Here is a 72,089-nt window from a genome sequence, read left to right on the forward strand (position 1 = left end):
CTATCCTCTAGTCTTCTGGTACAGAGGCTGATTTGAGCAATAGGTTACATACCACAGTTCTGTAATTTTATATTTGAGCTCCTTCAGAACTCTTGGGTAAACACTGTCTGGTCTTGGTAATGTATTACTGTTTAAATTATCAGTTTGTTCCAAAGCCTCTTTGGCACTTCAATCTGGAGAGTTCCTCAGATGTCAGCTAAAAAGAATAGCTCATGTGTGGGGAGCTCCCCCACATCCTCTGCAATGAAGACAGATGCAAAGAATTAATTTGACTTTTCCATGATGGCCTTGCAGGGTTCTGCCCCATGCTCTGCAACTGGAATGGTGTCTAGTGTGTTATAGCAGGGAGGCTGGGAGTCCAGAATCCTGGGTTCTATCTCCTACTTTTTGAAGGGAGTGGAGTATAGTGGGTTAAAGCAGTCAGAATTGCCAGTGCAAAGTGGTTGGTTTAGGGGGAATCTGACAGAGCGAGCAAGTGGCAGGCTGAGCCAGAGACTGAATGAGAACCAGGTCTGCTGGAAGCAGGCTACAACTTGGTTCCCCAGAGATGGGGGACATCAAGGCGAAGTCACATCTACCTAGAGGTTTAAGGGGAATACCACGTGAGAATATACTTTATTGTTTCAAGCCACTTCTATGAATGGTTTGTACCTCTGTGGCAAAATGTATCATACTTTGTCTTGGAAAAGCTGTTTCTAACATACGATCATTGTCCACCGGCTCCTGAAAGGAAAACTCTTATAGGTACCAAGTCCATTGGTACCATTAACAGCTGATCCAAAGCATACTGAAGTCAATAGAAAGACTGCCATTGACATCAGTGGGGTATGAAAGAGGCCCGTAGAGAATTGAGGGCCAGTTTCAAAAGTGGTTTTCTAAACACAAGTCTAAGAGTTATTTTCACTAGGTTTTAGACTCAATTTATTTTTATTCTTTTCCAGAGTAATTACCACACATGAAAATATTCAGATCCTGATTTTACATGCACATTAGTTAGTACTAGTCAATGCTTGTCAACTCCATTCTCTTTAAATTGGAAGTGTATGCAGAGTATTTCTCAGAGAGAGAGATTAAGGGATTTGTCACTTGTTTCTGTGTTTAAAAGTTGTAGGACATATGGAATAAATACTGCCGTGAGCACTTCACAGTGATTGATTGGTAATACAGTGGCTGTTTTAATATGTTCTCCTTTTAAACACAGTGCACATTTACTTCAAACATTTTGCTGTCAGTTTCTGATTTGTGTTCTGTTTGTTATGGCTAGGAGCAGAACTGTATGGCCATTAGCAAAACCAGAATGAGTGCAGCCTGTTATCACACTCAGACAGTGGGTATGACATAAGTAAAGCAAGTATTAGAAGTATGGACTGCCAAGAGAGGACAAGGTTGATATTCCTTTTTGCAGTCAAGGAATATTAACAGCTGGGTAAGCAGGAATTGAATCCAGAATTGAAAACATAAATTTGGCAGTGACGTTTTCAAATCTTTGACAGAAGGGAATTTGTTTCTTTGAATGTTTTCCGTGTATAAGAGAGCAAACAACTTTGCACTACTGAGCCAGTGAGAGGATGAAAATTGAAAGGGTAGAAGCTCTGAGCTGTAAGTTGTGTCAGAGCCCAAAATGAACGAGAACGGAAAGGATTTGCCTTCAAGGTACCATTTTAACTACCTTAAAAATGCAGTGTTGTCCAGACTTCAATAGATTCACAAAAAATACCTCAAGTACCTGTAAGAGGTTGATTTAACTCTTGAACTCTCCCACACCACGTTTAGTAGGCCTGTGTGTATGTTACAATAGTGTGCATCTGGTGTCCACTGATTCAAGCCTACCCAGGATTAAAGGTTAAAACTATGAGTTATGGAAAGTTGTAGGCAACACACTATGTGGTATGAGAAGACTTAAAATTTTAGCAGCTACTGAATGCTCTTCCAATTTAATTTTCTATATTGCAGACATTGTATATGGTTAAATATTATGAATGATACTTTAATGTTCAGCTGAGACCAGTAAGGTGGTGTCTCGCCTCCTGCCCTGCAATTCTGGGGGCCTTCAATGCTGTTGTGCCTCACAGACCCTGACACCAACAGCCAGCATGCAAGCACTCAGGTCACATCTTAGCTTCCGCTGCCCATTATATATAATTTTTGCAGAGTGATCCTAACATCCTCCAAGTCCTGAGTTTCCCCAGACTGAACACTCACAGAAGCTGTTAAGTTCATGGCTCTTTTAAAGAGTCCATACACTACAGCTTATTAACTTAACGGAGGTGTAAACACCCTTCCCTTCAAACACAACACTGAATTGGTTTAAAGTAAAAGTAAAACAAGTTTACTAAAGGAAAAAGTCATGGGTTTAAGTGATACCAAATATAAGGAGTAAAGATAGATAGTTATAGCAAACAAAAGTAAATATATGCTTCTAAGACTAAAACCTCCATTGATAAATTAGTCTCTTGTTCAAAAATATTAGTTTTCACCAACTCTCTTTTCCAGCATAGCTGACCAGATCCTCTGGCCAGGACCCAGCACATGGGCCTCTTTGACTACTCAAGTGAAGGATAACTTTGGGGGTTTTTCCTACATTCTTTGTAGTCCAGTAAGCCTTTGAAATGTATTCTTCTGAAATGTATCCCCAGATAAAGTTCCTTTCCCCTCCTGGGTGTGAATGCTGTGCAGTCTCTCCCCCAACCGCAGGTGATTTCTGAAATGCAAGTAATCTCTTCCTGCAACCTCCTATACAAATACCTGGTTTGAAGTGTTGGTCTCTTTCTTTTGTCTGGAAAAACCTGTTTATCAACTCTCCCAGCATGCCTGGTTTAAACAAACGTTGTTCACATTTCCAGCATATATCTATAAAATCCTTTGTAGGTTTACTGTACATGTATCACACAAAAATATTAATGATCAATGAGTTAGTTTCCCAATGTTGTATGCCACCTTTTGGGTAAATATCAGGACAACAGTGTGCCAATTGGTACTGGAGAACTCTTAGGATCAGAGGTCCCAGCCAAATTTGGAGCTCCATTGTGCTAGGTGCTATGCAACCATATAGCAAGAGACGGCCACTGCTCCATAGTCTACAATACAATATATCACTTAAATAAACTTATCTTTAAATTGTTTTATTTGAGCTATATTTCTTTTGGAGGGAAGAAAGATATCTCTAAGTGGCATGGTAAGAGGAAGAAGAAAATACCAGCAGCTACAGTAAGTTTAAAAAAAATGCCATTGGAACATGGGGAATAGGCTCTTCAGACAACTGTGGTGACCCCTCTCCCATTTCTGTAGAGATAAATTTTGGGAAAGCTGAATTAAATAAGCTATCTGTGGGTAAAGGAGAATGATTGTACATAATATATTTTCTCATCACCTGAAACATTAAGTGATTTTAAAGGTAGGAAAAAATAAAAGATTTGTTAAACTATTAATGTAGATTTGTCAGTTGTTGTTTAGAGGACATTGAGAATGTGATATGAAGCTTCTGATGTTGAAAAGGGAGTGAACAACATTTTTAATACAACTTAAACAGTGAAGATTGAACATGTATGATACATATAATAAATCCATAAGTAAAAAAAGGAAAACCGTTTATCTTACAAGTTGAAGTGCGAGACCAAGGAATTCATAGAAAGCTTTTAAAGAAATATTTACAAAAAATATATTATGGGTTTTTGTTATAGGGATTGTAGGTCTGTCTGACACTTAATACCTGGGAGATTTCCTATAGTAATTAGAAAATCATTTGAATGGTGAGACATAATAGATACATTGTTAAATCTGGCTAAGCAAAATGAAAGGATGAATGGTAATTTAGTCAAACTATTGCTACTTCTGGAAATTTCTAGCTTTTCATGGTTTAAGTTACTGTAAACAATGAAGTGCCTGTCTTCTCATTGTTAGCTCAGATTAACAAGAATGGAACTGATTGTATACATCTTCAATGCATTTGTATCAATTGGCCCCTTGAATTACAGGAGAAGTGGTATTTCTTGATTCTTAGCTTGTTTCTCTTCCTTCTTCTCCCTGCTCCTCCCCGTCTTCTTCCCCACCATAAACTGGGGCCATGGAGTAAACAGAGGGATGGCCCAGGATCCCATTCTTTCTCTTAAAAAGATCATGAACTAATGTATCTTTCAGCATGATGAGTCTCTCCTTCTCCCACCCTGACCATTAGTAAAAAAAAACAAAACAAAAACTAATGTGATGAGGAGGTCCTGCCGCTGACAGGTGGCATCCCCTTGTTCCTCTTGCACTGCAGTGTTCAAGGAGTTGACTGTTCATCTCTACCCCAACATTTGTGAGGTTGGAGGAAACATCCGACTGGATGACCCAAGCTGATGGCTACCGTATGAACTCATGGACTATTAGGGCGATGCATAGCTCCATGATGAATCCACCCAGTTTTCACAATTATTCTAGTTATGGACTTTTTCTTGCTGGGGGATGTGCTGAGCATTCAACAGCATTCTCCAAGAGCCCATTTATCATATGTGGTAGCGGGGCAGGGCAGAGTCAGATTCCTCCCTAGTCAAAGGGCAGAGTAGGGTGACTTAATCTTTCTGTATATGCTTCTGAAAGAATAAACGTTTATGTTTGAGGCATCCTGTACCCCATGTGACACCCTATACCCCACATTCACCACTTTTATATGTTTATATTTTGTAGAAAGGATCATTTGAAAAATTATCTGCTGAATATTATTATCCTGTTGAAATGTGTGTGATACTGCATGTGAAATTGTGAGAAATTCTGTGATTTTACTCTGTTACCCAGAATTACTACATATTTCATAAAGCAATTTGTCAAAGATGAAGACCCACTGCAACACCAGCAAAGTGCTATATAACCATTACCTGCTTAGTCAGAGACTCACCAGCAGGGGTATTGTAAACAGGATGTTTTATAATTTATCTGAAAGATCATTTGGAACTCGTGTGCAATGGAACTGCCTATTCACAGGACCCAGGAAGGATTTTTCCAGAGCACAAAGGTTGGGGTATAAGAAGGGGGGGGGGGGAAATGCATCCAGCCACCCCTCTCTCCTCCTTCCATCTCTCTGCTCATGACAATCACTCTCAAACTGAACAATTAGGGGGGAGTGGTTGCCATCTGGAAAGGGAGTCAGACTATGAAATGAATTGCATTTCATGGTGAGACAACCCTTTTGCTTTTAAGCCTAATAGCCTGATAAAGTTTAGAAATTAGCTTGCATGTTATCCTTTTATTTCTTTTGTAACCAATTCTGCCTTTTATGCCTTGCCACTTAGATTTTAAGTGATTATATCTTTCTTTAGTTAATAAACTTGTTTTGTTGTTTTATCTAAACCAGTGTGTTAGAAGTATTTGGGAAACCTCCACTTGAGACAAGGCTGGTGCATACAATCACTTCCTTTATTGAAATGGTGGAATGGACTATCTATGAGCTTTCATTGTTCAGTAGTGCCCTGGACAATACAAGATGCACATTTATGGGGGTGCAAAGCTGGGACTAAGAATATGTGGCGTTTGCCCTGTATGTAGTTCATGGATGGCTGGGAAAGCATTCATGCATTCAGCTGGGAGCGGCTGTGAATGGGCAGACCCTGGAGGGGTTGCTATTCACTAGCAAAGCAGCCTGTCTGGAGAGCTAAGGGGAGACAGCAGTTCAAGTTGCACCCTTGGGAATGTCATAATGGTATGGTGCCTGAGCATGTTCTCAGATCACATTTTCATTGGGCCTTTGCAGCTATCGAGCCCATTGCCTGGAGAGGTCTCTGGAAAGGAAATTAAGAAGCTTAATTTTTTTTTAATTAAACACTCTAATGCAGTGGTCCCCAAACTGGGGTGTGCTCCCAAGGGGAGTGCAGAAGAACATTCAGGGGGGTGCAGTGAGACCCAGGCCAGCACCTCCAGGGGGAAAGGAGGGAGTGCCACCCAGTCCCACTCTGTCCCCAGCTCTCCTTCAGCCTTGGGCCCCGACTGTGGCCTGGCCATGGCTCCACTCTTGGCCACAGCCTTGGGCCCTAGCCCCAGACCCGGCCCCTGCCACAGTTCAGCGCCTGGCCTGGCCATGGCTCCAGCCCCAACTTTGGCCCCCAGCTCTGAGCGCAGCCTAGCTCCAATTGTGGCCCTACTCCAGCCCCTGGCTCCTGACCATGGTTCCTGGGGTATGGCAACATAAGTTAGGGACCACTATAATGGAAGAGGTTGGGATGACATAAATGTTTCATTCTGTTAGCCATGTGTTAAACTCTCTTCGCTGTTGGACTACTGCCATTAGTTTCAAAGTCTTATATTGGCAGAAGTGGCCAGTGTTGTGTACCAGTTGGGGCTCTGCATGTTTGCACACAGGGAGACTTTCAGACCAGCTTGTTAGTCATGCCCAAGTCCATCAGTGCTCTTGATGGGAGATCAGTTAATGCTTTAATAGGGCAGGTCTAGGCCATAGTTAAGGACCTGATCATCTACCCAGTGAAATTAGTGTACAGCGGTGATATTGCAATACATATAAGCAAATCATGGATGGATATTTAATAGTGTCAGTGGCTGTCAATGATCACTGATCAGAGAGGCTGCTAGCAATGGCTGATTCCTAATGAGTTCTTGGATTTAGTTATCTTTATTTTTAAAAGGAAATGCATCATTTTTGGGACAATGTATTCTGAGAAGTCTTTACATGACATAGCTTCCTTTCCTTCAACATTTCTCCTGAGCCTAGACAATGCATATGAATGTGAAGGATTTCCCTTGTCCAGATGGGCATTACAGGCATTTCTTAAATCTTGCATGTTTCCTAAATCTATGTGGGTTCTTACTGTTACCCAGCGGGTCACCACATAGGCCTCCACTCTGAAACCATGCTGAGTTTACTGCAGTAAAGGAACACTTTTTTGAATTAAGCAACAGGTAGTCATGGCAACTGCTGTGTACCATAAACTACTATGACAGCTGCTCAGCCTGGAAACTCAAAAAGCTTGGTTGCCCAAAATCAGAAGCTAGATTATCAGAACTCCTGCTCTACACATCTGAGATCTGACATTTTTCCCAAATCCCAGAGCATTCAAAACAAAATACGTACATTCTCTGCAGCATATCCAACTACCCCCTTTTCAAAATCCCCTGGTACATAATTTAGACAGTGGCACAAAACTCATATGCGATTGTGGCAGTATACAGTGAAGTTTTCTCGTTTATAGTGCCAGACTTTGGTAAATTTAAATTACAAATTATTCCAGTTACTAATAACAGAGACTTTTACTCAGAAGACTATGTCAGAAATGTTGTTGTGTTTGAGATTGGTGAAGCACACACAGTTTGTAAGCTGTACTTAGCACAGCCACATATAATTGAAATCCTATGGAAATAAGAGTGAGAAGTATAGGAAAATGCCCCCTGGATCATGCACACTTTTCGCTTTAGGCTGGTACAAGATAAAGCAATCCCACAATGTAGACATACTTAACTGTGGTCATACTTACAACCTTGTGGAGGCTATTAGAAACAAAGATTGAAGAAACAGTCAGTGGAGCACACCGAGAGAAGAAATGAAGTTTCGGGTTGCTGCCGCCTCAATCACTGCCAGCATCCCACTTGTGAACATTCAAGCATCAGGTTTTATATCCCCTTTTTCATACCTTTTCATATCCCTGACCATATTTATGTGGGGCTCGGGTCTATTCCGTATGTGGCTTTCCGGGTACCCACAGTTGGGGTTCAGATTGCTGACAAGCTATTTGCATCAATATGGTGTTAAAATTTTTTAATTCCTGATGTTTCCAATATGTTGATGGATTAACCTCATACTTACACATACTAAAAATTCCCCCCAAACACATTATTTAATGCTTCTGTAGCATACTTGTTTGCCACAAGCTAAATATTGCTAAATCTTATAACATTAGGACTTAGTCATGCTAACTGTTTTGCGACTTAGGCCAGCTGTCAAAACCAACAGGCCAACTAGGGTTCAGCTTCTTGGCAAGCCTACTGTTGTTGTATGCCCCAGATTCTTAAGTTTCCCTACTTTCATGTCTTGCATCACAGCTCTAATAGCTTTTATTTTCTCTTAAAGCATTTTAATATGCATTAGCACATGATATATAACTTTGTACCCTAAGACCAAGTCTGTGTCTTTCAAATTAGCCACATTAAAAAAAAATGGAAAATTAAATAAAGGTGAAAAAATATAAGGAAGAGGGAAATTAGATTTCTCTTGTCAAGGAGTGAAGAGAGATACCGTGGAGCCGATTCCTAAATCATTGTCAAATTATGTCAAGGGACTTAGGAGTTTAGTACTAGAAGAGGGAAAAAGAAAAAGAGGGAAACAAAGGACTAAATTTTGCTTTGTTACGTTATCTGGAATAACCTCACTGATGTCAATGTAGCTGTTCCATCAATGTACTTAGGAGCAGAATTTGGCTCATTGTGTATTTTGGACTTATCCTGATCATAGCTTACAAATGAAGTTACTACATATTTAAACCTAACAAAAAAAAAATGTTGCTGTGGATCAAATTCATTAATTTGTATTTAGTTTCTAAAAAGAGTGCATATGAAAAATTAAACCACTAATTTCTGGGGAGATAGTTATTCGGGTAATTTATAAAGACAGATTGCTTTATAATCTGTAGAACAAAATAAATTACTCCAGGAGGAATAGCTTTCAAAAACCTTGCATGTCAGATTTTTTTTTTTTTAAAATCTCTCCCTCTAAACTCTAATATATACTGGAAAAGTTCCTTGACCAGATCAGGGAAAAATGGTCAAATAGGCATTTGTTCCATTAAAAATCCAAGGCCTTTTCTAGAGATAAGTATAATGCTCACAAACATCACCCTGGCTCACATAACAATAAATTGTTTCCTTCATAATTAAAGTATCCTAGCCATGCATTTTGTTCTATTTTGGGGAGAATGTATTAGCCAATGGGGAACTAAGTACTTTGCAATTAAATCTCCCTTTATAAAGGCATTTGGTGTAATTAGAACACTTCATTGATTGGGAATTGCTTTACAGATCATAGGGTAGCTATGTTTAAAATTTTAATTAGGTAAATCTGCCCACAGCATGGCTCTTCCAGTTTAAATTTAGATTAGATTCTAGTGTTTGTTTATATGGGGTACGGGGGGAGGGAAAGGGGAGGAGGAGGGAACAGTACAATGCTTTGAAGAGGGGTGGTGAGGAAAGACACACACACACACGCATACACACTACTTGAACGAAGTAAATAGTGTTAAATTACTACTTTACTTGATGCTGATTTTTTCCCATTTCTTAATATTCCAAACATTTATTTTGCCAGAATTGACATCTTGTTTGCGCTTCACTGAAACATTAAATTTTCCCAGTGAGTGACAGGTGTTTTAAATTTAAACCACATGCTAATCAATTATACATTAAAGACCAAATAATTCTTAATGTTAGAAGCAGGTATTTTCCCCATGCAGATTATCCTCAAAACAAGACTCACCTACAGGGAAACAGCAGATTTGCAAAGGAGAGAATAATGGATGTGAATGCAAAAGTGTGCGGATCAGTAAATGTTAGACACAAAGCTCATGTTTAGGCTTTTGCTGGCGTAAGGGTGAGTGACATCTCTACTGGTATATACATACACTGCTATGGAAATACAGATCATATGCTTAGACTTAATGGGCCAATATCTGCCCTCCAATGTGCATTTACAACTTCCATTGCTTTCATAGGAGATGGAGCAGAAGATTCACAAGTATAAACAGCAGGATTTGGTCCAATACAGAGATATAGTCCACCAAAAATAAAGACAGATGTCTAAATGCCTTTGAAAGCAAATGCTTTGGGAAAACAGCAGTTATTAAATTGAATGAATTTATAACCAATACCAGGATTCATCAGACTCCTCTCCAGAAAAGAAAATTAAATATCTGGTCCACATGTTAAGAATGAAGCTAGAGTGACTCCCCTGGCAGGAGAGCGATTGGCTAACTGAAGCAACATGCAAAGGGGACTGGCCGAAGGAACCCCTCAATCAGACAGCACTTAAAAAGGGAAAACTTATGGGTTTCAATAACACAGAGGACATGCAAAGGGCAGCCCAGAATAGACAGGAATGGCAGAGCTTTGTTCATCCCTTAAGTGACACCTGATGGCACAGGAAGACATCAAATTTAGATAAAGACATATCTCTATAGTAAGTAATATGGCTGATTGGTTTGTGAGCTCTCTTATAAAGTATGAGCAGTACTGATGAGCTAAATGATCCCTGAGGACAACAGAAACAATTTACAAAGTTATGCACTGGAGGCATGAGCACTAATTATATTTTGTGAATAGGGCTTTGAAAAATGTTGTGTGTAATGACTGTCATAAGAACAATGTCATAGCAAACAGTCATAGCAAACATTAGGAAGACTGGAAAATGTAAAGGCTGAGAGAGCCTCATATGGTCCATGAAGATCTGTCCTTTGTAAGTCAACGATATACCAATTTATATATACATATTGAAAATCTAGCTGCTTTCTCACGCTTTGTTCACACTCTTCAAAAATATTGCCATAAATAATCCTGTAGAGATCTTCAGCTAAGACCTGGCATTCCAGTTGACCATGTTGAAATACCATGTTTACTTTGCAATACATTTCAACACAAATCTATGCAGCTGTGATTATAGGCAGCAGTCTGTTAGAGGTTGGTTTTATGTCCTTTCAGACATGTCTAGACAGTTTTACATTCATATAAAGCCTCTCAAACTCAACTGAAAAATTAGGTCTTTAACATTCTTAAGATTCTTAACTATATTGATATTATCATGGCTGTAAGCCATTGAATGGGTATCATATTTAGCAACAGGACTGAAAGGACCATTAGTTTTCTGCTATGTATATTGTGTGTATACTATGGCTATTTACCCAACGCTGTAGCAATGTGTCATTGGAAAATTAAATGACAAATTCCTCTGTTTAGTACAAAAGAATATTAATAATTTAAAGAGTTGCCATCTTTTTTTTCCTGAAACTGTCTGGCACTTGTAGGCTTTAGATTTCTTGGGCTAGATTAATAAAGAAATTAGGTGTGTAACACTGAGCATTGCCATGCCTAATTTTTAGGTGCCTAGAAAATTACGAAGATTCACAAAGCCAGAGTTCTGCGCCTAGGCTCCCTGTACAATGTATGGGCAGAGAGAGGTGCTTTAGAATGAGAGAACAAAAATAGCATACTAGTTGGCTCCTTGCCTAAAACAGACAATCGAGGAAAGAGGAGGGGGTGCTAATCCCTGGTCCTATCTTTTACATAGGCACCTAAATCTGGGCTGCAGTGAGGATAAATAATTTTAAAAAGTCATTAGCACAGTGGGTCTGAATCTATCACTTCCCAGATGCATGTGCTAATCACCAAACTATAGATTCATTCCCACACTTGAGCTTCTTCTCTCTCTGGCCCAGTGGGCCTTTAATTAATCAATCCACATTGGAACAGCTTCAAGAGGCAAGACTGAGGTTGCCCTATGTCAGAATATCCCATAGCTTCATTATTAGGGCACTCCTTTCAAAGGGGGCAGAGCCCTATTCAAATCCCTTCTCCCCTGCAGGTGTAGGGGGGACTTGAATTGAGAAACTCCAACTTCTTAGGTGACTACCCTTAAAAATTATGAGGGAGGTTCACCACCTTCTCTTCTTCCCCAACCCCATCTGTTTTGTGTAAGCTTGGCGAGAGGGGCCCAATCTGGTAGGCAAGTTCTGGACATGCTTACCAGATTTGGTCCCACAAGTAATTTAGGCAAAGGTCAACTATCTTCCCTCAGTTCATATATCACTTTAGGTATGGGGCTGCAGTGTGCAGGGACAGAGGCAGAAACATTGATGACTAGGGGACTTTTACCCCCCTCCCCCCCCCCAAAAAAAACAAAACAAAACAAAAAAAAAGGGTGCCAAGTGAGTTTAGGTGCCTAGAGGGTTCGGCATAAGTTGAGCAGGGTGGCTTTGTGGATCTCATTGGGGCCTGAATCTGGGATTTTGGTGCCTAAAGAGGCAGGCCCCAAGTCCTTTTGTGAATTTAGCCCATCCTGTTCTCAGAGGAACCCAGTCACAGAAATAACCACATCAATGGGACATGAGTCCTTGTTTTTGTCAGTCTTTGACTGAGAACCCACTTCTTGTTTACCATCTGTCAGAGTGAGCTGGCCTTTTAGCAGGACCCGAGGTTCGGCTGCACCTGTGCCACACTTACCTTGCCTCCCCAGGTGAAGGGAATAAGTGAAGTCATGTAAATAAACTGGCCTGATAGAGGGAAGGGTGGATAGGAGGAGCCTGTAGAGAGTCAGAGCTAACTCCAGGGAGTAGGAGGTCTATGAGAGCAGAGGAAGACTTCAGGAAAGGGCAGTGACACATGGGAGCAGAGTGTTTTTATAAAAGCTAGTGCAATGCTGGTAGGTCTGGGAGTATAGGAAGAGGTGTTGGGTAACAGCAGGCAGATTGAGGCCATAGAGGTAAATGGCCTGGTTGTTTAGGGTTCCCAGGGCTGGAAACCCATATATGAATTGGATGGGGGTTCTTCCTATACTGCTATGCTGTGTGAAGGTGTACAGCTATACCTGTGACCAAGGGAATAGGACAAAGAAATTGATTAGGACCCAGGAGGGTTAGAGCTGAGCCCAGAAGTGGATTGAGTGGAAGAAAATGGACCCTTGGAGAAAAAGGATTGTGTCTGGCATGAGGCAGTTATTGCTTGTTTTGACTTCTTGTGACTTGACTGGAAGGGTCAGTCATCTTGGATGCTTCTGGTAAATTGGAAGGGGGGGAAATTCAGATGTGACAGAGGGAAACTAAGGCAGTGGATGGGTCTTAAATTTAACCATGTAGGTCCCTGCTACATCATCCATTGAGGGTCAAAAACTCACTGATGTATACCGATGGCAGTGTTTAATGAACTCTCCCAGAAACATGAAGATCCAAAAAGTCTTAATAGTCTAGTAATCTTTTTTACTTTATTTGTTTTGCAGTATCTCATAAATGCCCCTCCACACACACACACACCAAGATCACAGCCTCCTAGTTCTCAACGCTGTACATGAATATAATAGTTCCTGACCCAAAGTACTTACTATCAAAATGGCCAAAGGGTGGTAGGAAAGTATTATCTGTATTTTAAATATGGACTTAAGTGGCCTGCCCAAAGTCACAAAAGAAGTCTATGGCAACACTGGAAATTGAACCCAGAACTCCTAAATCCCAGTGCATATTGAGGCAATGTCCAAAAGCTGCAGTCAGGGTCCCAGTATGCTAAGCTTTATGTGAGTATGTAATCCCTGCCTCAAGTTTATACCTTAAGTCAAACTAATTGAAAGAGGGGAAAATACACAAAAATTACAAGTCTAATATTTCCACTGAACCCTAGGAATTACTGAAGAGATCAGAAAACATGGAGTTCATATTTTTAGGATTCTGCATCTTTCAATTTCTCCAGGCCTCTCCCTTTGACATATTGCATCCCAGGTTAACTCCTAGTGTCATACTTCTCTTACTCTGGCAGTTGTTCATACCCTCAGCTATTCCATGTTCAGATGTCAAGATGCTTATTGCCAGATATGAAAGCATTTCTTACGGTGCTTATTGTACAGTCTCCCTTCCCTGTCCCTAAACCTATTGAATCTTCCAACTTTATTCAGCATTGCATGGACCTGTTTGAACTTAGGTGAGTGAAAACCTCAAAAAGTGCACATAAAATTGTGCCATCCCCACACCAGGCTCTCTTCTCTGAACTGTGTTAATGTGTAAATCTTCATTATCCCTATGATGGGACTTTTCCAAACCATGTTCATATTCCCTTTTCTCCTCCACAGGATGACTCTGGCTTTTCTTGCTGAAGAACGATTCACTGCTAGTTAGGGTTTCACTGTCATGGCTTAATGTTTTGACACAATTATCTGTACTGATCCGAGAAGTACTTAAATTTGAATGATCAAGAAAGTAATCTGAATCAAATATGATTTCTCAGCAGACACTATCCATCCTTCTCAACATCACTGTACATAAGAAGGATCTCTGAGATTTGGAAGGAGTGTATATTGAAGAGGCATAAATGCCATCTTCTGAAATCTCTGTGCTATATCCTTGAGTTGCAATCAATGGGAACTTAGTCAAGTCCTTTAACCTTTCTGTGTCACAGGTTGCACATTTGTAAAAAGAGAATAATTCCTCCTCAAAGTTTAATTTGGTAGGCACTTTGAAAGTGAATGAAAAACACTATATTTATCAAAAATAGTATTTTCAGGTGCACCTTATGTGCTAATAGTGTCATTCAGATTCTTACAATCCAGAATGGGGTGTGTGTGGGTAGGTGGATGTGATGCTGAAACTTTTGTTCTTTATTTACATGAATAATGTATCTACCAACACTTGGATATGTGCACAATTAACTCATTAAAATACAGACAAACCATCTAGGACCTACAATGTTCATGTAATAGACCATCCTAATACACCAAATCTAAACATTTTATCCCCCTCCGACTACATGCCCACACACACATACTCCAACATGCCCCCAAGAGAGATCCTGTGGAAACAGGTAAGCTTTGAAAAATCCTCTGAAGGCCAAAAGATTCAGCTGTCACACTGAGACAGGAATTGGTTCCAAAGCCAATGATCCTGTTGTTGGCTTGCCCATATTTGGATCTGGGAACAATTGGCTGACCTTACCAAAGCAGTATTCCACAAGTAGAGAGGAGCTCTTGTAGGCTTAGCTAAGACCCTAACCAATTAGAGCTTAAATTAACTCATACCTGGAATTGCATCCAGAAACTAATGAACTGCAGTCTGCACCAGCTTCCAATTAAAGTTCTCCCTGCAGAAAAATGCCACTAAAGCCTTTCCTACATGGGCAAGTTTATTGGCTATACTCACAGTTACACCAGTACAACTCCCCATGTAGACACGCTTATTCTGGTATAAGAGTGATTATTAGTTAGTGATATAAGGTAAATAACAGCAACAAAGCACTCATATACAAGATTACATTTCTATGTGGGAAGTTATATTGGTAGAGCTATAATGTTTTTAACTTTCATCTTAAGTGTTTTTTTTTTTTAAGAAAGAACAAGAGATTGGAAAAAAAGTCTTGTGTAGGAAAAGGGCACAATTTTTAAAAGTCCCATTTTCAAAACTTACTGGGGCACTTAGGAGTTTAATGTTTGGAAATGGGACAAAGCCTACTCAATCACTTCATTGCTCTTGAAAATTGTACTCCTGGCCTAAGTGGGGTGCCACATTCTCTGCTAGCTAGTTTCAAAGTATCTTTTTTGTATAGTCCTAAACAAAGACCACTGCAATAATTCAACCTGAATGTGACAAATGCATAGATAGAAATGGCAACAGTTGTCTAGCCACATGTAGATAGAATTGGCAGTGTGTTTTATTCTATCAGGGTATGCAGAAGTAGTTGAATAAAGATCCAATAAGACCTCCAAATGAATACCCTGAATAACAAAAGACAGGTACAAGCATTCAGGTGAAGAGGTTGATATATTACCTGTTTCCTAAGTTCCATCTCCCCCACCCCCCACCCCCAACCCACCAACAGGTACACATGATGTCTGAGTTCAGCCTTCAGGAGCTCTCTCATCCAAAAACCACTCCTGGTCAATTACTGGGTAAATTGTGCAGTTGATCGATCAATATATGGTGAAGCAGAGAAATATCACTGGGTGTCATTCACGTACCCATACAGTCTCTTAATAGTCCCCTATGCGTTTTCAAAGATGGAATTCATTGATAATCTCACCTTGGCACCCCACCTGAGACTTCTTGGGATGGAGGAGCACTATCCCAATAACACCGTTTGAGTCTTATCCAAAACAAAATAATGCAGTCACTTAAGACCTTCCCCTACCACAATACACTGACAAATCCTCAAGGTTGGTTGTTCCTGGAAAGATTTTCATCTAGTACCTGGAAGGATATTGCCAGCTAACAAGCACTCCTCTTTCAAAACAGGAGCTGAGTGACTTTTCTGAAATGGTGCAATAATATAGGGGAGGAGGGTTAGAGCAAGGAGGGTAGTGAGTGGGCTTGGTGATGGTGGCAGCAGCCGCTGGTGAAGGCTGGCATCATTACTAGGGTATACTTATGGTTGTAGTTCGGTGTTTGTAGTGGATGAGGGTGGTTCTAGTGTAATGTGTGTCTGGATGAGTATGTACGATCAGATACCTTCGTTTTTAATATCACTGTTTTTATGGTTTTGTATTGGATATTCTTTGTGTGTATAGATCAGTCTTAAATGACTCGCAGCATAGGGTGAGTGTATTAATATTGATGAAAATGGGATTTATTATCCCATGAATGCTTCTGTTACTAGTAATGGAGTTAATCATGTGCTTCAGATGCCTCAAAGGAACCCCTGACTTCAGTAGCTATAAACAATGGGGTGGGTTAAAGAGAAATTCTAAATATATCATTCATCATAACTTCATCTGGGACAGAAGTTGTTTTTCTGAAAAATGTCATTTTATAGTTTAGTATGTCATCCTTGCTGATTTTTATTTTCATACACAATCTGTTCCTGTAATAAGGAGTGTGCCTGATTGTTTGTCAGCTATTTTTCTATGTGATTTATTTTTGAATTAGTTCTACTTCAAAACCCCCATGTTTACATCAATCACTTTATTCCTGACTACTCTCAAGAACCTTCTAATCATGTGGAGGTGCTTTTTCACAAGTAATGGACCGAGCTTGACTGAACTGTATGAGAAACTATAGTCATACGCCCTAAATATGAATTGCTATAGTCTGAGCAACCCGTTATCCCCATCTGCCCTGAACTATTTAATGGCAACCTCAGTTTCTCATTCTCACTTTAACACGCTGCATATTCTAAGTAACTTAGGACTCCAGTTCCATGGACAGTACTATAACTTTTTTCCTCAGATTCAGTGTTTTTGTGCACTGACAACATTTTCATGCATATTTCATGGTTCTTCAAAATATGAAACTCTTATGAGTAACTGCTAATAGCATTTCCTTTATTTCCCCAGTGAAGTCAGCTTTAAAAATCTGTAATAACACCTCTCTTCTTGATCCTTCCTTCAATAGGCTTACCTGTTGAAGTTCTCTCCACTCTTCTGATACATCTCATATCATTACTGGACCAGCAAAATCTCTTCCAAGAGCTTTTTCTTCTCCCTTTACTATTTTCTTTAGAATTTGCTGTAAATTAACTGGTCCTTTTCCTCATCAGCTTCTATGATTACTAACTGACTGTTTACATTAGAATATCCAACAAGACTTTTCTGTTAAACCTCTCTCTCCTCCTGGATGTGAAACCAGACTTCATTTGATAATAAAGTATAGAATTTCTTTAGATCTCCGTGTTACAGTTAGTTGTCTTCCCATGCTCCCATTTGTTTTCCTCATTAGTAACCATTGACTCTTAGCTAGCTATTGGATTGTAACATACATAGACAGTGGCAGGTATTTAAATTTAGAAAACACACTAATATGAACTCTGTACATGAAGGTAATTATTTGGATGGGGAAAATTTCATAGGCTGAAGCAGTGTTAATAAAGAACTCAAAACACCTCCTCCCTTCTTAATAATTCTCAATTCCTTCCTGAATCCCCCCTGAGACAATCAATATGAAGAGATGAGCCTTGCAACATGTCTTGAGGGTCAACAAACTAGGGGTCTTTGGGATCAGTGTAGTGGAGCCAGAACTCAACCATAGTCTGATAGACTACTGAATAGATTTTTAAAACTCCAGTTGTTTATATTGAATAGGAAGCTTTCTCACATGAACAGCAGTATCTTATGCAGACTCTAAGCTTTCACTTGTGAATGTTTCTAGCTCTCATGGTGGCAAAGTTAATCTTGGAAACTTGAGCTGATAGGAACTGAAGAAAAGCTGTCTTCCAATGTTTGCAACCCATTCCGGTATCTCTCTGCTGCTCAGAATATTGACAATATATAGCACCATGAAAACTGATCTGATATTTCTAATTTTGCACTGCTGCTATTCAGAATGTTGTGGCCACTGTTAAACTGACTATTAGGTCAGTTTCTCTCCTACATTTTGTGGACGAATTTTTATATTTTTATATATAATATATTATACACCCCCCTCCCACACACACAAATAGGATTCCAGGATTGTCATTCTGTATATCACTCTGAAGCCTAGAATGTCTGTAGAGTCAGCGTGAAGCTAGGGAAATACCTGTAAGTGTGATTGAGACTCTGAACAGAAAAAGCTATCACCAGATTCAATCATCACAGGGGTCTATGGTCTGTTACTGTCCAATTTCCAAGTCTTCAACCATTTTGACCTTACAGATTACACCCAGGTGAAAGCAAGGCAGGTATCCATGCCATGCCAAAAGTTCTAGACTATTGTGACATCAGAGATAACTCAACTAATCCCTACCCTTACTCTATAGATAATTTAAATACAACAATTTCATTAGTTGTATGAGAGACACTGCACAGATGGAGGCTTACTTAGCTCAGCTGCCATATTTCTTCAAAACGACACACGCAACCTAACCAGCATACATAAATGCAAACACATCCAGCCTCTCACTACATCACACATCTCATTTGCCACCTGCACAAATGAACACAAATCTCCCAGCACAGCACAAACGGCACACACAATAACCTAAAATATCACTTTGAAGTCTAGAATGTGTGTTGACTCAATGTGAAGCAATAGAAACAGCTGCAAGCATGGTTGAGAACTTTGTGTTGAGAGCTATTTGTAGCTTCCTTTATACACACATGAAAGCCTGTGCAGTTGCTTATACTGAGCAACAAGCAACCATTAGGGATGAAATGGATCCAACACTGGACATCTCAGAAATAAGAATAGCAGACATGCCAAGTGATTTTGAAGAGGGAACAAAACAATATTTTATTCACCACATCTAAAAGTGGAAAGCAAACTGAGCACAAGGGGATGAAGGCCCTGCTTCACAAAGGGACATAGGCATTGTGACATTGAGCATTTCAATGCCTAACCTTTTTTGGCAAATCACAGGAGCAAAACTAAGATCCACAAAGCGTGGTTTAGGTGTGTAGGCTCCCCATACAATGCAATGGGAGAGAGAGGCATTTAAGAATGGGATCCACAAAAGCTGGCATGCTGTGCGAGGAATTTCCTAAACTAGCCAATGGAAAATATTGATGAGAAGAGTGTCCTAAGCCCTGCCCCTATCATGGAGTTCAGTGCCTAAGCCTGGTCTGCAAGGAAGTGTCTATCGCTCTGCTAAGTGATCTACAAGTGGGAAACCCTCCCTTGAAATCAGGTAGCTTAGGCACTTAAGTTTCTTAAGAACAAGTTAGGTGCCTGCCTATCTCCACATAAAATGACCAGAGGTGGTCAAATACTTAGTCACTGACTCCGTAGCCTGGTGGTCAGGGCACCCATGTGGAAGGTGGGAGATCCAGGGGCCAGTCCCCTTGCTCCAATGACTCTTTCAGTATTTATTCACATACACAGAGGCAGAAACTTGGGCACCTAGGGAACTTTTACTGCAAAAACTTGGACACTAAGTGAGTTTAGGCCCCAACTGGTTAAGCAATATCTGTACAAAGGTTTTGTGGATTGTAATAGAGCCTAAACCTTAGGATTTAGGCACCTGTACCATTGTGGGTCTCAGGCAAAAGACCTTTGAACGGGCTAGTAACAGAAATAATGTTCCATTGAATAGCTGACATTAAAAATTTGCTGAACCATGGAATATCATTTTGTGATGAAGTGATTCAGGTCTGTAGGTAGTTGAGGCCAAGTATGAAGGCTAGAATAAACAGCTTTGCCTGTGGGAAGGGGCAACCAAAACCAAGGGACTGTTTTTTTTTCTTTGTATGTGTTTACATAGAGGTGCAATTTCCTGTATCGTAAAAAGTATAAGGACCATCTGAACACAAACCTAATGCACATAAGTGGTTAGGGCACTCACCTGGAATATGATACTGAGGTTCAAGTCCTGGACGTGAATATGGGTTTCCCACAATGGAGGTGAGCACACTAACTATTGGACTTCTGTCTATTCTGGGTGGGTCTTTCTCTTACCAGAATTTCCATCCTGGACCTGACAAACCTTCCTTACTTTATTTTATTTTATTTTATTTTATTTTGGAGTTTATTTTGGATGAATCAGCATTTTTTTAAAAAAGAAAATCAGACAGCCAGCTCTAATAAATAGTGTCGTTGCACTGAGTTTAGTGCTGTAGTCAGTCTGAATTTGCTTGCTCTACACTCATTTGGGGAAAGCATGACTTTTGCTTACCCCTTGAAATGCTTACATTTAGTAGCTGAGCTGTGGCTCATCCTTCACCTGTAAGTGCCCCAGAACTTATCTTCAGCCACAATACTTTGATGACTAGGTTGAGCTCCTCCCAAAACCTGCTATTCCTGAAACCAAGATCATTCTCTTCCCTGCTACTATGGCTCTGCTGGCTCTCTAAACACAGATCTGGCCCTGGGGACAGGGTGTTAGAATTCAACACTTTCCAGTGTAAGCAGCACACTACACTGATATCAGAGTATACAAACACACACCAGAAGTACAGACACCCAATACTCGTATATCCTTCTCTTCTGAAGCAGAATAAAACTAGGCAAAAAGCCAATGTCAAGATGATTTTAAAAGAAACACTGTAACAGATTAAAGAAAAGGAGTATTTGTGGCACCTTAGAGACTAACCAATTTATTTGAGCATAAGCTTTCGTGAACTACAGCTCACTTCAGCTGTAGCTCATGAAAGCTTATGCTCAAATAAATTGGTTAGTCTCTAAGGTGCCACAAGTCCTCCTTTTATTTTTGCGAATACAGACTAACACAGCTGTTACTCTGAAACCTGTAACAGATTACTTCATCACCGTATGTACAGAACACCACATCCTGTTGACAAGAACTCCTGACAAATTACATACTCATGTCCCTATCCTTAGGTCTCCCATTATGCACTGTTCTTTTTTAATCACATTTTTCCCATGAAGCTTTGGATTAAACAATTCTAAAGGAATAACTCACTGTCTTTTTTTTCTTTCTGGTCTGGTCTTTCTTTCCTTCTCTCTCTGCCTGCCTTATTTTCCCTCACATTCATCTGTGGTGTATTCTCACTTCCTCCTATCTAAATAGATCCCTCTATTCTTTCTCTTCCCCTTTTTTCTTCCTCTCTGGCTTCCACTTTCACATCATCCTTTCCCTCCTTTATCTATTGAGCTGTTTAACCCCCATCACTTCTCTTTTCTCCTTCCTCTAGGGGTTTTTGGTCCCTTGTATTTACCTCTCTCCTGCTCCCCCAGGATTTCTCCACTGCGGTATCTTCCTGTCCCTTTCAACCCCCTCCTTGCAGACATGAGGATCTCCTGTGTCCCCTTAACTTCACATCACGAGATGTTCCCTCCTCACTATTGGTGGAGGCATGGTGGGAGGAAAGGTCTGTCTTTTACCTGCTACAGCATACTACCTCCTATTGCCCATGGGAATTCCTTCTGCTTCACTGCAGTCTCACCTAGTAGTAGAAGAAAGGAATCTATCTGCTCCCATTCCTGGAAAATCCCCCCCTCCACCACCTTGCTTCACACACAGTAGAAAATTTCCCTTGGTATCCTCTCCAGACTTGGGCCACTAATGTACTAGATAGACAGCAATAAGCTCCCCTAACCTGTGTGTGAGGGCAGGATAGAACCTCCTCTGTTTGCCCTGCTCCACACTTTCAGTAGAGATTAGGAAGCAGCTAGCAGAGGTAGCAGCAGCTGCTCCCTTCTTTGTCCCCGGTAACAGGAGACATCAAGAATAGGAGCACTTGTTCTGAGCAGGTCAAAATTAATGGGAAGCGATGCTCTCCAATACACCCTCCCCGCCCCTAGGTGATTGATCTGAAGAGACTCTGAAAGCCATAAAGAACAACTTCTGTCAGAAACGGATTCCTGGGATGTCTAAAGTTTACGCAAAATTATTGCAAGTATTTTCTACAAAGTCCTTAAGTGCAATTTGTATCTGACACTTTCTCAGGGTGCCCAGGACTGAGAGTCCCTGTGTAAACCCCCTGCCTCAGCGAGAAAGAGACTTGCTAGTTCTAAACTGGGTGTCAGCTCCATGACATTCCCAGCCTGTTTAGTGACCCAAGCAATCTCCTTAGGGCTCTGCCAGCCTTTACTTTACCTTGCAGGTTAACACTTGCTGTACCCCAGTCCCCAAGCTCTGAAGTATCTCTCTGTAGTGCCCAGCCTCTGTCATTGGATGTTCACAGAAATTACCATGAAACCTGTCCCCGAAGAGACTGTATACAGCTCAGAATCAGGTCATCTATAACATTACAGCACTGAAATGTATTCATAGTGAAACAATCATAAGTTTACTATCAATGATTAAGATTTAAAGAGATATTGAGTAAGGATAATGGAAACAAATGATTACATACAGACAAAAGCTATAAAACACTTTAACGAGCTAAAATCCTAAAGTAGTTTCTCACCTATAGCCATCTTCCAGCACAAGCAACCTGTTTGGCTGGAATCCACTATTCAAGGATTCCACTATTCACTTTATCCACTATTCAAGGATAAAAAAGCACTATTTGTTTTTCTCCCTCAGTGATGAACTACAATTTGTCACTAGTCCCCCAGTGTTTTCACTAGTGTGCTGTCCCTATGTTTAACTCAGGTCCTCACGTTGATTTGCAATGCAAATATAGCTTTCATTGTGTTTGACTTATGAATACTTAATTTACATCAGATGGGTAGGTGAATAGACCTGCTTCATCTGGGAGAAAACCTGTTTGTCAGCTCTACTATATTACATACCAGTAGTTTAAAACATATATTTTAGTAGGTACACACAACTCTTTAAATATCATCATTACATACATTTCACAATGATACTAATCAGCACAACACTAGTTTTCATTTGCTCTCTTACTAGATGCTATTGATGGATAAATATTAGCAAGTGGTGTGTTAAATGTTATGAGTTTTTCAGGCCTGTTAGGAGTTGCTGACACAAAGCAGTGAACTCTTCTTGCTAACTGACGCCAGTGGGACTTTGTCACAATAGCTCAGTAAGGATGAAGGAAGCTCAAAAAAAATTCTTCTATTCTTCTCCCCCCCACCAAAAAAAAACCCACAATTTTTCAAACTATGAAATTTCACACACACAAAAAATACCTTTGAACAAATTTCATTTCAAACTCTTTGGTCAAAAAATTGTTTCAAATTAATTGAAATTAAATCTTTCTTCCTTCATTTTGATTTCAATGAAACTAAAACTTTGTTTTCCTCCATGTCTGCTTTCCTCCCTTCCCTTCTTATTCCCCCTTCCAACCCCATCCTTCCGGAAACAGGAAAAAAAATCCTTTCAATTTGAAGTGGTTTTTGGGGTTTGAATCATTTTGTTGAAAAATCACAGAAAAGTTGAATTAACTAAAAATAATTCATTTAGCTCCTAGTCTGTTTGCAGAAATGAGTTTCCATTTTTTGACCTGCTATGTCTTTATCTGTCTCCATTTTACCATTTACTGGAACCCAGGATTTAGGGCCTGGCAATAGATTAGAAAAATTGCCAATATATCCAAAAAAAGAAACATAATTAATATTCCCTTGTTTTTTAGTAGGATACCGCTAATTTGAAGACCATCCTGTACAAAGGAGACTTCCCCTGGCTTTGAGTCTTCTTTCATCTACTGCCTCTAGCGTAGATTTCCCTCTGTAACAGTCCAGCAATCATACAGAAGACACTTGACAGGTTAATCCAAGAGCTTCTTTCTACTTGTCGGGAGGAGGGGAAAATCATTCAATAACAGCAAAGGTTGAGAAACACTATGCAAGAGAATAAGTCAAAAGGTTAAGATGAACATCTTCAAGTTGACTTTCCATTGATTACGCTCATGTTTCAGATCAAAGTGACTACATCTGAATCCAGAGATGGTACCTCTTTTTGAACTTTTAAATACCAAGCTATCTGAATGCTTTCAAAAATTGTGACAAAAGTTCTGCGGGGCTTGGAGGGGTCAAAGAAAAGGAGATTACATGAACGATTTGATCACTGGATATCCTGTCAGAAAGCTGTCAGATTTTGAGGTGGGCATGCTGCAGGCAACATGTTGTATTTGACTCCATCTTCTTCAGAGTTGTGGGGAAGTTGGTGGGTATGTGCCTCTGAGGGAAACATGAATGGATGTCTTCACTTTCCCCTTCCACAAGTTTTAGACCTCTTTGCTTATTTTTCCAATTCCTTTTATTCCATTTCTCAGAGCAGGGGAAAATAAGACCAATGACTTCTTTTTTTGGGTGGGGGGAGGAGGAGTAGGTATTCAAGATACTTGTACAAAATGAAATAAACAGAGGATTTCAGTTTCCTCCTGAACTGTATCTCAAACATCATTCATCATCACTAAATTCACATATGGGGGTCTATTTAGAAACAAACCTCTGAGAAAAGAAAGATTTGCTGGGACTATACTAATAAAACAATTTAAAAAACCCACTCTCTTACTCATTTGGAGGACAAGAGGGTTCCAAAGCATTTTAGAAACCATATAAAGGTTCACTTAATCTATCACTGAAACATAGCTGCCTTTGGGTGATGTGTGGCAGCTGTTCAAGATTCTCACACACACTACACTGCAATGGAAGTTGACACAATTTATGATCAAATCATGGAATGCTGAGAGTTTTTTTTGTTTTTTTTTTCCTGAAGTTCCAACTTCTCGGATCATGTAATTACATGAGAATCTCAATTTTCATTTTAAAAAAAGTAAATTTCTAGCCCTCATGAGTTTCAGGGGAAAGCTTGCAAATGTGACTTGAGGGCATTTGGGGATGGCAATACTGAGTCAGTGGACAAAACCAGTGTATCCAGCTGAAGCTACAGGGGGAATTTTGTACTGGCAGAACATATGTATTTGACTTTGGGATTTGGCTGGGAAACTGATATTTACATCTCTACTCCTGTGAAAAGTGCCAAGTGACATTTAATGAGAATAAGTGTCCAGGCTCTCGATTTTACAACTCATCCATAAGATAGAAGCCCTGGCAGCAGTGCTCTTTTTAATACCATGCTGGGACAAGTTTAGGCCTGAGTCATAGGGAGTAGTACTACTAAAATTACTAACACCATTTCCGGCAATACACTGCATTTTACCTGTAGACCTCCCTTTTAAGTACTGACTGGGTCCAATCGTGCTTAGCTTGTGAGAGCTGACAAGATTACGTTTTGGGATCAGAGGGAAGCAAGACAGAGCTCTGTGTGGCTTGAAAAAATATCTCTCATCAAGAAAAGTTGGTCCACTAAAAGACATTACCTCACCTACCTTGTCTTTCTAATATCTTGAGACTGACATGGCTACTATTACATTGCATATATGTAAACAATTGTCACTTAAAATAGGTGTGAGCACACAAAACTGTTTTAGACAATGCACTTTAGTTTCTAAGTCTCCAAGCTCTCCAATTGTTTACAATTATTTGTTTTGTTTAAAATTCACTTCTAGGTTTAGGGAGGAAAATTGTAGTCTTATGAGTTGTTGCTTCTGTGTGCGTGCACTTTTCCCCTTAAACTCTCAGTAAACAATCACCTTTTTGCTTCAACTTCAAAATAAACCAATAGAATCACTGCACAGCTAGGTGACTAACAAAACGATATTTTCAGCTTAGTGCGCACTTTATGAATAAAATGTTCAGCTACGTGGATGAAGATGAGTGGCTTTAACTGAACTATGAAAGTCCTTCTCTGCCCTTGAATTCAGATAGAAGCTATACAAGTTACAAATGGTTTAAACTTACGTTTTTCCAGCTAGTTTTATTTAAATAGAGTAGCTTTAAAGATAAGGTCCCCATAGTGAGATTGGGGGACGGGAAGAATTGGATGGATGTGCATGTTTCTTTTTGCAAAAATGTCATGTTTTTATGTCTCTGCAGTGAGTGAGAACAAAGGATGTGATTATTTCCATAAAGGGAAATCAACTACTCTAAAAAAGAGATACAAGAGGTTTCAGAATGAAACAACAAAGTAGTAAGTCAAGAACGGATGTTGTAAACAGATAGCGGTGTTTGATCCATCTGGGAAGTAAAGTGTGTGAGAGGGTGAAGTGAGTCTATTTTTTTTCCTTTTACAAGAATTACAACAGGCCTATGTTTGCAGCTTTAAGAAGGCATAGAGACATGAGTTTAATTAATGTGAGTTATACATGGTAAAATATCTGGCAGGCAGATGCTAGAAGATAAATACATTAATCATCTGTCTGCTTACTGCAGATATTCAGTGGATATAGCCACAGCAATATGTTTAGTCTCTACAGGGTTAGGATGAAGATTTGATCAAGATGGGATTTTCTTCTGAACTCAGTCTTACCACTGAAATTTATAACAGCATGTGTTACAGTAGCACTGCACTAGAATAATTTATATATTTAGCTAGTAAGGCTCAAGTGATTTTAAAAGGAAAGAGGGCAAGTGCCTTCTAAAAGCAGAAGAAAAGTCTTTCAAAAGTTTTGAGACAATAACCAGGGTGAGGAGAGATAAAGAGATAATGTATGAGAGAGTTTTCGAGTAGCAGCCATGTTAGTCTGTATTCGCAAAAAGAAAAGGAGTACTTGTGGCACCTTAGAGACTAACAAATCTATTTGAGCATAAGCTTTACTGAGCTACAGCTCACTTCATCGGATGTATTTTCCACTGAATGCATCCGATGAAGTGAGCTGTAGCTCACGAAAGCTTATGCTCAAATAAATTGGTTAGTCTCTAAGGTGCCACAAGTCCTCCTTTTCTTTATATGAGAGAGTGTTTGTCAGTTAAATATTCAAACATTTGGATTTGTAGGCAATTAGTCAAAAAAACCCTACCACATATAGATGGAGGAGGGAGTGATGTTCAGTAGTTTAAGCAGAGGACTGATTTTCTGAGTAACCTCTGGAAAGACCCTTAGTTCTGTTTCAGTGTTTCCATTTGTAAAGTAACGCTGTACTAGAGAGAAGAACAATGTATTTGTATTTTCATCTACTTCCTCTAATACTAAGAAGTTTACTGAGCTTTGAGGTTCAGTGCCCGTGTTCCCCTCCATCATTGCTGTACCACCTCCAATACAGCAGCTAGACTCCAATGAGTAGCTGAAAGTATATTACCCCTATCATGCAAAGCATCAGTAGGAGTCATTGGAAATCCAAACAATGAACAAGCGTTCTAATGACATACCTATTGCCATCTCACAGTATTAATATTTCAGATCAGTTTGTCTGGATGTCAAGACCTTTATGGAAATACAGCTAGAAAATTCAGGAAAGAATCTACCATTCTCAACTAGGTCATCTGCATAACAAAAATACTTCATTCTGACATCGCAATTTTCTGTCAGCCCGCTGGCTCAGAAGGTCAAATATTCTCCATTATTGCCAAGGATTAGCAAAAATGTTCCAAATTTATGGGAATACATTGTCACTTCCAATTTGGAAGCCAGTTTGCCAGAATCATATCATTTTTTTCTGAGGTGACTTTATATTAGGATAACAATTTTTGTTTTGAGGTTCTTTTTAATAGCTGCATTAATACTTAATTCTGTGCTCTTTATAATTAAAGATATTGTTCTTAAATAGCACTTTTCACAGCTTCCTGGGTCAGACTGGTAACTGAATTTTTAGTCCAGTGTTTATTATTATAACATCTATTGCCATGGAAATTATTATGGTGTAACCGACTTATCTTTAGTGCATCATGCAACATCAAAACAGAAGGTCAGATGAAAAGTGAGGGGGGACATTAGTGTTTTAAATATAACTGGTAGCATCTTAATATAGCTTTCAGTGATAAAATCCCTACTGGAAATACACATTAAAAGGCAAAATAATTTATTTTGATTCTTTTTATCACTGAGAAATCCCATTAAATATGCTTATGGTCAGGCCATTGATTTAATTAAAATGACATTAGAGAAAATTAAACTCTGTGTATTTATATATATTAGCTTGTAGATCATACAAAAAAAACCAAACTAAGTTCATGAAAGATAGAATTGAGATGTTGTGTATAAGACTAGCCACAGCAATGCAGCAAGAGATGAACCTACTCAGTTTATAACATTATGAATAAAAACTGCATTACAATTCTTTTAGTAGTGGCGTCTCTCTGCTTCAACTTGCATACACTTTTAATACTGGTGCAGACGGGTGCTAGAAGAAACGTTGTTGTGAAAGAGGGAGCCGTATCCACATAGAGTGGGCTTGTAGTAATGTAAAAATATGACTGAAGAAAGACTGGAGAGTCAATAAAACTAATTACAGCCTGCAGTGTTGCTAATGTTCTAACAAAAGTCACACAGGGTCTCCAGTGAGGATTGCTTTCTGCAGTAATAATTGCTTCCCAAGAGCATCAATACAAGCAACAAGATTGTTGTACTCATTTGGGGCAAGGGGGAGGAAAGCATCTGTGTGCATGCATCCCCTTCTTTCAGCATATTAAAGACTTTCACCGCAAGTTATGGGCCAATACTAAGATGCCTTTTATGTATTCAGAGAAGTAGTTCAGTGGCAGTGTCATAAATATAAAAGGAATGGTAACAACCTTCCTGTATACAGTGCTATAAAATCCCGCCTGGCCAGAGGCACAAAAGTTTTTAACATAAACTGGTAGAAATAAGCTTAGGGGGTCTTTCATGCGGAGCCCCACGTCTGTACCCTAGAGTTCAGAGTCAGGAGGGAACCCTGACAGGCAGTAAAACCGAAAAGTATACAGCCTTTTCCTCAATTTCTTTTTGATAAAAATGCTTAAAAATCCATCACATCTATCAAAAAGACAGAGAGAATAGAACTTGCTAGAATAGTTGGTCTAAGACTATTATTGTAGAGAAATTCTTGATATGGAGTATGAATTTAAAGTCAATCACTATATAGAATATTTCTAAACTGTGTTTGAACAGAAGGAGGCAGCTGGGAGGTAAAAGGCCAGGAGAACAGTATCTGGTACAAAATGTAAAGATGGAAGTTATGGTAATAAACATTTTTATACCTGTTGTTTGAATTGTCATTGTCTTTTTAGATATAGATTTGTATGTCGCCTCCGTGTGGATTAAATAATTCATGTTGATTTAGCTGGCAAATCATATTGATTTTGCATTAATTGACAGAACGGCAAGCACAAACTAATATTTGAAACCAAGCTGTGGTTGTTTCTATCTTGCACATCTATGTGTGAACTATTAAAATTTTGGAATTCTGCACCGAATGCTTATGTACTCATCTGTTTATACAAAGTCTATTCCCACTACTTGTATAACTGTCAGTAGATAAAAATCTTGCACCAAATGCCTATATATTCTTTGGTGAATAATACTTCAAGTATCTGTATACAAAATCTGTATATTGGATATGTGTATTTTACATCTGTACCTGTATGTCCCTGTAAATACCCCTAGAAACACAAGGTTCGGGTGTCCCTTGCACCACATCTAATCCAGGAAACAGACTCTGTGTTGCTGTGATGTAGGAAAGTGTTTCAGTGAGCATAGAGAACATTCTGATGATCCAAGATGAGTGGAGCACATGACATTCTAGCCATGCCCTTTGCTTCCCTCAGAATGCTTTCCATGAAAGGGTGGGGGGTATAGTATGAGTATGGTATAGTATGGGTATGAATAGTATAGACCTTTCTATATTGGCTTAACTTTATGTGGGATTCCCTACAACTGAGCAATTTCCATCTTCCCTTTACATCTATTCCAACAGAATTTAGCTTGAGCTGAAGTTCTTGTGTAAACAGATTCTAAAATAAAAAGAACGTGACTGGCAACTTTATTGCATGAACAAATAGAAGGCAGCTCATTTTTCCACAGTTCTATGGACTCTGTAGTGCTGACAGCAGTAAAAAGTAATTTCTTGTTAGAAATTAAACAGCTGTTTTTCAGAACATGCACATCTGATATGCGTGGTAATAATGTCACAGTTTTTCAGGCACTTGTGTGACCATAATCTCATTAACCAAGTCAGTTATCTCCTAGTATGAGTTGACATTAATAGGCAGTGAAAGTAAAACATTCAGGGGCAGGTAGAGTAAAATTAGAAAAATACCAAAACCTATTTTACTTCATTATCACATTGTCAGAACTGACTTTGAGCACTATAAACGGTGTTGATAGTGATGAGATTTTATCTTGTTGGTCTGCAGAAACTTGATCTGTATGGTATTTGACAGATACTAGAAACTACAGGGTTAATAGAAAAGGAGTACTTGTGGCACCTTAGAGACTAACCAATTTATTTGAGCATGAGCTTTCGTGAGCTACAGCTCACTTCATCAGATACTGTAGCTCACGAAAGCTCATGCTCAAATAAATTGGTTAGTCTCTAAGGTGCCACAAGTACTCCTTTTTTTTTTGCGAATACAGACTAACACGGCTGTTACTCTGAAACCTACAGGGTTAATGACATCATAAAGTTGAAGTATCTGTATGCTCAGAGACATTACATGGAAGGAATGACTTCTGAGCGATAGAGGCTTGTTGCTGTTTCCAGCTCTTTGGAAAGATTATTTAAAATAATAATGGACCAAGGTTGAGTGGTTCAGACTGGACAGGCACCAAAGTGTTGAAATTCTGATCTGAACTTTATCCAAACTCTTTGAAACTCTCAAGTTTGCAAAACTTGACTGAATAAAACAATAGACTAGACTTTTTTGGGTCAGATTTAAGGTATTTCATATTTCTAGGAGGGCCTGAAATACATTAAGAAAAGGCTTTCTTTCTGATATTTCAAAACTTGTATGTCAATATCTGCAATTTCAGTCTGAGCCAGAATCCAGAAGTATAGAGGCACAGGGGAAAAAAGAGAAGTAGAAAGAAATATTAACCAACTCTTTTTATACCTCAAAAGGTTTGATCTGGGATGTGTTGGACTCCTAGGAGAATTATTGAATGGGATAGGAACTCCTTTCCACATCCTTAGCTATAACAGGTTATATATTTGTAAGTGTCTGACTTATATTGTAACAGACTGAAACCAATTTACCATGACATCTGTTTTAAGATAATAAAAAGAACAAATTTAGATTTACAGCACACAACCTTCTTTATACAAGGCCCCAAATGGTTTTATTTCGATAAAAGGTTATGAATAACAACAGTGTATCTATTACACACCAAACCTTTTCATTTTTTATTTGACACTGAAAAGAAAGAATTGAAATTTAAGACATATAAAATATTTTGCTTATATTGAATATATTACTAATTCTGCATTTTCTGTAAATAAGGTAATACCCAGGATGGTTCTGCTGCGATTAAGTAGAGACAAACTGCTGCCATTGGCTCACATATAATCTCTGAGGAATGACTGTGTTTTTGGACGGAATAATTGAGTAGATTATCACCCATCCTGACTGAGGTCCCAGTCATGAAAGCACACTTATATGTGCATAACTTTACCCTCATAAGTAATGCTTGTAAAATCAATGGATTAAATCTTGGCCTCCCTGAAGTCAATGGTAAACTTCCCATTGACTTGAATGGGACAAGGATCCCACCCAGTGGGACTATTAACAAGAATGAAGTTGTGCATGTGCTCAATGAGTTTACAAGATTGGGGCTTTAGTACAAGGCACAGTGCTTCAGACTGAAAGCAGTCTGTTCATGGTGTTTGAAAGTGGATGTTTGTATTCCTTTTCCCTTGATCTCCTTTGAAAAATGTACATTATTTATATTCACTGAAATAAAATTTCCCAAATGCTAAATCTAAATTTAAAATATCAGAAAGTTCATTCATCTGTCATTAGATCCTGCTAATGAATATGACAATAAAAAACACAATACGTTTTTGGTTTCATTTTGGCAAAGAAACAGTTTTACAATTTGAGCTTTCAAGGGATTCCAATAGCAATATAGAAAACATTTTCTCAAAGGACAAACTCTTTTGAAGAAATGATTGCATAAAACTGCAAGAGAGATAATATACCCAATCTAAAACTGTAACATTTCTTTTTTGGGAGGGGGAAATAATAAATCATGTACATAGTTGTATATTTTTTTTTATTCTTGTTGACCAACTGTTTAGATTCCACAAGGACACAGCCATGGAAAAAAGTGAGTAATGCTGACAGCAGATGTTCTTGCTTTCCTTCAGAGTTTCACAGCTTATGATTCTAAACAACAAAAGCTATGAAGACTCTTCTTTCTATTTTTATTATCATAGAGAACCTGTTATCTAGGAGCAATAATGGAATAGTAGATGGTTATCTTAGTTTTAGTGACTTCAAAATGCTTTCAGCACTCTAATACGTGTCAAACCCCAAATGTCCTACAAACTGAAGCTAATAAGTTATCTTTCCTATAGAAAATTACATTCCATCATCGATAAATATGAGGTTATGAAATTCCATACTTATGACTAAAAACTTACTTTTGTTTGTCATCAGATGGATATAAAATACTTTTTCTCACACCTAAACAAGAGAATTCTGTTATGCCAGGGATCCCAGTTAATTTAAGATCATCATATACATTTAAAAAAACTTGAGTATTACTTGCTTTCAGGGTAAAAATTCCCAAACTCCTAAGCTTACACTCCATCTTACTACTCTAAAAAAAGTGGTATGATGTGTACAGAGAGCCTCTGGCATAGGAAGATGTAGTTCACGGAAATCACTGTCCCAGATATAATACTGATATTAAGAAGCATGCTAATGGGCTTTGAGTAAAATTGATTTTATTTATATTTGGGGGTTTTGTAGTAGCTCTTAAAGTTGTGGGTTTTTGTTTTTTTGTTTTTTTTTTTAAGCACTTAGCAAACAATATTAACCAGAGATTAGGAACATAGCAACATAGTGCAACTAAACCTACAAACATAGAAAAGAGAGGTTTATTTTCCAAAAGCTCTATGCCACAGGGCCAATTGAGACCGGCAGCGGAGTCTGTAGATGTAACGATCCTGTATCTACACAGGATATGCATTGTGTAGATGATATCCTCGATATCCTACACTTTTTTTCTTCAGAGATCACATCCAGGTCCATTGAGGAGTAGCTCAGTGTTGTGGCTTGTTTGTTTTCCTTTTGTTTTTCAGTGTTCAAGGCTGCAATGCACTTCATAGTCAGGGGCAAATTCTGACAATATACATGCTAACAATGAAATCATCATTTTTTTGCAACATGAGGTAGGGAATAGTAGGCTACACTGAGGCTCTGTGGTGGCTCTTTCTGTAGGAGGGTTTGGGGTCAGGATTTCTACAAATAGCTGAGGCTAGATAAGTCTGAAAATAAGGACCGCAATCCTGGGAATTCTTAAGCATGTATGTAACTTTGTTCAGGTGAGTAATGTTACATATGTGCTTAAGCGTTTGTAGGATTGGTCAACTTCTCCTGCCCCTGACAGGTAGTGTGCATACAGTAAATCATAGCTGTGCTATCAGTATGGGGAGGCTGCTGTCGCAGCTTCAAAGCAGCTGAGCAACTGCTCTACGCTCTGGGTCTAGATTTTGGATGATTATTACATATCTCCCCTCAAAATCATTTTAAAATTGATTGAAAGAGAGAACAGTGTAATGAAGAACCTTTCCATTTGAAAGGATATTTAATTAAACCCATAGCCTAAGTATTTCCTTTTTAAAAAAGGTTTAATCTGTTTGTTCAACAACGTTTTGGATTGTCCTGGTTGAGTTGTGATTAAGGCTTTGTCGTCAGCTGAAAGAAATATAGTCACATTATTCGGCATATGGACTTAAAATTGAGGTTACCAGAAATGGATTTTGCGTACCTGGCATGCATCAATTTTTATCCTTCCAGCTCTTCATTTGCAGTAATTACATTGTTAAAAGATAAAGATTAAGGAATATTATAGTTTAACTTGTGTGTAAATTGCAGCTCTACCCTGGCCAAATCCTACAAGTTCTCTTTCAGTTCTTCTTGTGCAAAACATACACAATCTTCAACGAGAGCAGAATACCCCAGATAAAGGACTGCAGGATTTGGTGAAATTAGCAAAACCATGGTATATTGGTAAAATATAGGCAAAATACAAAATCAATTTTGCAAAATGTTTGTCCAAAGCCTGCTTTTTTTCTCTTTGCTCTTTAGTTTTCTCACTTTCCTATTGGCTATTGAGTGTAGTGAAAAGTGTGTTTTGAGCATTTGCATGTTTTCTGCTTAATGCATATCTAAACTGAAGGGACTTCTTTGCAATCATTCACATTCAATCTACACTATATAGATTCTACATACTAATTTTAAACTGTGGATATGAGAAGTGACTTGGCTGTACATAAAATTGGCACACCCTCAATATCGATGTATTTCCTAACTGTGGGCCATCAGCTTTCCTTGGATACCCTTGCAAATTTAAGAACGTGTGCATCCAGGGGAATAATTTGAACCTCTATGACATGTCAGCTCTCCATACAATTTTTACTACTGTGAGTAATGCAGAGTTAATATAACAATGGTACTGATCACCGATTTCCCTTCTGACTCACATATAATCAACACATTCAAAGTGCAGTCACTCTTTGTGGTGACATGCATGAACCAAAAGATCCTAACTTGACTTTCAGGTATTTAGTTGATTTTGCAGGCCGATTGATTAGAATTTTTTTTAAAAAATCTTTTGACGTATCAACTAAGCAAATCTAATGAGGCTTGTGGGATAGGAAAATTATGGAATTTGGTAAAGCTGTTTCTTTTTCAGGCATGTAGTGAGGCGGCTGCCCCACTCCTGGAGAACACGGGTTAAAAGCAGTAAAGGTAGGCTGATTGGGGAGGCAGCCACAGCTGGGCCCACACCAGTCAGGCCACAGCTGGCCCTGATAAAAGAGCTGAGGGAGGAGCTGGGTCAGACACTCTCTCTAGCTTGGTGGGAGAAGGGCCTAGCTGCCTGGGAGCATAGGGTACCTGAAGCAGAGCAGCGCTGGGAAAAGGGCAAGAGGAGCTGGGGTGCTCCAGCCTGGCAACTGCCCAGGCTGTGGCTTTGTTCAAGGCCTAAAGAGGTACTGGGGCTGCACAGGTGTAGCCTGGGGATAGGCAAAGGCAGCTGGTCCTAGCCCCTTGCCAGTGTTGAGTGGCCATTACAGACTGCAGTCTGCCCCAGGGAAAGGGGGCTAGATGATGACTGGCAGTAGCCACTGAGGCAAGGTCGGTATAGAGGATTGGGGATTCCCCTGGGTGGGGAGACCCAGAGTGTTGGGGGTACTGTGGTGGACAGAACCCCAAGGGAAAGGGGCACTGGGTCGGGAAGGAACACAGGGCCTGAGGCAGGTGAGCCATTGGAGGGTGCTCCGGAGCTGGAGTTGAGCTAATTCCCAGATGACCAGCAGAAGGTGCCACACTGGTGAATCTTTGGTCAGTTCCACAGCATTTTTTTGAAAACAGTACTTTAGCAGATCGTAGATACTGTACGTAAGTTTGTCAGTTACATTGGAGAATAGAGCTAGCATAGTCTTTTGGATGGTTTATGCTAAACTTAGTCTTACAACTGAAGCCAAATGATCCTTTGGGAAATATTCTTCCCTTAGTTATCTCCGTGCTTCCCCATTGACTTTGCTGGGGTTGCATAGGTTCGTGGGGGGGTGGTTCATTTTTCTTTTCTTTTTTTTTTTTAAATGATTACATGTAGCACCTAGAGATCCCATTATGGTGGGCACTGAACAAACACTTAACAAGAGACCACAAATATTTACAGTCTAAATAGAGAAGATCAACAAAGGATAGGAAAGAAAACTGCAGGACAGTAGCTGACCCAGAAATAGGAACCTAGGTCTTCTGCATCCCAGTACAATGGCCCACACTACGTCTGGGGTGTAACTCAGGCATTAACTGGGCCCTAGACATACAAGTTCAACTAAAGTCTTGATGTGACAGCCTCAGGTGCAGTTAGACGGGAATAAAGTCACTCCATATAGTGATTATGGAGAATACCACAGCCAGAGATCTAAAGTAATTCTCATGAAGTGCCCATGGGAGAAGGGCGGGGTGAAAGTAAGATGAGACTTACCGGTACGAGGGCCTGACTCTGGGCCCCCACAAGGGGCGGGGCCTCGGGGTCAGCCTCCCCCAGCCAGCCCGTTCATGCTGCCCGGGGCTCTGGCCGCGGCCACGGTAGCGGAGGCTGGGAGCCCCAGGCCCTTTTTAAATCGCCAGGCCCTGGAGCAGCTGCCCCTCCTTCCCACCCCCCATCAGCACTCGGGGTGGAGGGGCGGGCAAAAGGGTCAGTGACGTTAAAGCACTCCCCAGTGCCAATGGCCACTTACCAGTCCGCCGTACCAGCCCACTTTCATCTCTGGATGAGAGAGCCAACAAGGTTCAGAGAAATTAGTTATTAATTAGTCTGCTTGGGTTTTGGTTGGTAGTATGTATTACTGTGTTACAGGAATCTCACACGCAAATGGATACTGGTTTCTGTCATGTGACAAGCATATCTGAACCCTGAACCAGGTCATGTCACTAGCCAAGAAATAAAGTTGCAGTTTCTTGGCAGCACTCCAATATGTTAGCCCATCATTACAATTAACACAACTATTTTCCTCTCTATAAGATCAAATGACTGGCTGCAACAACTAGAGGCGAGTTTGTGTGGGACTGCAGGTATAGGGAGAAAGAGAGAGACGTGATGAAAGTCAAAAAAAAGTTAGACCAGAAAATGGCAAGGAGAGGTACAACCAAATGAAGCAAAAAGGAAGCAGATTTCAGGACTAAATGCCCCACATTAGCATAGAGCCACTTGGAGAAAATGGCCAAGGTAATGATCTTTGATCTCCTCGTGTCTCCATTGACGAGCCTTTTCATCACTCATTCAGTATAGATCATGATCTTCCATAACAAAAGCAGCCAGTCTGGAGGATTGCTGGCTATTTGCAAGGTTATTTTTGTGGTGGGTCCCACCAGAGCAGGTAATAGGACAGGTTCTGTTCCTCCAGGATAAATGCTTACGGTCTCTCTCTTTCATGTGGCTTGGAAACTTCAGCCTTGGAAACGTGGCCTGGGCCAGGGGGGCACTGCCCGGTACTCAGTTTGAGACTGTGCAGGCGGTCTCTGCTGCTGACGTGGCTACTTCTGGGGAGCGTGAACTGGAGATTGAGAAAGCAGAGGTATCACGCAGAAGCTAGTGCCCTTTAGTTATCTGGATATTTTGGAAATAAACAGAAGGACAATAAGAAAAAAATTAGTCAAAAAGGAATGTGGCATTGTTATTTATGGTGGACAACTACTACCTAGGGAAGAAGGTTTGGACACTGGCAAGCAGTCAAATACTTGCATGGTTTAAGTGGTATGGTGTTGGGGACCCTATTTATTTCAATGAAATAATAAAACCTGAATTTGCCATCTACTACTTCTATGGCCCGTCTGTTGGCTGGTAGGGGTCACAGTGCTCCTAGGAGGGTATGGAACTGACTGAAATACTCTATCTCAGTGAGCCTGCTCTGCTGGACAGCTACAACAGCTTACCAGCAAGTAGGAAATAAGCCAAGGAGACTGAATTCCTCTCTCATCTTTGGAAGTGACCCCTTGAAGACCAGGTTGAGACACATCAGCAGGGGGCAGCGTAAAAGAAGTTTGCCCTGCTGCTGTCCATGCAATTCCTCTGCAGGCAAATAGAGGACTCCGCACACAAGGGCAATCTATCTTGTACTTTTTACCCATACTAAATGTACTTCACATAGATGAAGCAGACTAATGGTCTTTGGCCACTTTATTACCATTTCTGAAAGGCCAGTGACCATGTACGATTTGATTTAGGGACTGAGTGACCCACTGGCTCAGATACTGAACTGATCCTAAACTCCTATTGAACCATTCTAAAGGACCTAATTACTTTGATGGTAATTAACAGAATTAAATGCACCTTAACATTCAGTGAGGACAAGGACAAGTCAGTTTTAACATTGTGTCAATGGATCATGGGTAAATCTTTGCTTTCAGTAAGGTTACCCATGACCAGCTGGCAAGATGTTAAAGACAACAGTCCCTGTCTACACTCACTGCTAGGGCACAAAGTTAATGAAACATGGTAACTAAAACAAACTGTTTGCCAGACGCAGGGAGAGAGCACTTGATTGCTTATTCTGGGGGGATCACTTGATTGCTTATTCTGTTCATTTCCCCTCAAGCACCTGGCATTGGCCACTGTCGGAAGACAAAATATTCGGCTAGATGGACCATTGGTCTGACCCAGTATGGCCGTTCTTATGTTCATGACTCCTCAAGGTCATGTTCTAACATGTCTTAGTTTTCTCGTGAAGACAAGCCTAACAGGCCTGGAGTTTGGGTTTGGTTCAGTTGCTGAACTGTCCAAACCTCTCAGGTCTGCAAGGTCGGACTGGATATATACCAAGGAAAGGCTACTGAGAGATTTATGGTCCTCCCTGTTGCTGGTCAAGCCAGTCACACCAGGAAAACATCTCATGAACATGTAGGACTTAGTTAAACCCTCTTCACCCTAATAATATGATTTTCCTGTAATGATGTTTTCATTGTTCATTATTTATAGCCAATACCTCTGTTGTATTCTTGAATTAGATTTATCTCATTACATACCTTTTCTTTTTCTGTGACCACCAAAACTAAAACTCAGTCTAAATTTTCAAAAATTACTAGTGATTTTTGCATACCTCTATGTTCAGGTGCCCAAGTTGAGACATTTTAATGGGGCCTGATTTTTAGAGGATAAATAAATAACAACAAAACCTCTCTTATGCTCTGTAGTTTCTGAAAATCTGTTCTGTTTACAGTGTCTCAGGCTGCATATCCAAAAAAATAGAAGCACCCCAAATCACTCTCTAGGCATGCCTACATTTCAAATGCAATTGGTGATGTTGGTTGCCTTTATTCATTTAACTATATATATAATAAGAAAGTGTGTTGGTGAGAGTCTCAAGCTTACATGTAGACGAAGGATGTTCAAATAATCATGGCTGCTTCTCTGAGACAAGCTTTTGGATGGTCTGTTCTCCCCTCACTGGTAAATAATAGTCCTTGAAAATAGCACTGTCTTGTTAAAAACAACCATCAGTAACCAAGATTAAAACTGCCAGCTGAGGTGTAGAATTTCAGTGTGACAAAATTCAGTTCTTTCTCTCTCTCTATCTCTGAGCAAAAAGAAAAGGAGTACTTGTGGCACCTTAGAGACTAACCAATTTATTTGAGCATAAGCTTTCGTGAGCTACAGCTCACTTCATCGGATGCTGTAGCTCACGAAAGCTTATGCTCAAATAAATTGGTTAGTCTCTAAGGTGCCACAAGTATTCCTTTTCTTTTTGCGAATACAGACTAACACGGCTGTTACTCTGAAACCTATCTCTGAGCAGTTTGTGGAAAACTAGAACTTAAGTGGTCAGACAACAACATGAAAATTTCAAGTGCTTACTCTGTTCTTCATATCTTTCTGCTCTCTTCTTCCTGATACAGTAAATCAGCAGAGCCAAAAAGATGATAAAGACAACTGCACCTCCTGCAATGCTCCCAATGAGAACACTGTCCAGCGGCCCTAGCTCAGAGAGAAGAAAACTCCAATGCAAAGTCTGGAATTTGGTCCCAGTGATCTGGAGAATGTACACATGTGAAGCTTATGACATGGATAGTGATGATGATATGAAAACCTTGTAGTGTTATAGCATCTTTTGTCCCAGCATCTCAAAGCATTTTCACAAACAAATTAAGACTCAGAACACCCCGCTGAGATAATGTTCAGTATTATCATCCCCATTTTACAGAGGGGTAATTGAGGCACAAACATGGTTAAACCACTAGTTTATGGCCACAGAGAATTTTGCTTCCTGCTAAGTTTTCATGGAACATAGCTATGAAATGTGTCTGGGATGCACTTTGTTTGATGAAAGTTCTAGGGAAAGTTTGAGGCAGCATTCACAGGAGTACAAAGGTGTCTTGCCTAAGCAACAATAGGTGTCAACTTGCTGCTAGTGATGGTCAAACCTCAAAAGTCTTGTTCTAGATTGGCACACAAAGATCTGAATGCTCTTCTGGCCCTTTAGGGACTTTCAAGATGCTTTGACTGGGCAAAAGTAGGGCTCAGAGTCTGACAAAAACCAGACTTTTTCAGGAGTGCTTCCTACTGAACCGGAAATACTGTGTGAACAGCTTGTTTCATGGTATATCAGAGCTTGCTCTTCTAGCCTTGGCTGGACCTCAAAACAGGAGCTATATAAGACTTAACAATAGTGAAGAAACAGAAAAACTAACCAGACTTTATGTAACCACAAACCAGTTTTTTTTGTTTTGATCTAAGGGTGAAGGTTGATTGGGTTGTTACTTATTTTATCCAAATAGGCTTGCTTATATCTCCACTTCCCCCATCCAGCACCACACTTCTTTGGGAACGCCCCTGTGCATCTGGAATGTCTGTTTGATTGTATGCATTAAAGAGTGGAATAATACTAAGCTCTTATATGTTACTTTTCATCCATAGATCTCAGTAGGTCAGTATCATTATCCCCATTTTACTGATGGGAAAACTGAGTCATGGGGTGGTGAAGCGACTTGCCCAAAGTCCCCTAGCAGGCCAGTGGCAGAGCTGGGAATAGATCACAAGTCTACAGTGTCTTAGTCCAGTGATCTGTCAACTAGGCCAGTGGTTTCCAAACTTTTTTCTGACAACCAACTTGAAGAAATTTTTTGATGCCAGTGACCCAAAGGAGCTGGGGATGAGGGGTTTGGAGTCTAGGAGGGGCTGGGGCATGGGTGTGAGGGCTGCAGGGTGGGGCTGGGACTGAGGGGGTTCAGTGTGTGGGAGGGGGCTCTGGGCAGGGTGTTGGGGTGCCAGAGCAGGTCAGGACTCTGGGCCTGGGCCACTGATGAGGGGTTTGGGGTGTAGGAAGGGGCTCCCAGTTGTGGGGGGGGTGGCTCAGGGCTGGGGCAGGGGGTTGGGGTGCAGGAGTGGGTCAGGACTCTGGCCTGGCAGTGCAGGCTCTGGAGTGGGGCTGGGAATGAGGTGTTTGGGGTTCAGGAAGGGGCTTTTGGTTTTTTTGATATGACACCTGTGCTATATATTTCTTCAAGACCTCAGTGACAAATGCTTTTGTTAGCTGTTGATGCTACAGAAAAAAATATCACAGACTAGCTACTTATTCTCCAGGGCCACACAGTACCCCAAACTACCCAGCCCCTGATATCTGACAGAGTTCAGCAGCCAAGTCACAAGAAAACACCAAGGGCCAGATCCTCAGCTGATGTAAATCAACACAGCTCCATTGAAGACAATGAAACTACATAACGACACTGACCTCCTTTGTAAAGTGCTGTGAGATCTATGGACGAATAGCCCTATACCAGTGCTAGGTATTAATAATAATTATTATTATTATTGTCAGTTTACAGTTTACAATGAAATGAGGATTGGCCCTGAGTGATGAAAGAATGAACTTCATGCAATAAGCTCCAAGTATTTAATATACACAAATGAACGTGTCAGTAAGAAACAGCAACTCTACGCTGCTTTGTGGTGACTCCATCTTTGGATCACCCTCCCCATGCTTGTGTGTCAATTTAATAGGGTTAGCTCTGGCTACCTCTGAGAACTGTTTCTTGAGTCTTATATCTGCACTTGCACTCCTCTGGCTGTTTCAGGCTGCCACCACGCTGTCTGAGGTGGTGATACAGCTAGGAGTGAAAAATTGGATGTGCCCCAATTTATGGTGGATGGGCAATGACCTGGCCCTGGGCAAGTGAGGAGTGGGGGGTGGAGATGGAACTTCCCTTCTCCTGCATAAGGGGGCAGGGCAGGCTTTCGTGTATGTCGCTGGAGGTAGGGGGTGGGGCTGAGGCAGTGCCCCCACCTTCAGATGGCTCCAGATCTCTAAGCAGGGGCAAGGGCTGCTCAGTGCAGAGGGAGCCATTGCGGTGCAGGGTGAATCTCCGTTCAGTTGTCCCCGGCTCTGTGCCAGAGGGCGTGCCATCTCGGGCAGCTGGAAGTACTTGGCCTCCCCTTGCAGGTGGCTGCACTCAGGAAAGTGCTGGGGTAGCATCAGCAGCAGGTCCTGCATATAGTCCAGGATGTAGCAGAAGAGGAAACCATTGCAGTTGTGGAAGAAGCAGCCTTGGCTGTCCTGGGGCAGCTCGCCCAGCTGCTGCTGGGAGAACATGCGCCAGAGCAGTGAGTCTTGCACCAACACCACGGCACATCTCTCACACACCTCCCTGCCAACATTCAGCTTCTGTTCTCCAGGAAGGTGGATGAGCCTGGACCTGTTGTAGTAGCACCCCTGCCCCGGTTCCTGCTGACAGGGATACTCCACCCCGGTTCAATAACCGCCCACCACTGTCCACCAGGGCCAATCCAGAGAGAGACCACTGCGCCTGGGGAGAAGCCATCTCCTGCCCTTTCTCCCTTAAGTGCCTAGGAGCAGTCTCCTTTTCTCCTGAAGGCAGTGGGAAGAGTCACCTCTCTCCCACTTTTGCTAGCCTCTGCTCCACACTGGCAGAGCCTCTCGCTGCTTCCATCGCTCCAGGAGCTGGCAGAGCTGCCACCTCTCATGCTCAGATCAGGCTGGGCCTGGTACTACATCGGTGGGCCATGGCCCTGCCACTCATCTGAAGGGGGCAGACAATCACCCTTTCACTCCAATGAGCCCCACACTGTAGGATTCTTTTCTCACCCCCTTTGAAAGCTGACTGGTTTTATTTATTTGTATGCTTTCAGTGGCACTTTTTACTGCAGCATCTGGGGTAAAGCGGGGCATGACCCTGAAAAGTTTTGGGACCACTGATCTAGATTATAAACTCATTGGTGTATCGTCAATGGGCCAAACTCTCTGCTTGCGTAACTTCACTGAAGCCAACACAGTTAATTCCATAAAGAATTTGACTCCATCACTTCAACTGTATACTATACAGAATGTAGTGCAGAGTCACTGGTCAACAGATATTAAATAGTGATGATTTAACATTTGGGATCTCTAATTTAGACTATATAATTCTTTTGTAATAGCTGTAAATGCCCAGTTCTGCAGCTATGACTCTGGCAAAACTAGAGGAGTAAAACCTGCAGCACTGTTCCCCTTGTAGTAAATATGTAGGTTTCTACCACCTGATTGTCAATTTTACTTATTTTACTGTTAAACTGCTTGGTGTCTGAAGGTGCCAGATGCCCAGATTAACACGTCAAAGGGAACATGTGAGAGTTAATTGCATAAATGGAGATCCATAGACTATAAAGCAAGCAGGGACCATTATGATCATCTAGTCTGACTTCCTAAATAACACAGGCCACAGGACTTTACCAGAGGTGGGAAGCCATCAAAGCTGTTCAGATATTACTTTTAAAGGACTAAAAATACATAGGTAATGAAATTAAGTTTTTAACAATTTTTCTATTGACACTTGAGATTATTAAAAGCAAAAGGATTTTAGAGCCCTGATTAAATTTTAAGTTGTTGACTTCTTGCATTTTACCAAAGATGGAAAATTAAAGAAAAGACTGGTCAGTTTCAGGTGTGTTTCACTGATTGCACACTAGCCTAACGCAGCTGGGCTTGCCTCTCCAACACTGCAGGACACTGTTTCAGTTTGTTGGGGACACTGGGGCATGGCCATTAGGTAACTCGAGGGAAAGATCACGAGTGTCGATGAAACCCCCTCGCACTAGGCCCAGGTGTCCTTGGCCCCCCCTCCTGCCTGGAGGCACTCGCAGCAGCTCTGCATACTAGGCCCAAGTGTCCTTGGCTCCCCCGCCTGAAGGCACACACAGCAGTTATGCTGAGAATCTGCAACAATATGTTGCAGAGTCAGACTGCCTGAAACTAAGCAAGGACAAACAGGGGAGATATGGAAGAACAATGCTGAATAAAGCAGCTTTATGTATAGTTTAACAAATGATACAGAGAATCAGGGAACTAGCTGGGAACTGGATTGGCTGGCTATATGGATACTTGGAGCAGCTTGCTATTGGATAAGTATGCTGGGAAAAAGGATGTATAAAAGCCTGTGGAACTTCCTGCTCTGTGTGCAGGATTTGAGATTTTATTCTCCCTGTACCTTTTTGCAGCTGCAAATAAACTTTTCTGCTTCTCCACCCCGTTGTGATTATTGGGTGTAGCACACCGGGTAACAAACCAACTCAAGCTGTTGTTCAGCCTCTCGGCAACAAGTTCAAACAAATAAATTTCTAGTGACTTTTCTCCCCTAAAGTTTCATGAAAACATTTCTATGAAGAGCAAGTTTTGTAAAACCTTTTTTCCTTTAAGAAAATGTACCCCGAGGCCTAACCTACTTGATTGCTCATTTAAGATGATCAACTCCTAAAACATGGCTAATTTCCCAAAAGCTCACTGTGAAGGAAGTCCATGCTTTATATGCACGTTAAATAGCACCATCAGGACATCCACTTTTTTTATCAAAAGAATCCATCTGCCAGTGTGGCACCCCTGACTTTGTAGATACAAGGGTAGAAAAGATCAAGACTTCTTTGCATCTAATTCTCCTGTCACTTGGGGCTTGCCCACACTTGAAACATGACAATGGCACAGCTGCAGCACTGTGAGCACTACCTACATTGACGGGAAGGGTTCTCCCATCGGCCAGGGTAGCTCTGTCGATGGAAGAATTCTTCCATGAACCTAGCACTGTCTACAGTGGGGGGTAAATCCTCTGAGCGACATAGCTGGGGCAACCTAACTTTTTAAACATTAGACTGACCTAAATATGTCACTCGGGCTCATGAAAAATTTTGTGCCTTAAGCACCATAGCTAAGCCGACCTAACCCCCAGTGTAGACGCGTCTAGGTCAATGGAAAAATTCTTTTGTCAACCTCACTGCTGCCTTTCAGAGAGATGGATTAAATACAGGGATGGAAAAAACCCTTCGGGCACTGTAGGAAACATCTACACCATTACCCTACAGTGCGCAGCTGCAACGCTACAGCTATGCCACGCTACAGCTATGCCATGGTAGCACCTGTACTGTGGTCATAGCCTTACACTGGTGTAAATCAAGAGCAAGTCCATTGACGCCCATGGAGTCACATAGGTGCACAGTGTAAATCGGGATTAAGAGAGAAGAATCAGGCCCATTCTTTGGCAACGTAGGGTGTTAACAGACGTCCTGACCAATTTTCAACTTGGGTAATTTTATTCTATCCAACTAAAATGACCCCTGAATTTGTAATTGTCTGTGCAGTGCAATGGATACTGTTGGTACTGTAGAAATAATAAAGAATAACAACTGAAAAAAAGGGTTTTGTTTTTTGCTTCGTGCTGTGTAGTTCTGCATGAAACCTATTGCACGTCCGTTCCCTCAGTTATTTTATTGGGCTGACACTGGTTTTAGAATCAGCATCCTGGAGACAACTGTCTGTTTGTAACTGTTTGTGGGCTGTGGTTAGGACACCTTTTCACAATATGGTCTTTATACCTAAACATATGATTTCCTGAGCATCAGTTTTCTTACTAACATCATTTTTAACTTCACACTGGAACTTTGCAGTAAGGATTGTGTTCTTGGGTTGATAGTCAATCTTCCATATGACATTTGCATATTTTGGCTCATTTGCAAGGAGTCTTGTTTTACTTTGAAGCAAATGCAAAGCAAGTTTATTCTTCTGACTCACCTCACATATCACCTTTATTAATTTTTACGAACATATCCATTTGATTTCTGGTTTAGAGACAATTTCTGAAAGAGAATACAAGAGGTAGTCTGTGAAGCTTTCTAATTTTAAAAAGTTCATTATTAGAACTGGCAAAATCCACAGAATAATATAAAGGAACCTAGAAGGATTTTAGAGGCATGGGCAGAACATAACAAAATGATCCTGTGAAAGGAACATGTATATTCAGTGAAAGAGAAAGTGGGAAAGTAGCAATGCCTGAGAGCAAACCACAAATTAGACCCAAGGGGGGATGTGATGGGACAGCAACAAAGAAAAGGCCAGCCCAACACTGGTCTGCATTCTTGTTTTTTTTATAAAAAGCTTAATACCTTTATGACTCATTATCACTTTCCTCTCTGTTCCCTCCCTACAGATCTGTAGAGTTTTTCTTCTGGAGATAACATTTCATTGTTTATTTAGAGAGAGAATCCCAGTCCCTTTGTTCTATTCAGTTTTGAAACACAAGGGGCCACACCATTCTAGCTCAGGCTATGTTTACATTGTGCACTTTACAATGGTGTGACCCTGCCGCTGTAGTCATGCTGTTGTAAGGTGCGCTGTATAGCCACCCTTTATTGCCGGGAGAGAGCTCTCCTGGTGACAAAATAACCGCCCCCCCGCCCCTGAGGGGTGGTAACTTCGTTGCCAGGAGAGCAGCTCCAGATGATGCCACGCTGGCACACATTTTAACAACGTGTGGACGTTGGGGGTGGGATGGAGGTTCACACCCATGAGCCCCAAAAGTTTTAACAAAAGTGCCAGTGTAGACATAACCTCAGTAGACTGTGGCTCAGGAGCTGCAAAAGGTTCTTTAATATATTTCCTGCAGCTCCTTGCAGCACGTGATATTAAAACACTGAGTGGTTTAGTTATTAACCAATCAAGATGCTTTTACTGTGTTATTAACCAATTATCAACATGCACTACCTTATTTGCTGTGAGAATAGTATATATACATACACACACACACACAAAATATTTCCCATCATACTGTTTGAATATGAATAGTACTATAGTAAATGAAACAAGGAATTCACACTACTGTGGCTCTTTTGGGTGATGTTGGTCACTAATTTGGCTCTGAACCACTGAGGTCTGAATATCACTGCTCTAGTTCATGGAGAACCCCCTCAGGCATGGCCGAAGGGAGGAGCAAACTACCAGTTTCCCCCTGCAAAATTTTTGCTGCATCATCCTATCTGGTAGGAGGAGTTAGGGGATCCTGCAAACCCTCCCCACAACACTGCTCTCAGGGGCCCATGGATTCAGGAATGCTATTCCATCCATACAGAGCCTGGAGTCAACTTGCAGGCTCCACTGACCACCTCCTTCTCTGTTTCCAGAGCAGAGTTGGCACTAGCTGCGGTGGCTGCTCATTAGCAACCAGGGAGAGGACCCAGAGCTGTAGCTATATTACCTTGTTCAAAGATGTAATACCTCCCACCTAGATCTGTGTGTGGGAAACTGAGCTCAGAGCAGGGGGAAGAGCCAAGGAGGGCAAAACTTCAACTGCTGCTCTATCTCCACCAACAAATACCTCAGATACTATGCAGGCTCTCAGACACTAAGGTGTCAAGTATCAGAGGGGTAGCCATGTTAGTCTGGATCTGTAAAAGTGGCAAAGAGTCCTGTGACACCTTATAGACTAACAGACATATTGGAGTATAAGCTTTCGTGGGTGAATACCCACTTCGTCGGATGCACGTAGTGGAAATTACCAGAGACAGGTATAAATATGCAAGCAAGAATCAGGCTATGGATAACGAGGTTAGTTCAATCAGGGAGGATGAGGCCCTCTTATAGCAGTTGAGGTGTGAACATTAAGGTGGTTAGTTGGGATGTAGGGAGATCGCAGTATTTGCTGTCTTCCATACAGGAGGCCATCAGTCCAATGTAAGCAAACACACATTGCAGTTACTATGGGAAAGACGCTCTGTGATACAGGGAGGAGTTGGCATGGGAGGTCTGAGGTGGGGGAGGGGGAAATTACATGAAGGCTTTACATCATAGAGCAAAGAGACAATAGTCTCCTTCTATGCAGCTCTGGCATGACTGCATCTGCAACTCTGCATTCAGTTTTGGGCACCAGAAAAACTAGAAAATCTATGTCAGTAAAAACAAACAAACAAAACAATTACATCCCTGCCTGCCATAGCTATGATGGTATAAGTAGATAGCTCAGGTCTCCATCACGTTGCTTAATGCACTGCTGAAACGTGTTCATATACGACAGTGATGACTGCAGTATAAGAACATAGACTAGACTAGAAATCGTCTTAGCACTACGGAGGCAATGAAGCTATGAATAAGCTGGTTTCTGTTTCCTATTATGCACAGTGAATTGGTTCTGGAGCTCCCCTTATGGAATCTCTAGTACTGGCAATGGTAGACGAGCCAGAAAGAGCCTACCCTGACTCTGAGTCCAGGTTGAAGTTGCAGGCACACCAGTTGCGGAGGGTGGGAGGGGAGGAGAATCAACTTTTTACTTTTACACTGAGCAAATTCAATCAGTCATTGCAAAAAGGCTGGAAGCCCTAAATGCTAATTTACAGTCAGTCATTTTTCAGAATACCACACTTCAACTAGAACACTAACTACCTAGCAAACGCTGTAATCCATCTATTGAATACAGCGTATATGCAAAGTATGGCCCTTGTCTTGCTAACACTCAAGTAATTGCTCCGGGTTGGATAAACACTATTCATAGATTTTAGGGCCAGAAGGGACCATAGGGATCATCTAATCTGACCTCCTGTATAACACAGGCCATAGAATTTCACCCAGTAATTTCTGCATCAAGCCCATAAGTTCTGTTTGAGCAAGCACAAGCATATATTTCAGAAAGACATCCAGTCTTGAAACAGTCTAGACACTATGGACAGATGCCTAGGCTCCTGATTCCTAGATTCACATGATGATGCCAGAAACTAAGCTTCTACTTTAAAACAAATAATTATGCTATCTATCTCACCCTAATATCGCTGCACCTCACATCACTAATGGATTTTATCCTCTCAACACTCCTAAGAGCTACATACCCATTTCACAGTTGGGAAACTGAGGCACAGGGTACCTTCAGTCACTTGACCAAGGTCACAGAGGAAGCCATTGGCTGAGCTAGAAATTCTACCCCAATCCAATGCCTTAACCAGTAAATCTTGAAAAACGTGACCCAAGTATAATAGATATACTGATGCCTCCCTGAGTCAGCAGGCAGCCTGTGACAATAACTCAGGGAGCGTTGATTTGAGAGTGGTCACCCTTCAGGGCTTTGCTGGGGCAGTGGCAGCAGGTGTCCACACACAATTTGAAAGGGTGGAGCTCCCCACCAGCCCAGCAGATGGCTCTTGGGTAGCCAGTTGTCTCTGTGCGGCGAGGCAACAAGTCAGGAAAGTGGTCAAAGGGGGCCACACTTGTGGGAGAGCCTAGGGTGCCAGACTTCCCTCATTAGTTTTTGACATTAGCCACAGAAAGCTTTGGGGCTACTCCCAAGAGCAAAATGGTGCATGTGCTTAAGTACTTGCAGGATCATGGCCTCTTTTTGCAATTATAATATCCTAACACGTATTCATACACAAGAATGTCTAGCAGGAGAGTTTGTCATTCATGATGTCAAAGACGTCTGAGTTGTCACTGGTCACCTCCATCTAAATAGCAATTACCAGATAAAGAAAAACTTTTAACACATTAAAGATATCTGCATTTTTTCCCTTCAGCTTATAAGTCAAGTTAGTAGAAAATCAGGAATGAATGTCATAGTAATTTTTTTTAAATTCTGCTCACGTTTCTTTTCTTTAAAACTTTTTAAATGTAATCAAAATCTTGACATCCAGAAGATTCCAATCAGCTGTAACAATTGGTCAATAAACATGAAAAAAAATCAAACATTTCCTTTTTTTTTTTAAATTCAAAATGTCAGAAATTCTAAATACAAAAAAAAAAAAAATCAAACCCACCTTCTTATAAGGGATGGAACAGATGAATAGTAAACAGGAGACCCAGTTAATTACAAATAAATAGGGGGTCAGTTACTGAATCATTTACTAATCGTCAGGCTTCAGATGCAGCTGTTCAACATTAATGCAGGATGTAAACATGCAAGCAAGCTGGTAGGCTCAAAAGGAAGGCGTGAGAACAAAGTACTGTAGAAGGAAAATCTTCATGTTACAAAAAGAAAAGGAGTACTTGTGGCACCTTAGAGACTAACCAATTTATTTGAGCATAAGCTTTCGTGAGCTACAGCTCACTTCAGTATGCATCCAATGAAGTGAGCTGTAGCTCACGAAAGCTTATGCTCAAATAAATTGGTTAGTCTCTAAGGTGCCACAAGTCCTCCTTTTCTTTTTGCGAATACAGACTAACACGGCTGTTACTCTGAAACCTTCATGTTACAGAAATGTGTGCAAGATCTCAGGCTTTTTTCAGCAGCCTCCTGTTCTAGGAGACTGCTTAAGTATTCCAAATGTACAGAGCACAGTTCTGCTCCACATCCCACTGGTCAAACAACCTAGAGGTATCAGTCCCTTGAATGGATGCTTAAGAAAGGTTTCACTGTCTGTTGTGAAATCAGGGCTTGAATTGGGCAGCAGCATGCGTACCAGCACTCTCCTGAGCGGTCTTTTTGGGCTCCAAAATGTGTGTCTTATGGAGGAGAACACAAGCTTAAGGAGCCTAGCTGAGTCCATGGGTATATTTGAACCCCAGTTAGGGGAGGTGAGCCCAGCAGAGCGTGCAAACAGTTCAAACATCTCCACAATCCATCACGAGTGGCATCTCAATTTGATGTCTCAAGTGGATTATTAATTTGTGGGAGGAGCTTGGAAGGGTCCTACCACCTTTCTCCCCCCGCCCGCCCCAAGTTAGACCCCAGCCTTCCATCCCTCCCAAAAGTATATATAAAAACCTGGATTCCTGGATATTTTGAGTAGCAAAAGAAAGGCCCAGTGTAACCTGAGCTAACTTCTTCCGTTGTTCATAGATACCGGTGCAGGTCTGTTTGCCTGGCAGAGTTCGTGGCTGATGTGAGAGAGAAGAAATCAGACAGCAGAGGGACTGAACAGAGGGAAAGAAGGAAACAGGGAGACTCACCTGGCAAGAGAGGAAAAGGAGGAACCCACCCAAGAACAGAGAAAGGGAATAGACGCAGAAGAGCTAGCCCCTCAGTGAAAAGGAGCCCACGCAGCAAAGTTAGAGACCACAAGGAAACAGGATGGAGACCCATTCAGCAGAAGGAGAGACTGGGACTCATTCAGCTATGGTGGGAAGGATGTGGAAGGTGACTCACCCTGAAAGCTCAGATTTAAGCTCTTCTTCAGTTGCAGCTGTCCCTTGTCATTGTACACGGTCACTATGTAATTTCCCCTGTCCTCTTCCACCAGGCGGTCTATTTGCAGGGTTCCATTAAGGAACATCATATACTTTTCCTTTTCCCTTTCCCTGTAATATTTCACTGTAGAATTTTTGACTTTCACGAGGAATGATGCATTTTTGAGCCATGTTATTTCATGTTGCTTTTCCACTTTGAAGTCAGGAACGTTCAAGAAAACAGAACCACCCAGAACACCATACGCTTTATGGGCTTCGTTTGCAGAACCTTCAAATAGGGGAAGAACAATACAGCCCGATTAGTGTCTGTCCAAAGCATCTATGGATGAGAGTTAAGAGTAGACACTGCAGCATTAAATAACTTGTTCACAAAGTTAAATGCCCCACTTTTCCCTTATTTCCCAAAGAACCCCTCATAAATAAGGGTGGGCATTTATATAGCTGCTTCATCTCAGGCCCTCAAAGCAACTCCCAAACATTAGTTAGTTAAGCCTCCCAACCCTGCATTTTAATTCTGAACACAGAGAAGTTAAAGGCCAAGTTTTCAGAAGTGCACTTAGGGATGCCTTGGTTTTGGGGGTGGTCATTTTAAGACCGCTTGGGCCTGGTTTTCAAAGGCACTGAGCACCTGCTGCTCCAAGTCAATAAGGCTTGTGAGGGCGCATTTCCTCTTCAAATCAGGTTGTATTGTATATGCCTCAAGATGGGCACCCCCAGCTGAGGCAGCTAAATTTACTCAAAATACTTCTGATGATTCAAACCTGTGGCCAAACTTTTCAAGTGACCATTGATCTTGAATGCCTTAATTTAAACTTGAGACAGGTTAAAGACCAGTTGCTCAGCGATTTCCGAAAAATCAGCCTCCTTTAATGTGTCCGAGTTGAACACTGAAAATCCTTAGTCGCTTTTCAAAATTTTGGCTTAAGCAACTTGCCTGAGGTCACACAGTGAGTGACTGACAGAGGTGGGAGTAAGACCCAGAAGTCCTGCCTTCCGCACTGCTGTGACCACAAGATACACTCCCTCCAAGAGGTCTATTTCATGGGTACTATCACCTGATAAACACAGGCCCAAAGGCAGGTTTTTCCCTTTTCAAGTCACCTTTGACTTCAGTTACTTTTGCGCAAAACGGATAATACCCAGTTCACAAGGGTGCTACTGCAAGTGGTTGTTCAGCACTTGAAGATGTTAGGTGTCACATAAGAGCTAAATATTGGTATTACTAAGAAAGGTACAGGCTGTTTAGCCTTATTCATGTTGTTACGTATAAAGCAGCATTTATCTTCCCATGGTATGTTCTGTCACAAGAACTCATGCCCATTTATCTCAAACTGAATCTAAACCTAAAAATCACAGCCTCTGAAGAGTAATAGCAGATTGGGTTTTTAGAGCACAGATTTTTGCCTGAAGGTGACTTCAAATGAGAAGCTGACTCCACACAAAACATTTGTGTAGATTCTTAGTCCGTACTGAATAAGCACGTTGATAAATAATATTGAAACTATAAGACAGGTTAAATACATGCTTGTAAATTTTAAATAAAATAAATTCATTAACAGCAAAACTTTCATTCATAACCAGGGATTATTCAATCTTCCATTTGCGAAATTAATTCCCCTCTAATATATGGGATAAAGCTATACTGGTAGGCATGGTGAGCTACGCTGAATTATTTTTACACAGTGTAAGTTCTTTTCCCCATAGAGAGAAACTACGTTTATAAATCTTCTTTTATAATATATAAACCTTTATTATAAAGTTTTCATTAGATCTAGGATATGATAAAACACATCACAGCAAGGAAAACTGAAAACTAATAGCTGTTTTGTGTAATAGTAATATTGGAGTCAAATAAAAAAAAAATAGACTATCATGCTTGGGCGGCAAAATAATTAGAGAAATGTGAAAGGGATAGCCCAGTAGAGCCTGTGAGAGGATGAAGAGTTTCATGCAATGCATCCACCAGCACAAAGGGAAGCTATTATTGAGCTATCAAGTTTCTTAAAAAGCATTCGGCATTTCATAGATTCATAGATATTAAGGTCAGAAGGGACCGTTATGATCATCTAGTCTGACCTCCTGCACAATGCAGGCCACAGAATCTCACCCACCCACTCCTGCGATAAACCTCTCACCTATGTCTGAGCTATTGAAGTCCTCAAATTGTGGTTTAAAGACTTCAAGGAGCAGAGAATCCTCCAGCAAGTGACCTGTTTCTCATGCTACAGAGGAAGGCGAACAACCTTCAGGGCCTTTTCCAATCTGCCTGGAGGAAATTCCTTCCCAACCCCAAATATGGCGATCAGCTGAACCCTGAGCATATGGGCAAGATTCACCCGCCAGATACCCAGGAGAGAATTCTCTGTAGTAACTCAGATCCCACCCCATCTAACATCCTATCACAGGCCATTGGGCCAATTTACCATGACTATTTAAAGATCAATTAATTGCCAAAATCATGTTATCCCATCATACCATCTCCTCCATAAACTTATCGAGTTTAATCTTAAAGCCAGATAGGTCTTTTGCCCCCACTGCTTCCCTTGGAAGGCTATTCCAAAAGTTCAGTCCTCTGATGGTTAGAAACCTTAATCTAATTTCTAGTTTAAACTTCCCGATGACCAGTTTATATCCATTTGTTCTTGTGTCCACATTGGTACTGAGTTTCAATAATTCCTCTCCCTCTCTGGTATTTATCCCTTTGATATATTTATAGGGAACAATCATATCTCCCCTCAACCTTCTTTTGGTTAGGCTTAACAAGCCAAGCTCCTTGAGTCTCCTTTCATAAGACAGGCTTTCCATTCCTCAGATCATCTTAGTAGCCCTTCTCTGTACCTGTTCCAGTTTGAATTCATCCTTCTTAAACATGGGAGACCAGAACTGCACACAGTATTCCAGGTGAGGTCTCACCAGTGCCTATATAACGGTACTAAAACCTCCTTATCTCTACTGGAAATACCTGGCCTGATGCATCCCAAGACCGCATTAGCTTTTTTCACCACCATATCACATTGGCGGCTCATAGTCATCCTGTGATCAACCAATACTCCAAGGTCCTTCTCCTCCTTCATTACTTCTAATTGATGCATCCCCAGCTTATAACTAAAATTCTTGTTATTAATCCCAAAATGCATGACCTTACACTTCTCACTATTAAATTTCATCCTATTACTATTACTCCAGTTTACAAGGTAATCCAGATCTTCCTGTATGATATCCTGGTCTCTCTCTAAATTGGCAATACCTCCCAGCTTTGTATCATCCGCAAACTTTATTAGCACACTCCCACTTTTTGTGCCGAGGTCAGTAATAAAAAGATTAAATAAGACTGGTCCCAAAACCGATCCCTGAGGAACTCCACTGGTAACCTCCCTCCAGCCTGATAGTTCATCTTTCAGTATGACCTGCTGTAGTCTCCCTGTTAACCAATTCCTTATCCACCTTTCAATTTTCATATAGATCCCTATCTTTTCCAATTTAACTAATAATTCCCTGTGTGGCCAACGCCTTACTAAAATCCATTTCTAATGGAACATTCTGAAATCACTCACTCTTGGAAGTGTAACTATTTTAATAATATTCCTTCTCCCAGTAAGTGTTAACAGGAGCAACAAAGCCCTTTGTAAAACCTGCAGCATTTTTGACAAAGAAAAAAAATGTAATTCAGATACTTGCTACTCCTCAGAATTACTCCCAGATATTTAGAGTTATTACTATTCATTATTATTTGTATTGCATATTCTATCATTTATATTTTGCATGTGTAGATGAGGGAAAAGTTGATCAAAATCCTGAGGAAGGAAAGCTTAATAGTATTCCAATTGACAGACAATCCTGATAGGTCTTTAAAAGTTTACTAGGTCTCCCAAATAATTGGAACAGAAGTCTGAGCCTCACAAACAAACATTAAGTCCTCTGTATAGACAATGAAACAACATTTTTGATAGTGCCAATTGAAATACTCTACAAAGGACACAGCGATCAGAATTTAGCTACAAACTGATCAGTTGCAGTCGCAAAGAGGATGGGATGATTCATGTGCAGTGAATTAAAAAGAGCTGCACTGATAGTACTTTACCCATCTGAGAAAAGAAATAGTCACTTTTAAAGTTTCAAACATTTTAAATAAATAGAGCCTTCAAGGAAATCAAGAGTCTGTTTTAAGTCCATAGCAAGAATATATCCCTTATTTATCTAGTCCTTGTACATAGAAAACATTAAACAGCCATCATAAATGATCTACTGTCGGATTTATTCCTGTCATTCATGAATGGTTCTTGTGTACTGAATCCACTACTACCTGTTCTAATCTATAAGCCAAAATCGCAACTTAATTTTTAGATCAAAGTTTTAAAAAATAATTGCTATAACTAGAAATAATACCAACATGTATGTACTTAATGTAACTTATAACCTAGACTGACCCCACCCTACTATATGATCATTTATTTATCATCCTTTCTGTTAATATTCCTGTGCAAAAAATACTTGCATAGTCAACAGTTCTGTTTCCCTTTAATAAAATGTTTGTTACTAGAAAAGAGCAATGGGTCTACATGATGCACAGTGAAGTTGCTCTTGAATAGGGTTACAAAAAAAATGCAACAGCTTCATTGAGGGCAGTAGGAAAAACTCCATGCTGTATTAATACATGTCAGATAAAGGATTGTTAACTTGAAACTAAAACCGTTTACAAAGTATTATTATAAATATTATACTAGCAAACTCCGGTTGTGGCTTCCCCCAGACTGAAAGCTAAATAAAATAATAATAGCCAAGAGATCTTAAAGCACTTTGCAAAGGATGGTAGCTATTGTTATCTCCATTTTACCAATGGGAAAAGTGAGGCCATGTGCTTAACAATGAGGGCTCAATCCTACAAGGAGCTGAACACTGTGCCCCCAATAGCAAAGCATTTGAGTACATGCTTCAATCTAAGCACATGAATAGTTCTTTTGAAGTCAGTGGGACTACTCACATCCTTAAGTGAAGCATGTATTTAAGCACTTTGCCTGGACTGGGGACTCAGTGCTGACAACTTTGCAGGATCAAGTCCTAAGAGTTTTAGGGTGAAATCTTGGCTCTATTAAAGTCAATGGCTAAGGATCAGGACCAGGATTTTACTCTAAAGGTCCCATTGCCAGTTTCCCAAATATCTGCTCTTTGCAGCTTCATAAGGGCTAGCTACAGTTCAGAGGGCTGTGTAACACTCTTTAAATGATTTGTTTATTTGTACTGCACTCGCTGTGGCAACAGCGATAATGCTCCTAGGGACAAGAGGCCAGATTCATCTCTGATTTTAGTAGCGTTAAACTAGGGAAGAATGTGGCCCATGATATTTAAGTAAGATCCAAGCATTTTTTATCAGATCATCCATCCTGCCCCAAGCTACCCTATTTAGCTTTAAGTAGATGATGTGTGGCAGAGATGGGATCAGTCACCTTTAATTGTGCTTTCACATTTCTATATGAAAAGCACTATTAAAGGAATAATTTAAAACATACTGGTAATAACTTGCTCCTCAACTATAACTGAGTCAGGGGACAGGCTTACAATGCAGTGTGGACACCACCCCAAATTCTCATAACTGGGTGAAACCCTGGGACGATGCAGTCATAGGTCCCATGCACCTTGAAGATTATAGCCCTATTGGAACTGGGTCACTGAGTCAATTATCATTGTGGCACAAATGGGCCTAACCAGCACCCTGTTAAGATCGCCATCACCCTTGTCTAGGCTCAAGGAACGAGTATTAACAATCTACCACAGTTTTAAACGCTTTCAGTGCCCTTTTAAGCAAAGCCAGCCTGAAACAGCAAACAGCCGGTGCAAACTCACCTTTTACACAGGAGAACAAAACCACCAAGCACTCGGCTAGAATTCATTTTCAAAATCATAGCTGCAAACTGCCCCTGCGGGAAGAAAACTCCTGGCCAGCGAGATGAAGCTCCAGGACGATCAGCAGCCTTTCGCTGTGGGCAGGGCCTCGGGCGCGAAGCGGGGGGGGGTCAGTTTCCCCCAGGCAGCCCTTCCACGCTGTCCGGCCCGCGGGCCGCGATGTAAAGTGCCCAGGGCTCTAGCCGCTGTCGTGAGCCCCAGGCTACCTGCCCACTTTCACCTCCCCCCAGGGCAACAGCGCCTGGGGTTCTATGACTAGCAGATAATGCCTCAGCAGCAGGCAGCGTTGAGGAGCGTGTGTTAGACTTTGCCTTTATCCCTGATCCTTCATTGTCTAAGGTGGAGTTTCATCCAGCTGGGCTGCAGTTCTCTTCAGCTGACTGCCCTTATGAAGTTGTAATGAGGAAGGTTTCCATGCTGCTGGACCCAAGCTGTTTTCTACTAATTGTCACTCAGAAAAGCCCATCCCCCTATTGGGTCATCAGGGATGCATTGCCTTTACTGGTGTCATCCATCTGCACCAGGGTGGGGAGTAAAGTTAGCAACTGTGCACCAGGGGACCAGAATTAAGTTTGATGGCTACATAACTGTCATGCAGTCAGCCTTAGGGAGAGGTTAATTGCTGGACTCTGTAGAGGATTCTAAGACCATGGAGCCTGGCAGGGTCATGAGGCTTCAGCTGAGCTTTTGCTGCAAATGTATCAGGGATCAGATCTGGGCCTAGATCAGGTGAGATAAAGCGTAAGTGCTTTTTGCTGTATTGAGGTAGTGGACTTATTCTTCTTTAAATAACCTTGGTCAATACTTATTCAAGAAACTTTCTGACCCTCTACTAGTTTCATCATGTATCAATCTCAGCAGAATTGTATATTAAACAAAAAGAATGCCTGTCATGGAAAAGAAAAATCTGATATTGCCTGCTATTGATTCACATGTAGTTCAGGCATCCAAAAAAATCACACGGAGCCCTCACCTGCTTCTATACTTCCCTGGAAATCCCTACGAATGGTGGAGAGGAAAAGAAAACTTGAACAATTTCTTTGAAACATTCTCATCAGGAACATTGGTAGGTTTTTTGTTTGTTTGTTTTTGTTTTTTTCCCCCCTGCTTCCCAGTTCTTCCCAATCTGTGCTTTTATATGTGACATTCTTTCATTGATATTGGGTAAAAAGTCCAAAAGTGCTTAAGTAACTTGGAAACCAGCTTCCAATTAAAAGTTAATGGATTGCAGGCTCTTAAATCACTTAAGTGCTTTTTATAAATGACTACAATTTTCAAAAGTAATGAATGGTATTAATACTCTCTTCCACCTGTAAAGTAAACTCGCCTGGGTTTGCATATGCATTTGTTTGTTTTTTATGTACTATTTATTCTGAATACCATCCTGATCACCTGCTTGTTTCTGTTTATTTTCCTGAGGGTAAGGATTAAATGTCTCAGTAAATACATGAAGAATAGAAACCAAATATGCGAAGAAGAAACCAACAACAATTAGTTTCAATTTGTATGAGCATAAAACAAAACAAGGTGCCTGTTATATCCATAGTTATGCTAACTTTTCAAAACTGATTTCTATTGGAGGGAAGGAAAGGGAGAAAGCAAAGACTTGGAGTATGATGAAAAGTAAAGAGAGCTGAATGTTAGATCTTAGGAAAAGCATATGCAGTATTGGACACCTAGAATGCACAGTGTCTTTTCTGCACTGACATCTTGGCAAATTAGGATAGATTTTGATTACAGAAATATTAACTTTTCAGTAATAAACATTCTGAATTGCTTGCAAACAATTCAATATGCCATTTGTTTTATTTTGCATTTTAGAGTGCTGCATTTTTAATGTCCTGTAAGGAGATTCTTTTAACATAATAAGAACCATCTCACACATTCTGGGATTGAGTAGTACAGCTGGGTGAATATTGCAAGAAAAGTGTGTGGCTACATTGTTTCATTTTTTAAACAAGTTTACTTTGAGTCTGTTAACTCCTTTTTGTGTGTGTGCTTGCTTTTTGAGAATATACTTGTTAACGAGTCTATGGGCAGGAATGTTGGAGGGAAGGAGCAAATGTTAAGCAAACATTGCCTTTTTTTTGCAGAACTTTAATTTTGAATCTACAAAAGTATTCAGACTGGAAAACACCCTCAGCCACATTTGCTGAATAATTTCTGGAAATAATTCTTGGTCTGTGGATTATTATAGACAGATTGTAGCAAATATTTGATATTCAGAAATGTTGATCCATTTTGAGTTGATACTGATGCTATGTTATGTTTTTTGTTCTCTGATTGGCTAACAGATACATTAATATTGGTATTATGTCTGCTCTCAAAGGTTTCAGAGAGACAAGGTAGGTGAGTTAATATCAGAAAGATTCCAGTCAGAGGAGAACCTTGTTGTATAGTGCCTAGCTCAAATGCTTACAAAAACAGTCTTTGCCCCAAAAATATAAATTGTAGAAAAATAAGCCTGTCTATGGCAATTCTTGGGGAAAAAAGGGCAAAATTGGAATGTTCTTGGCTAATATTATTCAGTCATATCAACTAACTAGCAAAAGGCTGATGTCTAGCCACCAGATCCTGAAAACACTTAAGCATGTGGGTAGCTGTACTCACATGAGTAGTCCAATGAAATCAATTGTAGGTGAGCATTATATATTGATAACTTCCAGGCAAATATAATGGCTCTTAACTAATTGATCACCATAGCCTTGGCAGACAAGCCTGCCCTATGCCTAAGTATAAATTATTAATGGTAGCGATTATTTACATTAGGTCATAATTCTTCACCATATCAAATTCTTCCACTGCATATGTTGATGATGCGGTAACTTCACAATACCTTGCATACCCAAAAATGAATTTTTCTACAACCATAGCTGTACCAAACTCATGGCACTACTACAGTATAAAATGTAGCCAGGGTCATTCTTTCTGATTTGCAACTTTTTTCATAAATCTGCTTTAATGTTCTTGCTGCTTATGTTACATTGGACAATTATCTACTCCAGTCACTCTCTCTGAGCTAGGAAGGGGCTCACTGTGTACCCTCAATATTACTTTGAATCATGCTTTAAGCATTATACTTGAGACACCACTTCACTGAAGACCACAATGGGCTCTGTGAGCAGACTGTCCAGGGCATAAGCTCTTCCCCTATTGCAACTGACAAAATGAGCAAACTTTCTAGGGGTTTCTACCTCTGGAAGACAATCAGGGATAGAATTCCCTGGGTTTAGTTCATTTCTTAATCAATAGTTCCTGATTAGAATATTAAAAATTCACCCCAGGCAACCTGGTTCTCTCAGATCTCTGCACTGTTTCCCAGGTGGGGTGAACCTCATGCTTTTCTGTATTTATAAACAGCTCTGACTCCACTCTTCTATTATTACTTCAATCTTAATTTTCCTTGTTATGCGGATAATATGCAAATATCTTCTGGCTAGTTCAAATCCATTCCTACTGATTACTAGCGTTCCTGATTACTAGCGTTCATTACAATCCTAGATGGCACATAATTATAAAAAAAAAAAATACATCAATAAAATGACTACCTAATTTACAGTCCTGGCCAGAGGAAAAACCCTTTCACCTGTAAAGGGGTAAGAAGCTAGGATAACCTCACTGGCACCTGACCACAATGACCAATGAGGAGACGAGATACTTTCAAAGCTGGAGGGGGGGTGGAGAAACAAAGGGTCTGGGTCTGTCTGTGTGATGCTTTTGGCTGGAGACAGAACAGGTCTCCAAACTTAGTAAGTAATCTAGCTAGATATGCGTTAGATTCTGTTTGTTTAAATGGCTGAGAAAATAAGCTGTGCTGAATGGAATGGATATTTCTGCCTTTGTGCCTTTTTGTAACTTAAGATTTTGCCCAGAGGGATTCTCTGTGTTTTGAATCTAATTACCCTGTAAGGGATTTACCATCTTGATTTTACAGAGGTGATTCTTTTTACTTTTTCTTCTATTAAAATTCTTCTTTTAAGAAACTGAATGCTTTTTTCATTGTTCTTAAGATCCAAGGGTTTGGGTCTGTGGTCACCTAAGCAAATTGGGGAGGATTTTTATCAAACCTTCCCCAGGAAAGGGGGTGCAAGGTTTGGGTGAGGATTTTGGGGGTAAAAGACGTTTCCAAACGGGCTCTTTCCTAATAAAATAAACCCGGTTAGACGTTTGATGGTGGCAGTGAAAGTCCAAAGGCAAAAGGTAAAATAGTTTGTACCTTGGGGAAGTTTTAAACTAAGCTGGTAAAAGTAAGCTTAGGAGGTTTTCATCTGTACCCTAGAGTTGAAAGTGGGGAAGGAACCTTGACAACAGTTCTTCGTTTTTCCCAACCCACAGTACACATTCCCCTATTTCAGTTTTTGCCTTTCTCCTCTAGTCTTTTTTGGTCCAAATGTATCCTTGGAGTACATTGTTCTAAATAATTCACTAAATTAAAATGTTACCATTTTAGAAATATCTTCCAGATTAGACAGAGTACCTTATACTATACAAAGGATTTATAGGGCATTATAACATTTGAGTGAGTATTGCAATCCTCATTATTTCCATTATATTTCAGAAGGGTTAAAATCTTCTGCACATACTTATCATTAAACTTTCCTGCTTTTTAAATCATCAGGCTAGTTTGCAGAACGGAGTATCGGGTAGATCTCAGCAGGATCTGCAGTGGGGCTTTGGTTTGTTTGTTTTCTTTAATCCACAGCCTTGCTTTGGTCTGGCACAAAGTCATCCAACCTCAGTTAAAATTCAGGGGGGTAATGTGTCTCAGGAGGCAAAATACCTTTGAAGATCACAGGCTCATGGAGAAAGCACATTTACTGCTGATCTCCCTTAGGCAGGTGGTCTGTCTCTGAGAGTGTATGTGTAAGGAGTAATGCCAGGCATTGCCTCTGTCCCTGTCTGTTAGAGCACCCTTTCAGGGGAAATGCACCTATTCATCCCCTTCACTTAGCAGACTGGTGCCTTTGATTACCTCCTCAGGAGTTGAACACAATTTGGGCAGTAGTCGCATAGTATAAAACTCACATTAGGTCAATGCTCTGAATGAAGTCCAGGCTGGTCAAGATTAGTGATAGGCAAACATCAATAAGTTTGAGATCCAATTTGCCAATCCCTAGTACTGAGAATCCAGGAAGTTCCCTATGGCCTGTAAAACACCCATCTAATTAACTGCGAGGAAGGGAAGGGGAGCTTAGGAATTATGATGATGATAGATGCTTGTACAAAATCCTGTGATAGATATAGATTCAAACCCATTACCCTTTTAGAACATCAAGGGATGGGAGTGAGGGAAGTCTTTGTCCTACACTTATTCTCAATAGAGCTGTGTGAATGTCTTCAATCTGTATTCATGGGGCTCATGAGAAGCCAAACTACAGATTTTGCACAGCTGTTTTGAGAATAAATGCAGGAAGGGAAATTCTCTCATTTCCTGTTCTTTAATTTCCTGTTTTGTGCTGGGCTCAAAATGTCCTGAGTTTAGGTCTGAATATCTCGTGCAAATAAACCCCAAAATTGAAAGCAAACTTCATCCAATTTTTTAGTCAAAACCATCGGAATCTACCAGTTTTGCATGGTTTCTTCCTGAAAACATATCTGTTCAGCCTTGTCTGAAACTTAGGCCACATTCAGGAACCTGAGCAGAATTTCAATTTATACTAAAATTTGAAAACTGAGTTGCAGTCTTTCTGTTTGGTGATTGTTGTTGCAGTTACAACTTTTTTTAAGTTCTGCCTTTAAAGATGTGGACCTAATTATGATAGGGACACAATTTGCATAGACAATATTCAGGCTAGTGATAGGTGAAACATTCACAAATACATTCAAATTGTTTGAAATTTGTGTATTTGCATTTTATGGAGCACCTATATTTGTTCCCCCCCCCTTCTTTTTTTTTTATTTTCACACTAAAGTGGATCCAAAGTCAGTGATGTGGGTTAACTTTGGTGGGTTTAAAAAAGGTTTTCAGAATTTCTCCATCACCAAATAACTATTATGCAAAATTTGGGGATTGTGACAATGGGCAAAAGTGCAGAAATGGTGATGACAATATGTTTGCAGTTTCTAAATATACATATCCAACATTAGAACAGGGATCGGCAACCTTTGGCACGCGGCCTGCCAGGGTAAGCCCCGGGCTGTCCGGGCCGGTTTGTTTACCTGCCGCGTCCATAGGTTTGGCCGATCGCAGCTTCCACTGGCCGTGGTTTGCCGCTCCAGGCCAATGGGTGCTGTGGGAAGTGGTGGCCAGCACATCCCTCGGCCTGCGCTGCTTCCTGTAGCCCCCATTAGCCTGGAGTAGCGAACCGAGGCCAGTAGGAGCTGCGATCAGCCGAACTTGCGGACGTGGCAGATAAACAAGTCGCCCCGGCCTGCCAGGGGGCTTACCCGGATGGGCTGCATGCCAAAGGTTGTCGATCCCTTCATTAGACCAATAAAAATACAATAACTAATAGTGCCAGGACGTACCATAAAAAGGTACACTGGTAATTACTCAGTATTGGTCCCATGAGACTAATGTTGTGGGTGAAGGTATTCATATGTAAGTCACTGAAGGATTAGGTGCACATTTTAACAAGACAGAATGTCACAGGTAGCTTGTAACCGATCTAAATGCAGCTCAAATAAGATTAGAAGTCTTTTTATAGTCAAAATAGAAAAAGTGTGTGGAAACAGGTAACAGTGTAGAGAGAACTTGCTTGTTGAAAACAATACCCCATGAAGAAGTGTTGTTTGTCCATATGGGTCAGTATTCATTTCAATTTATTCCACCCTAGTTCTGCTCTTTAAAAATCCAATTTTTTTAAAAAAGATGTATTACTCTTTGACAGAAGAGGGCAGTGTTTCTTCACTGTTGCTTGTGGGGAAAATCTGAATATCACTTTTTAAAGATTAGTCTTGAGAGAGTTGTGAACCAACTAATTTAAATGTAAAAAATGCCTACTGAGTAGCATACTACTTAGTAAAAATAACAGGTAGTGGGAAAATAGGCATTATTATTACTTAATTATTGTCAACATTACATTGTATTGAACCCAAAGAATAGCATATAACCTTAAATATCTCAATTGATTTTTGTTATGCTCAAAGGATTAATTCTAAGAAACAGTATCTTAGATTGAAAAAGTTAATATGATGATCCTAATACTAGTCATTCACATTATTTACTAAGTAAATTTCTATAAATAAAGTAGCTTACCACAAATTTAAGAGGGGAAAAAAAAACACATAGCAATGATGAGCTGATATTTTAGAAATAACTCTTTATACTGCCATGTTATGTATAAGTAGGGTGGCTGAAGACTCTGGAAATAGAAACTGGTTTGGCTAAAATAGGAATTAACCCACATCTTTGTACTAAACCACTTCTGAGATGTAAACGATAGTCCCAACTCGGGTAAATACTTAAGTACATGTTTAATTTTAATCCTCTATTCTTAAAGTGCCTTTTCTGAACGGGGATGCTTTCCTGAATCGGGGCTATGATGGGATATATACATGATACTGGCATTAAAAGGGTAACTGGAGGTGGGTTCAAGTAAGGCAGCTGGTTGCAGGTGGAAGGCAGGCCAGGTCCAAATGAAGATGAAGCCCAACTGGGGGAGGAAATGGGTGGTGACCATAAAGGAAGGAGGCCCAAATGAGGGCTTTACTACAGCTGGGGATACATGTAGCTTCAGCCTGGATGGCAGCACGTAATGGGATAACGGAATAAAATATCGGACAGAGCAGCTACAAGTGCTGTAAGAAATGGAAAGATTTGATATAGAAATACACATGAGTAAACAGGAATTCACAAGCTTAGTACAGAAACATTTAGAAGAATCCAAAAAAATTGGATCAATGGAAAAAAAAGATGATTTGTTGAATTGTGCCGTAGAATTGAGGATAATGATATACTTGGATAGGAAAATGTGATTTTTGGTTAGCGTACTAACTGGCCTGAGTGGCTTAAACAATACTTTTCTGAATAAATAAACCTAAAGGTAGACTATGTGCATGTTGTAGGGTAGAAGGTTGATGGCCGTTACAAACTATCCAGTCAAGTCTGCTTCACCATGGTGGAGAAAAAGAAAGAGGACTGAAGGGAGTGAGGGTGACAACTCTTTGGTTCCTCTTTGATTGCTAGAGAACGGAAGACAGGCCTATGTACAGCAAGCCCTGGAAGGAACTGTGGGAAAGGGCATGAAGGAAGGCCAAGGTAGGCAGAAGTCCAGGAATGCCACAAGGGTTCAAAGGGAGCAGACTTTAGCTGCTTGCCACAGGGTCCATAGATTGGAATCCACAGGTGAAGAATAGCATGGGTCTCTGTACTTGTCCTCTGAAAAAGATGGTGAGGAAAGAGACATGAGAAAGGATTATTGAGTTTGGGGCCAGGGCTCCAGTGAGAAAGCCTTGGGAGGTTTTGTTGTTTAAAAGAGCGGGAGGACAGCCCTGCAGAACCTAGGAAGAGGTGAAAAGTCTGTGAAGGAGTGAGCCTGGGGAGGGGCAAAGAGTTATGATTATTTGGGTGGAGTTTATTGAACCCCTTGTTTATCCCAGAAGGGGGCGGGGGTGGAACTATACATGACCTGATTGGAGGACCAAATTATGAGAAGAGGCAGAAAACTGCAGGGCCAGAGAGGCTGTAGGCAGGGGGTAGATATGCTTAGCAGTGGGTCCACTCTTCTGCAAGGGCTTACATGACTGATTTGTCTCTTTAGCACCTCCCCATGTCTCAGTTTTTTGACTGAAATGACACGAGACCTTTTTTCAACTTCCTATGGTATTTCTTCCTTTTTTTCTTTTTTTTTTAAATTTAACATTTTAGTTCTAACTCTCCACTAAACATGTTGTGTTAGCAAAGGGTAGTAGAAACTGATTACTTCTCTTGGGGAGCAATAGGGTTTTCCTATCCCTTTGTAAGAAGCTGAGGTTTCCACTTTCAGTCCTAGGAAGCTTAAGGGTTCAGTAAGAGACAAAGGGTTTCCCTTGTGCAGAAAGGTGGGGCTCTTTAAAACCAGTATTACAACCCAAGCTGATGAGTCCAGAAGTGGAATGGTGTGCATCTTATCCCTGCCCCCACCCAACACAAGGCTACCCTCTCTCTATCCTCAGTTTGCTCAATCCCTGTGCCTTTATGTGGACCCTAGACCCACGTAGGATCCAGTCGAGGATTCTAGGAGGGAAATGACAGTGCTACAAAAGCAGCTTATTTTCCCTCCCCAACAGTCACTTCCACACAGTAAAGGCAAGATCCACTTGCAGAGGGTCCCATCTACATGGAGATCTGGATAACTGACTTTGGACCTCAGGTCCTATAACTTACACACTAAGATTTCCAAAGCTTCCTAAGGAAGTTAGATCCTATTGTAATACAGTCTCCAACCACCCTATTTGGCTTTAAAAATATCAGACCTGTTGTGTTTGTTAGAGAAACTGTTTGGGTCAATACTCTTTGCATTATGGAAGCCACTTCTATTTTATGCAACTTTAAACCACTGAACACACAATTTTAGCAATGCTCCCAAACATGGTCATATTTAATTTCACTTAGGGCTGGCACTATGTTCCAAGTGCAGTTGAAGCATTTATATTTGCATACAAAGAGCTTTCTTGAAGAAGTCTTTGTAGGAAACAATAAGGAACAGTAATTTTTAATTAAGCAATTTAACTGGGGGGAGGGAGGGGAGAAAAGGTGCCGGGTGGGGTTGGAGGAGTTATAATGAATCCAAGGTCCCAAGTGTCCTGAGAAAATAGCTTATTTTTATTTTTCATCTTGTTCTTATTTTTAAAAACTTTTTTCCAATTTTAATTGAACTCAAAGTGTTCTGGATAAATGCCAGATTAAAAATCTCTGAATACAGTAGACCTCTTTCCTCAGAAAATGTGTAGCTCAGTGAGTGGTGTACAAGATTTTATTATATTCTTCACTAGTCATAGAGGAATCTCTTATTCCTCACTTCCAGACTAGGCACAGAAGAATTGCTATTCAGTCTTTTGGCTTCTCTTGACCTGGGCTGCTAACAATATTCCCTTTTATAATGTTACCTCTCAAGATAGTCTATACTGCACACTCCTTTCTGTGACAAGTAGAGTCCTTACGCTACACACACCCTGGCATGGGTGGATACACAGCCCAGTAGTGGACATGAGGAGTCACTACTCAGGCAAATAAAGGCACACCTGAACCTGGTGGGCATGTACTTAGGAATGTACCCTACATGGCTCTCTACTCACCCAAGCTGTGCCTCACTGTCTGCACTGCTCTTTTTAGCAGTGGAATGTCACTCTGACTCTCCCCTGCTGGAGTTCCTCCCCTCACTCTCTGGCAGCAGGGAAAGACTACTGAACTGGGGGCCTGACAGTCTTTCACTGCCACTGAGAAATGCTCCTGAAATGGGGGGCAGACAAGCCTTTTCGCACTGCCTTCCTGCTGCCAGAGCCTTTCACTGACCTGTAGCTACATGCCACAGCATAGATGGAGCCTGCTTTTTCTCTGCAGTGTTTTGCTATGTGTAGCCTGCATGCTGTGTAGACATGGCCTCAGTTTGAAACAGAACTGATGCTAGCATATCTGTTCACATAAGCCATCAAGAAGTCCTCAGATTTTCAGGTAATGAATTTTAGGAGTTGACAAGCTGGATGCACTCTGATCTGGTGACCTTGCGGTGAGAATCTACATGCCTCATTGTAAATCCCTTAAACCAGCATTTCCCAAAGTGTGGGGCATTTCCCTCTGTTAGGGCATGAAGGACTAGCTAGGATATGGGAGAAGCATGGACAGAGCTCTAAAGTGTTCTTTTGAGTGTGATATCATATTTAAAAAATGTTAGTCTCTAGCTGTTCTGAAGGTTCTCTTCACAACCCCACTGTGACCGGAGTATAGCCAATGCAGCAACATTTGCCTGAGTTTGCAGCATTCTGAAACAATAGCTCTGAGAAGTACAGACTACCTCATTTATTTCAATCTATGCTACCTCAGCTAGCAGAGGTGAGACGATAAATGTCAACACTGCTAATTACTTCAAAGCTCATCCAAGACTATAAGAAAGGGGAGGAAGTTTCATATTCTGAAGATCTATGAGGAAAACAAGTTAAAATACAACTTGACTTGATTAAAATTCTAAAATATTCCTGGTCTTCAACAGCACATGGCTGGAATTGCATTGGGGGAATACTTACTTTAATTTTCCTGCAGGCGGAATCAGCTTTTAGAAATTTGGGAATGGCTGCCCCAAACTAATCATCCGTTCTTCTAGCTCTTAAAGATTTTTCTCATGTTTACTCACTTTACCTATTTTGGCAACTTTTTATTGATTTGGGTCTCACAATGTCCTTGTTGTTGGATGGCATACAAGTAAAACAAGAAAGCTGACTCCCCCCTCCCCCCCATAAAGTTCATGCACAGTGATAAGGACATAAAATCATCATTTTCACATTGAAGCATACAGTAATATTGGTATTTTCTTATATTGATCCATGCCCACATCTAGATATTGTATTAAAAATCCATTCAGTTTCTTTCTTTAAATGAACTGAGTAAAGAGAAGACATGCATGACAAAAAATTAGGTTTTCCTTAACTTGTAATAATGCAGCAACGCAATAAACAATTAACACATTCTTCTCCAGAAATTTCTCATTCAAAACCCACAGTGTTTTTTGAGACCTGAATGCTTGAAGAATTGTGAGCAGTGGAGGGGCTTGAACTAGATGCACTTAGTATGTTGTGTCAGGTTTCAGAGTAACAGCCGTGTTAGTCTGTATTCGCAAAAAGAAAAGGAGTACTTGTGGCACCTTAGAGACTAACCAATTTATTTGAGCATGAGCTTTCGTGAGCTACAGCTCACTTCATCCAGCCTCCAGCGAGAAACTGCTGAATTGGAATTCATTTGCAAATTGGATACTATTAATTTAGGCTTAAATAGAGACTGGGAGTGGCTAAGTCATTATGCAAGGTAGCCTATTTCCTCTTGTTTTTTCCTACCTCCCCCCCCCCCCCCAGATGTTCTGGTTTAACTTGGATTTAAACTTGGAGAGTGGTCAGTTTGGATGAGCTATTACCAGCAGGAGAGTGAGTCTGTGTGTGTATGGGGGTGGGTTTTTGGAGGGGGGTGAGGGAGTGAGAGAACCTGGATTTGTGCAGGAAATGGCCTAACTTCATTATCATGCACATTGTGTAAAGAGTTGTCACTTTGGATGGGCTATCACCAGCAGGAGAGTGAATTTGTGTGGGGGGGTGGAGGGTGAGAAAACCTGGATTTGTGCTGGAAATGGCCTAACCTGATGATTACTTTAGATAAGCTATTACCAGCAGGACAGTGGGATGGGAGGAGGTATTGTTTCATATTCTCTGTGTATATATAAAGTCTGCTGCAGTTTCCACAGTATGCATCTGATGAAGTGAGCTGTAGCTCACGAAAGCTCATGCTCAAATAAATTGGTTAGTCTCTAAGGTGCCACAAGTACTCCTTTTCTTTTAGTATGTTGTGTGTGAAGGGTCCTTAGTTTTGGAACTAACCTGTTGCCACCACAGAAATGGATAACAATTCTGGTCCCATTAAATCAATGGTAAAACTTCCATTGACTTTAGTGGGGCCAGGGTTTCACCAATGATCAGGAATAGCCAGTTTGGCTTTCCAGCCTTGTACTGTGTTAATCAATCTATTTGTATTTTAACTTTTCTTGTTTAAGAAAAATGGTGCAAAAAGTATGAAAGAGGCTGGAAACTGAAGAAAAGAGGAAACTTGTAGCATTAACACAATTTTTGCTAAATTATGTTTTGCACACCTGTGTTGCCCACATTACAGGTTTGTCCTTGGTTTTTAATGGAAGCTATAATAACATGGGCAGTAATAGGATACTTATCTAGTTTGGAAATAGTAGAGTAGCGAAGATTCAAAATATCTTATAGGGGAACGGCCTGACTCAGAAGATGTGGATCACTTTTTTGACAAACTGTCACTGATTTTGCTCACTTATTTAATGTTTTAAAAAGAATGGTAAAGAGAGTAGTAACTGAAAGAATGGAATATATGGTATCATTAAACATAAGTGGTGTCAGAGGATGAATTGCTTTTATATGGCAATTATGAAAAATAAGTTGCTATGAGTTTTGTAGTCTTGATGCATTGTAGCCTGGTTTCTGTATGTCAGGCTCACGTGCAGAATCCTGAAAAGATTCATCTGTGAACAACAGAGTGAAGGGAAATAATAAAATTGCACTTAAAAATGCAGTACACTAGCTATATGAGAATCAAGAGAAACCCTTGTTCACTTCTTCCAATAGTAATAATATCTAGTTCTTAGTGCTTTTCAGCAATAGATCTTAAAGCACTTTACAAAGGAAGTTAGTATCATTACTGTCAATTTACAGACACAGAAACTGAGGCACAGGGAGGCGTACCTTCCATGTAAGCACTGTGGAAATATTCAGTGAAGTAACCTACAAGCACTCTTAATATAGGTAAGGACTTATACCCACTCAGAAAGAACAACTTAGTCAGAAATCATAAGGACTGAATTGGTGCCCAGACTACCATAATACTTCTTTCGTAAAGATATTAACCTATCACTTTCACTACTTTATGAATGGAATATTAAAAATGTGCACCATAGTATATTGATTTTTGCCATGCATGGTTGTCTATGATGCTGATTGTGATTCTTCACCACAATGCTGAAGGTAAATCTATAATTATTGACCTAGAAAATTTGTACATAGAGACAGGCTAGCTTTGTATCCGTTAATACTTGCATGGTGCATGCAATGGCACGGCCAAAATCTGCGAGATGATGAGGATGGGTGTTTAATGACAGCCAGAGAATGACTGCCTTCAGTGCGCAGTTATGTAAAGCAGCTTTTTTTTTTTTTTCCTGGGGGGCAATGCCTGACAGTGAAGAAAGTTAGTCAGCACAAACACAAGGCCTGATTTATAGACCAACTTCAGTGGGAGTTGTTTTGGGTTCTTACTACCTATGAAAATCAGACCATATGTGATTTAAGATTAAGGATTTCTAGTTTTTGTATTCACTGATTAAATGAGTATAGTTCATCCATAACAGAATCTATTTTTTTCAAGGCTAGGGCCAGGGTTTGGTTACCATTTCCATGCTTCTGCATGTTTGGATTTCTTGTAAGCTTGATCATAATTTTGAATTTCCTGGGTACATAATGGCCATCTTTTGATAACCACAACATTTCTTTTATTCATTGTTTTTTCTCCTGCCATCATTGCATCATCTAAAATTAAACTTTTGTATGTCATGTTTACAATTGAAAGATGTAGTCTTTGGATTGTTCAGTTTTGGTTCATTCAGAAAAGTTCTGTCATGATGATAAACTGAGTCACATAACAGCAGAATTAAGATCAAATTTCCACTTCTTTATTTTAAAGTTATGACATTTAAATTAAGTTTGTTATATATGTGCCCAGTTAAATTTAGCGGGTATGTCCCACCACCCCACCACTCCAAAAAAAAAATAAAAGATTTAAAGGAAATAATTGGTACAGTGACACATAGAACCTACAGATAATTTAACACCTCCATGAAATTTTAAAAAAAGCTTTCTAATATTTTCTGTTGTGAAACTAATTTTAACAGGGGTATAATTTAAAAATAATGAGTTTACAGTTTTATGGGGGTCTGAATGTTTTGTCCTGTGGCCATTCACATTTTCTACTGATAGATATTTAACTGTGGACATGATATTGACTGACTTGAAAAATACATGTAAACCTTCCATTTTAATAGAGGTGGGGGAATCTGCAGAATTTGGCTTGGACCTATGCTAGTACATTTTAATAAACCTGACCTCTTTCCTCCTTCCTATTGGCAGTTGTGGAATAAGGAACACTATTCACTCTGCTAGAGCCCAAATCTGGGAAGCAATATGTGACAAATGTCCAGAATGGGAGATATTGAAAGACTTTATGTAGAAACTTTTAAAATAGGAATGGGATCCATTCATTTAGAGTAAACAACACTTTCTGTAATCTGTTTCATAATTCTTTTTATGATACTTTTATTGTTGAACAATATTTACAAGGGGTCATTCAATTTGTTGGAACCTATGGGTAGCTTTGAGATTATAGTGAGTGACAGCCCTCAAAGAAGTGTATTTGAGAGGTATGGTGTGGGGTTATAACGGTTCTAGTGCAAGAATTCACTAAACTGAACTTACAAATTTAGAATGGCTTGTGTTGTGCACAGAACTGAGTTTGTCTTGGCTTTATCATTGACAACCTTTGTATAAATCACCTACATTGTTTGCCTTTTTATTTATCTTCCATCTGTTAAATGTGAATAAACTACTAAGAGTTCATTAGCTAAAGCTTGCAAACTGCTTTGAAGATGGCAAGCACCAT

General features: G+C 40.5%; 1 pseudogene; it reads right to left on the minus strand.

Moving 5' to 3' along the window:
* Positions 1-33,498: 33,498 nt before the first annotated feature.
* On the minus strand, positions 33,499-56,739 carry LOC144263795 (T-cell surface antigen CD2-like; annotated as a pseudogene).
* Positions 56,740-72,089: the final 15,350 nt, after the last annotated feature.

The sequence above is a fragment of the Eretmochelys imbricata genome, chromosome 1, assembly GCF_965152235.1.
Source record: "Eretmochelys imbricata isolate rEreImb1 chromosome 1, rEreImb1.hap1, whole genome shotgun sequence".
Lineage (NCBI taxonomy): Eukaryota > Metazoa > Chordata > Testudines > Cheloniidae > Eretmochelys > Eretmochelys imbricata.